Below are 72,089 nucleotides of genomic sequence, written 5' to 3'. Positions count from 1 at the left end.
GTCATCTGACAGGAGCCCAAGAGAAACTTCCTTGCGCGCAGGCACACTAGCTTTGTAACAAATATCGACAACCACATCACAAGATAAATAAAATAAAAAAGTGTTTGATCATAAGATAAAATTTGTACGCATCCATGATTTATTTTTTAGGCATGTATGCATCTATAGTATGAGTTTATAAATAGTATATTTTATGAGATAAATAAAGAGAATAAGATATATTTTTAATTTTTAGGAAGTCTTCCAAAATCTTACATATTTTCCATGACTTGTATCAAGGCAAATTCATACACAAAAGTCACGCAAAGTCTTGAAAATAGGCTAGTATACAAAGTCTTTGAATTTTCAAGTTTACAACGAGTAATAGAAACTTTAGAAAACCTTTTAACAATCTATAACCAGTAACATAAACTTTGAAAGAGATTTTAGAAGTAGACAACCAATAACACAATACTTTAGTATTCCGTTAAGGTCTATAAAAATCACTAAAAGTATTTATTGAGTAAACCCCTGTTATTGTAACCACTAATATGATTGCCAAGGTATTCAACAAAAATAAAGTATTTAGAGAATTCTGCAATGTAATTCAGATACCATGATATCTTTGCATACAACAACAATTCAATAAACCCCTCACCCGCACCCCTCAGTCTTCAAAGAAATTTATTGACTTGTACAAAGAAGATTAAAGTATAAAGAAAAATGAAAAGTAACCATAGAAATTCTTCCTTATACTACTGGTTTGTTTTTATGCGTAGCGAATTGATCCATCAGCATAAGAGTTATGTTAAGATTATCATTACAACAGAAATTTCAAATTGTTCTTATAGTCTCTGTCTCTATTATCTCACAAAAATCGCTAAGAACCGAATCACAATGTTGCTTTCACATAGAGTAGTTAAAGAATGGGGGAAAATCAATCGAGCAAAAAAAAGGGTGTATGTGTGTGTGGGGGTGGGGGGGGGGGGGGGAGGGGGTGAATATTGCAGTAAAAGCGTTCAAGAAATGGAGAAAGAAACGAGAATCGAGATGAGCTTATTTTGCTACAACTTGGGCTAACATTATCAGCAAGCCCGTTTCATAGCATTTTGTGTGTCTTTTAAATGTTGTTAATTTATGTTGTTAAGAAGTAAAATATTAAGAATTAAATCCTCATTTCATTGTAAAGTAAACTGGTAAATATTATTCATTTTTGTGTCAAATAAATATGAGGCAAAAGTATAGGGAAAGACGAAGAGAGAATTTTACTCATGTGTGTGTAAGTACATAGTTTTAAGCCCCTATTTATAAGGATAGTGGACTTAGTACCCGAGTATATGGAAACTTTAATCTTAGACACAAGGACATCTTAATTAATAAACTTAAGTTTATAACACTTCAAATGATGACCACTGCGTCTAAGTCATTGGGGAAAACTCAAAAGAGAAAAACCCGAAATTACGTAAGCATGTAAAGACTAAATTGGTGTTGGGAACGCGAATGTTGCATCAAAAACGCACTGGGAAAAACCTTTATGAAGGAAATGGTTACAATATGATGAGTGCTTCAATCAAATCTTGGCTTGCAAATTTTGACTTGAGACTTTCCAATTTTGATGAACAAATTTCTTGAATGCTGGAGATAGCAATTCTTTGTATCGTAACCCGAAACCGTAAATGACTAACCTGTTCTAGTAACCACCTCACTATATACCCGCCAATGGTCAGAGATAAACTTGAGCATAAAGGATCTTCGTTTATTTAACATAAAATCATTTGATCAAAGATCATAATACCAAGACAAGGATAAAGAAACGTCAGTCAACAAGCTCTATTCAAGCAATTCTATAAGGAAAAGCAACTAACCAGTTTGCTTGATCTTTCCATAAATCTGACGTTTATAAAATAAACTGCTTGTTAGATCCCAGAAAATCATTGTGCACGAAGTATCACAAAAATTGGAGTACCAAAAAGAAAAAGTCATCTAGTCTTCAACCTTCAATCTTCAAAATGTCACTTGCACAAACAACTTGATTTTTACTAATGATCAACATACACAGAATGATGATTGTTAACATGTGCTGGTACTCCATTTTTTTCTCAACATTGTCTCGCTGATCATCAGTAACATCCACATCTTCAAAGAGAAAATCCTCATATTGAAAAATCGGGTTACTACGGGTATAAATTGTGTCTTGATTCCCAGAGTTTTCCAGATTTGAAGTGTTTTCTTCTCTCACTCTTTTAATCTTTCTCATATCACTATCAATTGAAATACCTAATTCAGAGTTATTCCTTTCTTTGGTTATCGACATCCTTCAATAAGTTAGAATTATTATTCGCGCTCGTGTTTACAATATATGCAGACAGGAAAGTTTTTCATTCTTCAGTTTGTCTCCATTCAATATAAGTCTTTTTATCCATCCTTCCTACTTTGATCTCTAATACAATTCTTTTACAATTTGTGTCTACAAGATCTACCACCCAATATTCTTTACAGATATCCTAGCCGCATCTCAAAGTGATAAGTAACCCATAGTCTTTCACCTGCCGTAGTGTCTGTCCATACGAACTTTTACAAAATATCTCACAAAATATTTGTTTTTCCTCAAAACGAGTTAAAAATGGAGAAAAATTTCTCATAAATAATACTCCTCCATCCCACCAATGGCGATTTTTTATTTTAAAATTGTGTTCCTCCAAAATTGACCCTTATAGTGGTGGTTATATTTTCCTAATAGGCATACTAAAATGCCTTTTAACAATATGAAATTTACTAATATCCAACTCATAGTTTGAGATATATGTCATTTCTAAATTGTATTATTTGTTATTCATAACAATATATTAAAAAAAAACACCTGAAAACATCCCTTGCCCTCTTTGTCTTGAGAATTGAAAATTTTTGAAATATGTCATCTTTGGTGGGATGAAAGTAGTACTATTCTAGAATTTCATATCTTATACTAATATAAAGAAAATAAGTATTTTGGTTGTCATAAAATGACAAAATAGCTTGGTGTAACCCTGATATTATTAATATGACCTTCAATATCAACTACTACTTCATGTATATTCAACGGAAAAGACATACATTAAATTAATATTTACGTATTCATCCTTACATATTTACATATTCATAGAAATGCCAATGTTCTAAAGATATATCAAACATTTTAAAAACTTAATATCTTTTAAAATACACACCAAATTTTTATAAAATTAACATATTTGGAAAACTCTTTGAATTACTTAGGTAATGAGTACAAATAAGAATATTAAATTTTATTTTATGAAATAAAAATATCAATGTTATCAAATTTGGTGGTGTTAAAAGAATAAAATTCAAGCATGTACATTGAAAATGCGGGGGTACAACAACCTCAGCCAATATTTCGGTTAGCAATCTGTATGGACTAACTCTAATATACTTTTAAGAGAATCAACTAGACAGTCAGACTCAATCTTAATAAAAAGTATATCAAGGAGTTAATATCTCAATCTCTCGATTTGATCAAGAAAATGGAAATCTGCGAGTCTTTATCAAATACTAGAGATATAAACTTGGATGGTACCAAAGACCAATATCCAAGGATCAATCAATTTTCAATCAACAACCAAAGGTTGGATTTCATAATTGATCGATACAACGCACAACCTGTGATATTTCAATTATATAACAAAATATAATTGAAAAAGAGGGGTTAGAACAACCACACCCAATTTCGATTAGCAATATGTATGTACAAACTCCAATATACTTTCTAGAGAATCAACTAGACAGCCAGACTCAATCTAGATAAACAGTATATCAAAGAGTTTATATCTTAATCTCTCGATTTGATCTATACTCAAGCAAATAAAAATATGCGAGTCTTTATCAAAGAGAGGTAACTTGGATGGTACCAAAGACCAATTTCTAAGGATCAATCAATGTAAATCAACAACCAAAGGTTGGATATTCTAATTGATGATCTTTAACGCACAACCTGTATTATTTCAATTATAAAGATAAACAACATAATGCGGAAATAGAAATAACATAGACACCAGAATTTTGTTAACGAGGAAACCGCAAATGCAGAAAAACTCGGGGACCTAGTCCAGATTGAACACACATTGTATTAAGCCGCTACAGACACTAGCCTACTCCAAACTAACTTTGTTCTGGACTATAGTTGAACCCCAACCAATCTCACACTGATCCAAGGTACGGTTATGCTCCTACGTCTCTGATCCCAGCAGGATGCTATGTACTTGATTCCCTTAGCTGATCTCACCCGCAACTAAGAGTTGCTACGAACCAAAGTCGAAGATTTTAATAAACAAATCTGTATCACACATAAAAGTCTGCGGTAATAGATAAATCCGTCTCCCACGAATATACCTACGAGTTTTGTTCCGTCTTTTGATAAATCAATGTGAACAGGAACCAATTGATAATCCAGACTTATATTCCCGAAGAACAGCCTAGTATTATCAATCACCTCATAATAGTCTTAATCGACGCAGCGAAAAAAGATATTGTGGAATCACAAACGATGAGACGAAGATGTTTGTGATTACTTTTTATCTTGCCCATCAAAGATAGAAATATCAAGCCAATTATTACAATTGTACTCGTACGATAGAAACAACAAGATCAGATCACACAACTACAAGAAAAGTAGTATCGGTATGGATTCACAATCCCAATGAAGTCTTTAAGTCGTTAACCCGGTTTGAGAAAAGAAAACCAGAGGTTAAAGGAGAATCGACTCTAGATTAGCACAACTAGTATCACACAGAATGTGTGGGGATTAGTTTTTCCAGTTGCTAGAGTTCTCCCTTATATAGTCTTTCAAATCAGGGTTGGCAATCAATGTTAGCTTAGTAACAAAGCATTCAATATTCACCGTTAGATGAAAACCTGATTAGATTCAAGCTAATATTTATCAACCGCTAGATCGAAAACATAGCTTGTCATACACAAATAAAATGAACGTTCTTGGGCTTGTGTAACCGTACCAAAACTTGTACATTAGTTGGTTCAACAATAGTTAACCAAATGGTTAGCCATATGATCACTTTTATATCAACCATATTCTTCTTCACCATAACTAGTTCAAATGAATCAAATGAACTAGTTAGAGAGTTGTTCAATTGCTTAGATCTTATGTAACTTCATAAGACACAATCGAAGCAAAAACGATTTGATTCACTCGAATTGGTTCATGAACTTTATATCCACGGTTTTCAAAAGCATTCCTTAATCAATAAATATGAGTTCAAGAACAATCGTTTTTAGATATAACCTACTCAAGTTCGCGGATTGGGTTCGCGGACTTAAGTTCCCGGATGGAGTTCACAAACTCCATCAGAAATTCTCGGGTTTGAGAACTTCGCTAGTTCGCGGACTGAGCTTGCTGAGTGAGTTTCCAAACTCCAGCATATATTCTCGGATGAGAACTTCCGCCAGTTCGCGGACTGAGTTCGCAAACTGTGCAAACAGTTCCAGTTCTCTTGATCAACAAAGTTCGCAAACTTTGGTTCAAGAAATAGGACTTATACATATATGTGTTTCCACAACAATGCTTATATCCATCAATGGTTATACAATCTAAACTCTCATTTCAATCATTGAAACATTCTCAGAGGACGTTATATAGTTGTTATTCACAAACCATTTTTCGTCAGAGCAATTTTCAAAGTGATTGAAACATAACATGACTTTCGTCACTAGGTAAAGATGAACTTGGCTAAAGCGAAAGCTTTACCAACACATATTTCGAGAAATAGATAGGCGAGGTAAACTCGGCTCGAAATACCAAATGTGTATAATCTAAGTCTATATAGCAAAACGACTTTTGTCTCAAGATAGGAGATAGAGTAGATAGACTTTTGAGTGATAGATAAGTTCAAGTCTCCACATACCTTTTAGTCGATGAAGATCCACCGGTTCCTTGAGTAGTCCTTCGTCTTGTATGATGATTGCCATGGAGTTCTTGAGCTCAACTACATTTTCTATCCTAGTCTGATACCTTAGCTATAGTAGACTAGAAATCAAGACTTATAGTTTTGATCACTAACATTGACAAACATGCTTGAGATAGAAACGCATGCGAGTTCGACCGAGCAATGCTCTAACAATCTCCCCCTTTGTCAATTTTAGTGGTAAAACTATTAATACATATGGAATACAAAAAAGATAAATACATTTTTGAAGCTCCTATTCCACATGCCTAATCTTCAACATTACTTGAAATCTTCGTCACTCTTAAGTACTCCAATGATCCCAAAGGTTGTAAGTTTAGTATCATCGTTGTTGAAAATCCGTAGCTATAACAACGAGAAAACAAGAGTTCTCAATCATTGTTATATAGTGTCATAGTATTATTACACAGCGTCAAAGTTCAATTGTATCACAACTTTAACAACAATACTATGGTGATATGTCACTCCCCCTTAGTCAATACTCCATCTCACATGGAAACCACTCCCCCTTACATAATGATCTGAAAACCATAGGTATTTGTAGTGTGAACTACATATTAATTCTCCCCCTTTTTGTCAATAAAATTGGCAAAGATACAAGAACGGGATCCTAATGAAATTTCCAAAAGAGAAATTTCATGACCCAAAGAAAGTATATACCAACTTGTTCTTTAGATGCAATCATAAAACCGGAGCTAAATGCATTCATCAAGAAATTTAAAAATACAAGATAACCCTTAAAATATTCCACAGCCGCATTCCCCACAAAGATTTGGCAATTAAGCACAAATTCAAAAGAACTCTCCCCCATTAAATGTCATTCCCGAAATAACAACAAGAGCGACCTTAATTTCAAGAGAAAAGAAGGATTTTTATTGGACACCAAAAACCATAAGAATGATTTTCTATATCCAAAAACTCAATCAAATTAATCACAAGAAAACCCATGACTAATTTAATCGAAATACACAATCAAACTAATCAAAAAGTAATCAATTTAATTGGTCATGCTCGACACGAAGTATCTCATGGAACGACAACCATGCCAAAACAATGACTTAGTCGCTATAGCTAAACATAAGACACTTTATGGAACAACAAAGTATGTACACAAAATGTGGATCGGAGATCGACCTAATACCATGGAATAATCAAGGACTCATTCTATTTTCATTTGCACATGACATCCAATAGACATAATCCTTGAATCACAAAAGATTTTAACCTATCTTTTATCAAAAATTGACATAATAGGCTTAACTTTTGTATTTGTCAAAAGGTCAATTCATTCTTTCATCAATACATACATATCAGCTCACAAACGAATTTAATTTTGACAAAGTATAGGACAATCAAGTTCACGGACATAAACACACATATCCCATAACAATATTGCAATATATAAAACCATAAAGATTAATACTGCAAAAATCATCTTTCAAACATATTTAGAATTTAAACAAATAAATCTAAAAATATGAAGATGAAAACATTGGACATAGCTATGTGTAAACACAATCATGGCTATTCCAAACTCTAGTAATCCTTCTCAAAAATAAGAATAAATTCCCATAAGAAGTTTCCTAGGCATCAAGACAAACTCGTAATGCACATATAAGATGATTTGTCCTTAGAGGGTAGAAACAATCTTCTTCGCCCAGATTTACACCAAGAATAGATACCATAGGCGTATAAAAATATTTACTTAACAAAGAAGAACATACAAAGTCATTAATGACCATGCACCATAGTTCACATAAAATGATTGTGAACATTCAAGAATCCCATAGTAATGCGTGTTACTTCCCATTATTGAGCTTCCTTCTTTGTGATTCACCAATAACATTCTTGTAAAATCTACAAATGATCTTAGAAGAATAGTACTCCAAGAATCCAAATGCCCAAGTCCAAGAGAAGTGGAACAAGTGCGACGACACGGAGCAAAACACTCAAAAACAAGAGGAAGAACAAATACCATTCTTAAATCATCCAAATTCAGGAATTCTCATCTCCAATTTGAAGAGAATTCAAAGAGTAAGAGAATGCAAAACGAATGAGGTCATTCCGAGTTCGGACGAAGAAGTTACGGCCAAAACAAGTTTACCGAATATCGACGTTAAGTATGCATACAGGTTTGCGGATTTAAACCCCTGGATTTTGATTTTCAATGATGTTATGCATACCTGGTAGGCCTACCAAGAAGTCCAAACATCCCAAACTACTATTTTCAAACTTAACGTTTAAGATCCTTAAACATAGATCAAGTTAGGTAGAAATGAACAATAAGCAAGGTACATGGATCATTATAAAAACACAAATATTGCTCAGGTTTATAGACATACCTTTTATGAGAATCCAGACGAATTCTACAGCCTTACGGAACATAATCTTTGTGCTCCAATTCTCGTGCTTCCCTCACCGTATACATAGCAGGACATTCCTTGGTGAGGATGCACTTACAACACAATCAAGTTGCGTTGGGGTGAACAATGGCTTGCTCACCACAAGTTACTGTTGGATTATCATGAAATAGATCGCTTTTAGAACCTTTCACATCCAATTCCATTTTTCCAAAAAACTTGTTAAGTTCAAACATCATGGGTACTGCTTTCTCCATAGTCATAGAATTTTCTGGAAGATCATTCCTTTTCACACTCAAAGCATCATAGGCTTTTTTTGGTACCCACTTTTGAGTGCATTTAGGAACAACCGGAACCTTCTTCCCATTACTCTCTTCAAGATTTCTCGGAAGGGAATTGGATTGACTATTCTTCTGTAAGTTAGTCTTTCTCCAATTGAGAGCATCGGATCTTGTTTCAGTCTTTACGAAGTTATCCTTTTGATAACCATTACGATTGTGAAAAGGATTCGTATGACGTTTATAGACAAAAATAGGTTTATCACAATACTGATTCCTTTGCCTAAAGGTTGGACAGTTACAACCTGTAGCATTAAGGGGATTAGCCTTAACATATGATCTTGGTTTCACAACTTCTTGTGATGACCAAACAAGAACATCATGAAGTTTCTCATTCCTTATATGGAAACAACATCTCCTTTCCAGGTGACCTTTATTTCCGCAATAGTGGCAAACATAAGGAATGTTCTTACCTCGATCTGTATGTGATGACTTTGGAGGTTGATATACTTTGCTCTTTCGAACCTTAATTGTCGGTGAAGGTATTTCACTTTTGCCATCAGTGGAAACCTTTTGTTGAGAAGAATCACTAGCCTTGACAAATTTTACCTCTTTGCTAATACTTGGAGCATCTATTCCCTTATAGCCCAATCCTCGTGTATCACGATGATTTTTACTTGATCCTAGCATAGTGGTTAATTTTCTTGAACTAGTATTGAATTTTTTCAAGTCATCTACCAACATATTGATTTTATTAAGAGCAGCAGCTAAATCAGCTTCAAGGCATTTTTCTCGAGCGAGACAAACACTTTCTCTGTCATCAAAACTAATTTGTTGAGAGTTAAACCTTGCTTCAGATTCTTTAAGTTTCTATTCCAACAAAAAGTATTTTTGATAAAGATTACAACATTCAAGTGACTTCATACGTAGGTTTTCCTCAGAATCCTTGAGGATCGATTCATTAGAACAATTCGAAAAATAAACACCTGCGTAACATCTTCTCAATTTCTTGTTTTCTCGACAGAGAGGAGTCAGAAGAGGTGAGACATGAGAAGTTGTAATTCTTTAAATATTCCACGAATCCAAAAACTTAACATACTCTGAGACTTCCTCATCAACATCTCTATCAATATCTGAATCACCTTCATCAGAAAGTTCATCCAACTGTTCTTCTAGGAGAGTTTCCCAATCAACAGTTTTTACATCAAGAGAATTTTTAGATATTGACTTAGATGTGACAGTTCTCTAAGGTGAATACAAGCTTTTAGAATCATCTGGTAATTTCTGAACTGGTACGTTATTAGAGATAAACTCGTCCATAATCATATCGCTACAAACACAGACTTATAAGGTCTTTAACATGTTTTCCTGCTCTGGTACCAATTGAAAAAGAGGGGGTATAACAACCACACCCAATATTTCTATTAGCAATCTGTATGAACAAACTCCAATATACTTTCTAGAGAATCAACTAGACAGTCAGACTCAATCTAGATAAACATTATATCAAAGAGTTTATATCTCAATCTCTCGATTTGATCTATACTCAAGCAAATAGAAATCTGCTAGTCTTTATCAAAGAGAGATAACTTGGATAGTACCAAAGACCAATTTCCAAGGATCAATAAATGTAAATCAACAACCAAAGGTTGGATATTCTAATTGATGATCTTTAACGCACAACCTGTATTATTTCAATTATATTGATAAACAATATAATGCGGAAATAGAAATAACACAGACACTAGAATTTTGTTAATGAGGAAACCGCAAATGCAGAAAAACCCCGGGACCTAGTCCAGATTGAACACACACTGTATTAAGCCGCTACAGACACTAGCCTACTCCAAACTAACTTCGATCTAGACTGTAGTTGAACCCCAACCAATCTCACACTGATCCAAGGTACGTCTCTTATCCCAGCAGGATGCTACGTACTTGATTCTCTTAGCTGATCTCACCCACAACTAAGAGTTGCTACGACCCAAGGTCGAAGACTTTAATAAACAAATCTGTATCACACAAAAAAATTCTACGGTAATAGATAGATCCGTCTCCCACGAATATACCTACGAGTTTTGTTCCGTCTTTGATAAATCAAGGTGAACAGGAACCAATTGATAATCCGGACTTATATTCCCGAAGAACAACCTAGTATTATCAATCACCTCACAATAGTCTTAATCGACGCAGCGAAAAAAGATATTGTGGAATCACAAACGATGAGACGAAGATGTTTGTGATTACTTTTTATCTTGCCTATCAGAGATAGAAATCTCAAGCCAATTATTATAATTATACTCGTACGATAGAAACAGCAAGATCAGATCACACAACTACAAGAAAAGTAGTATCGGTCTGGATTCACAATCCCAATGAAGTCTTTAAGTCGTTAACCTACAGGGTCTCGAGAAGATACCAAAGGTTAAAGGAGAATCGACTCTAGCAAAACCAACTAGTATCACACAGTGAAAATGCGGGGGTACAACAACCTCACCCAATATTTCGATTAGAAATCTGTATGGACTAACTCCAATATACTTTCCAGAGAATCAACTAGACAGTCAGACTCAATCTACAGAAAAGTATATCCAGGAGTTAATATCTCAATCTCTTGATTTGATCTTTAATCAAGCAAATAGTAATCTGCGAGTCTTTATAAAATACAAGAATAAAAACTTGGATGGTACCAAAGACCAATATCCAAGGATCAATTAATTTCCAATCAACAACCAAAGGTTGGATTTCACAATTGATCGATACAATGCACAACCTGTGATATTTCAATTATATAATAAAATATAATGCGGAATAGAAATAACACAGACACCAGAAGTTTTGTTAACGAGGAAACCGCAAATGCAGAAAACCCCGAGACCTAGTCCAGATTGAACACCACACTGTATTAAGCCGCGACAGACACTAGCCTACTACAAACTAACTTCGGTCTGGACTGTAGTTGAAACCTAATCAATCTCACACTGATTCAAGGTACATTTGCGCTCCTTACGTCTCTGATCCCAGCAAGATACTACGCACTTAATTCCCTTAGCTGATCTCACCCACGACTAAGAGTTGCTACGACCCAAAGTCGAAGACTTGATAAACAAATATGTCTCGCACAGAAATGTTTATAGAATTGAATAAATCTGTCTCCCAAAGAAATACCCAAGAGTTTTTGTTCCGTCTTTTGATAAATCAAGGTGAACATGAACTAATTGATAAACCAGACTTATATATCCGAAGAACAGCCTAGTATTATCAATCATCTCACAATAATCTAAATTATATGGTATCGAAACTAGATATTGTGGAATCACAAACGATGAGACGAAGATGCTTGTGATTTCTTTTTATCTTGCCCTATCAGAGATATAATCTCAAGCCAATTATTCAATTGAACTAGTACGATAGAAAATGGCAAGGTCAGATCGCTCAAATACAAGAAAAGTAGTTTCTTTGGCTTCACAATCCCAATGAAGTCTTTTAGTCATTAACCTATAGGGTCTCGAGAAGAAACCTATGGTTAAAGGAAAATCGACTCTATCAAAACAACTAGTATCACACAGGAGGTGTGGGGATTAGTTTTTCCAGATGCTAGATGTCTCCTTTATATAATTTTTAAATCAGGGTTTACAATCTAAGTTACCTTGGTAAAAAAGCATTCATTATTCACCGTTAGATGAAAAACCTGATTCAACCAAGCTAATATATTTCAACCGTTAGATCGAAACTTAGCTTGTCACAAACACAAATGAAATGTATTCATTTAGGTTTGAGTAACCATACCTAAACGTGTACACTTAGTTGGTTCACAAATAGTTAACCAATGGTTAGCCATATGAGCACTTTCATATTAACCGTATTCATCTTTCTCATAACTAGTTCAAATGACTCATAAGAACTAGTTGAAGAGTTGTTCAATTGCTTAGGTCTTTATTCATAGACACGATTGAAACAAAATCGGTTTGATCCACTAGAATCAATTCATGAACAATATAGCCACGGTTTGCAAAGATTGCATTTCTTATAATTTATTGTTTTAAGTTCATGAACTACCGATGTGAGATATCACCAGCTTGAGTACTCGTACGGGTATGCGTACCTTAGCTACCGGATTTGAGTTTACAAACTCAGCAGAAATTTTCGGTTCGAAAACTTTCGTGAGTACGCGTACCTAAGGTGACTGGTTTACTAGTTTGCAAACTTACAAACTCCTGCAGAAATTTTCGGTATGAAAACTTCCGTGGGTACGCGTACTCAAGCTGTCTCCTTCACCAATACCTCATGCACACATATACACGCACTTGGCTTCCGGCACATGGATTTATACACTAATGTGCGAACACACTATATATGCTTATATTCATAGATGGTAATCTCAACTCTACATTTCAATCATTGAAACATTCTTCTATTATAACAATCGTTATTCACGACTATCGTCATCAAATCTATTTTCAAGATTGAAACGTCATCATGACTTTCGTCACGGGTAAAGATGAAAATGGTTAAAGCAAAAGCTTACCAACACATATTTCGAGAAAAAGATAGGCGAGTAAACTCGGCTAGAAATAGCAAATGTGTATGTATGAAAACTATCATACTTATGCGACTTTGTCTCAAGAGTAGGAGATAGAATAGACTTTTGAGTGATAGATAAGTTCAATTTCCACATATCTTTTAGTCAGATGAAGTTCCACCAGTTCCTCGAGTAGTTCTTCGTCTTCGTAAGATGATCGCCATGGAGTCTGGAGATTCAACTACACTTGACTATCCTAGACCGAGACTTAGTCATAAGTAAACTAGAAATCAAGACATATATTTTTGATCACTAATATTGACAAACATACTTGAGATAACAACGCATGCGAGTTCGACCGAGCAATGCTCTAAAACACAGGAGGTGTGGGGATTAGTTTTTCCAGTTGCTAGATGTCTCCTTTATCTAGTTTTCAAATCAGGGTTTGTAATCCAAGTTACCTTAGTAACTAAGCATTCAATATTCACCGTTAGATGTAAAACCTGATTTATTCAAGCTAATATCTTTCAAACGTTAGATCGAAATTTAGCTTGTCACACACAAATGAAATGTATTTCATTTAGGTTTGAGTAACCGTACCTAAACGTGTACACTTAGTTGGTTCACAAATAGTTAACCAATGGTTATCCATATGAGCACTTTCATATTAACCGTATTCATCTTCTTCACATAACTAGTTCAAATGACTCATAAGAACTAGTTGAAGAGTTGTTCAATTGCTTAGGTCTTTATTCATAGACATAATTGAAACAAAATCGGTTTGATCCATTTGAATCAAATCATGAACAATATACCCACGGTTTGCAAAGATTGTATTCCTTATAATTTATTGTTTTAAGTTCATGATCTACCGATTTGATAAATAACCAGCTTGAGTACGCGTACGGGTATGCGTACCTTAGCTACCGGATTTGAGTTTACAAACTCAGCAAAAAAATTCGGTTCAAAAACTTCTGTGGGTACGCGTACGGGTATGCGTACCTAAGGTGACTGGTTTACTAGTTTGCAAACTACAAACTCAACAAAACTTTTCGGTTGAAAACTTCTGCTGGTACGCGTACCCAACCTGTCTCCTTCACCAATACCGTATGCACACATATGCACGCACTTGGTTTCCGGCACATGGATTTATACACTAATGTGTGAACACACTATATATGCTTGTATCCATAGTTGGTAATCTCAACTCTACATTTCAATCTTTGAAACATTCTTCTATAATGTTATAACAATCGTTATTCACGACTATCGTCATCAAAGCTATTTTCAAGATTGAGACGTCATCATGACTTTTGTCACGGGTAAATACGAATTTGGTTAAAGCAAAAACTTACCAACACATATTTCGAGAAAAAGATAGGCGAGTAAACTCGGCTAGAAATAACAAATGTGTATGTATGAAAACTATCATACTTATACGACTATTGTCTCAAGAGTAGGAGATAGAGTAGACTTTGAGTGATAGATAAATTCAAGTATCCACATACCTTTTTAGTCGGATGAAGTTCCACTGGTTCCTCGAGTAGTTCTTCGTCTTCGTAAGATGATTGCCATGGAGTCTGGAGCTCAACTACACTTAACTATCCTAGACCGAGACTTAGTCATAAGTAAACTAGAAATCAAGACATATAGTTTTGATCACTAATATTGAAAAACATGCTTGAGATAGCAACGCATGCGAGTTCGACCAAGCAATGCTCTAACATACATCGCACATGTGGTTTCACTAGTGGTTGTATACTAAATCCAAATTTTGACTTCCCATCTATAGATATAACCTTTATCCAAATTGGAGGAAAATTTTGGCTCCACTTCAATAAAATAGTATCAATATGAATCAACACACATAAACCATATCCAACACTTATACTCATATACGGGCTATTAGCCAAAGCTAAAAACAAAAAAACAAATCCAAACTTTTTGATTTAATTGAAAAGGGAACAACTTCGGAAAAACACTAGTATTGAAACCGATATTAAGAAAACAACAACTCGAAGATGGTATTTATGCAATTAGTTATTTTATTTTATTTTGGCTCTACTTAATTCTATCAGTTGGTCTACAAAGAAACAACCTAAGGGTTTTAGGCCTTCTGAATTGAATATCGTACTTTTGCTCATTATGTTGCAGGGTATTTGACAACATCAACTATTTATCCTTCGTATATATCCCAGTTTCCCGAACCAAAATGAAGCATATGAAAATTGATTTCGTCTCAATGAAAGAAGCTCAGTTTGCTTTGGCCAATACTTACAAAATGAATTCTAGTAATTATGGTGGCTGATTCAAGTCTATAGATAAAATTATTTACTGCACGTAAAACATGTGACCTTACTTTCCGATGTTCCGTTGAGGATGTTCTTTTAGAAACCTGGCCACTAATGTTTTGCTTCATTCCGAGAAAATTATCAATTTGCAAAAGTTTTGCAGTGTATTTTTTGTTTGGAGAAAAATCATTCCGCTAAACTCCCCTTCACAAATATTTTTGGATTAAATAAAAATAAATTGATTTGTACTTTGTCGAAGAGCTGGTTTACCCTAAAACATTAAAAATTGATTATGCTTCAAAAAAAAAAAAAAGTCTTCTTTCATCACACATGTCAACAATACGTGAGAATGCCAGTGGATTTCTATTCTAACTGCCATAGCTAGCTGTAAATGCAGAAGGCAACATTGCTTTAGTAGTGTGATGTAGTACCTCACTTGTTTCGTTACTCGTAGTGATGAAGAAGCAGCAGCAGAGTCGGTTTCATTATTTCCGTGATTTCTTCTTGTCTATATAAATCCCTCTCTCACTTCACTTGTTTTCTCATTGCTCATCCTCTCAAACACAAAAAAGAGAGAGTAGAAATTTTCTTGAGATTTTCTCGTTTCTTTCTTTCTTTACAAAGCGTGTTTCTTTAGGGTTTTTACATACTTCTTCGTCAATTTCATGTTCACTAAAAGCCTTCTTCATCATCATCATCTTTCTCAATTGAACAAGAACGAGAAGAATGAAGATTAATCAATCATGAACATCATCCGTTTCTGCTTTGGGATCTGTGGTAGGTTTTATAAAAATTCAATCTTTAGCTTCTTTCTTTCTTTTGTCATTTGTGTATGTGATTTTCTTTGTTGATTTCGTTAATGGAGAATGATCTCTCTCTGAAACAGGGAATGTAACTGCTCTGTTTCTCTTCTGGATGGTATAAATCTCTCTGCCTCTCTATCTTTCTATAACATGATCTTGCTGTATGCGATTCTAATTCTGGAATGAATGGGTTTGCAGGTATGGGCTTCCATTTGTTTCCCCACATAATATCTTGGTGACTACCATTAATGGTATTGGTGCAGTTATAGAAGGAATATATGTGGTGATTTTCATGATATACGCACCAAAGAAGGACAAATTGAAGTTGATGGTGTTACTCGCTGTGGCTCTCATCACATTCGCATCCGTCTCCATGGTTTCTTTACTCGTAATCCATGAACATGACACCAGGTTGTTTTTCTGTGGTCTTGCTGCTACCATCTTCTCTATCAACATGTATGCCTCACCGTTGTCTGTCATGGTAACTAATCCGCACAATCCCTTTCGTTTTATTTTCATCGTTACTCAAATCGTGTTCATTAACTTTATGCAATCAATAATTCAATTGCAGAAACTGGTAATTCCAACCAAGAGTGTAGAGTACATGCCCTTCTTATTATCACTGTTCGTGTTTCTTTGCGGCACATTCTGGTTCGTTTATGGTCTTCTCGGTGGAGATCCTTTCATTACTGTAAGTATTTTCTTAGTATAAGCTTTTTACTTCCAGGGGTTTGCATAAACTCGATATAGGCGTGTTCTGGGTAACTGGCTCTGACATATCATAGACTGAATCTTGTTATGGTCTGGTTAGAGTCCAAATATGACATACATCATCTAATGTTTGTTGTTGTGAATGTGCATGACAGGTTCCAAATGGTTTTGGATGTGGTTTAGGGGCATTGCAGTTGATATTATACGCCATGTACAGAAATCCAAGAGGCAAAGCTGTTGTTGCTGATGATGGAGCCAGTGTGATGCCTCCTCCTCCTGCTCCTTGTAGTAGTAATGAAGAAGATGATGATTTTATTGAGATGGGTTTCGAGAAACCTCTTCAAAAGACTGCTGCTATTACGACTGCTGCTATATGCGGCATCGACGATACTCGAATCGATATTGTGTAGGTTCTGTGTCTTGATTATTCATTTTGATTGTGAAGAATGAAGAGTGGTGGGACACCGAGGGTCTTCACTGATTTAGTGGCTTCAGTACGGTACATAAGCAGAAGTAGCTAGCAAGCATATACTCGTTGTGGTTTAGTTAGTGTTGTTGTTCATGCAATGTCCTTGTGCAGGAAAATTATATTATACAGTCATGTAAGGAATTACAAAGCAGCACATTTTGGCAACAGTTATACAAATTCAAAGATGTCATTTTGCCAGTTTTGTACTTTTGTTTGATGATTTCATCGTATTCGCTATTGATGCACTAGGCTTGCATTCTCCTGGTCTAATAAGGAGGAAGCTGCTGAATAAATACGACGAGAGCAAGTCTTATGCTGGAATCCAAACTATTCCAAGTGTGGAAAAATCATGGAATATCTAGTAGCTTCCAAGTTAGGTCCTCCACAAAAAATCCAAGCAAGGTTCCACGGTTTCGTGGAAGGGTTCATGGAATCCATCTGAACGCCAATAAAAATAGCGTTAAACGCAGTTAAGAATGGAGCTAAAAGATATCCGTAAATTTAAAATGAGTTGTTGAAATCTAACCGCTGAAAAAAAGCTTCATTCTTAATTATTTTTTAGCGTTTCTACTATTCCGCCATTACACTTGCGCTTCCATCCACGGTTCCAAGTGCGGAACCGGCGTTGAAGATGGATGGATTCCACCATAAGACTTGCTCCAACAACTTTATTGCTCCAACAACTTTAAGTTTTGCTGGAATCAGCAACCCAATGATCACCAAACAAAAACAAGAAACTGAAAACAGGTTCTTTTGATAATGATGGTTAAGAAAAACTCCATCCGGCATCCTCTATATTTCCAGGACTCGACAAGACAACGAAGTTTAAGTAACAAAAAGTAAACTATACAACCAAAAACCTCCATCCGGCATATCTCCATTTTCCTACCTCAAAACTGAGACAAACATGATTAACCTCTAGCTAAAGGGGACCAGAAAACCACTTTGGTTAAAAAATATTAGAATGGTGCCGTGGCTACATCCCTTATTAATATCTTTTCATCTGCATCAAAATCATTTTCGTCGTCTGAATCCAACATTATGTGACCGCCTTTCTGCATACCTCCGCTACCTACCGACTCCAAACCCTGTTGCAAAGTTCACCGATCAACTTAACCCTTGCAGGTATAGAATTAGCGAAGAAAACGATCCAAGGGGACGTACCTCTGTAAATATGTTTATTGCTTCTTCTGAGCTCCTATTGTTTAGAACAAACAAAGCTGCCTCCTACAAGAAAACAAAAACAACTTCAATACAAATCCAAGGATCATCTTTTATAGAAAAATCAGTGTAAAACATGAAATGAATTGCTCACTCTAGCAAAATGAATTTGATGAATGTTTAGGGTTCTTGGTTCAGTTTCAATTGATGATTTTCTTTGGATCTGAATTCTGCTTCCTCCTCGCTCCATTTTTGCTCTCCAGATATTTTCGTCTTTTTAGTACTTGTGAAAGATAAATAATGCGACAACTTGTGAGAGACTGTTGCATAACGGCCTCCCTTTAAATAAAGAAAGCAAGCAGTAGGCAGGTCGATCACGTATCACACACGTGGATAAAGATATTATACGTACGTGGCCGCAACCGGACACGTGACCGTATCTAAGCATTTGCTTGATGAGTTTCAGATGGCCGAAAATGGAAAATTTGGATTTCTTCACCTTTTCCGTGCAGGCGAAGATATTTGTTTATTTTACTGAAACAGCACCACCACCATTTTATCCATTCCCGTAGGGACAGCATGATCCACAAGGACACTCGTACCTCGTTCATTCTAGATATTTTCTACTTTGCCCAACTCCATTTTTCCATACATGGGAATAGTAAGAGCAATTCATATGGGAATGAACAAACTCAAACATTTTTGGAGCCATGTGGATGAACAATTTGAATTCTCAGAAAACAAGGTAAAGTGAATAAAATGGATCCCACTAATAATTTTATTAATATAAACTAATAAAAATTAGGTTCCACTAGTGATTTTATTTATATAAATTATTAAAAATTGGGTCCCACAAAATATTTAACTAATAAAAATAAATATTAAAAAATAAACCTTAAATATCGTAAATGGGTTTTGAAGAGAGAAAAGCATTGGGCGTTTCTTCTTTGAACACCAACATTTTTTCTTTCAACTCCAGCGTCATGTGCACTGTCGCCAGAGTTAGCGCGTCCTTGCATCAAACGCACGTATGATGGTGCGACTCGATGTTTAAATGGACAGATCTATTCATTCGAACATCCATTTTCTTGGTTTGGTCATTCCATAATGGGATCAAAATGAAAATTGCTTTAAGGTTTTTACTTTTTAGTAGACACTGTTGAAAAACCAGCTAAATGGCTGCACCAAACCTTTCAAACAAAGGCGTGGATTATCTCCAACATAAAGAGGCTAATTAAAAGGAAACAGACCTCACCCAACCACACTGTCAAAAAGAAAAAAAAAAAATCAGTCACTGAATTCTTAGTTAGTACTGCCTAGAGTCCTAATTAGCCAAGAAAGTACTGCCTAGACCATAGCAATGAGCGCTGAAAGATATTATAGCCAAGAAAGGTACAACTTGAAGAGTAAGCACCACTCTAAGAAGTAGATGAATCAGTGCCATAATACACCGGGTTTACCAGCGAACGCCTTGTTTGTACACCATAAACACAAACCCACTTGTTGCGCTTTAAAACAGTACGCAACCTGTCACCCCTTATGCAATTAAAAAAAAAAAAAAAAAAACACCAACAAACAACATCATCAAACGGACACACAAGAAGGATAGAAAGAAAGATAAACCTCGTGTTTTTAGGGGCCACTCAAAAGGATTTAGGGGTCATCAATTTATACCCATCCAAAGACTCTAGTTAAGGGGTACCCTATATGATATTGAAGTTACATAAATGCCCTTCTGGTAAAACCGTATAAAAACCAAATCAAAAAAAATTCTACTCATTTCAACTCTTCTTCTTCCAGTTTCATATCTTCCGATTGTGGAAGAAAAAAAACTTTCCTCGTTCAACCGAAACATCGCCTCGAATCGTAAAATCAAAACATCGTCGATTCGTTTATAAAACAATGGATAAGGGAAATGAAACCCACAGACCTAGAACCAAAAATGTTGCTCGGGGTATCGATCCAAAGATTGGGATTTTAGCAAGAAATAAAAAAATTCTTGCTGCAAATGAAGAAGAACGCGAAGAACGCGAAGAACAAGTACCCGGCAATGTAGTCGGTGGTGGCGATTCCGATAGTCAAACACTTCGTCAACTTCAAATGGCCCCAATTAGGTAAGAATCTATCATTTTTGGTGTTTATTTCGCTTTAATTCGTCGAATCGTGAAAAAAAAATTCTAGGGTTTTCGGTTATTTATCCAGATTCGGACGATATTCATGCTCATTTACTTCCGAATGTAGTCGTGTTCTTCATTTCTCAAGAACATCGACAGTATTCGGGAGAAAGATTTGATGATTATCTGCCGAATATTGGTGGCCATATCTTCCTGGATACAAACTGCTAATAATCGGTAGTTTAATGAATTTTCGGGCTACCGATTATATTTAAGTAGACACAGAGTATTCGGAAGAACACTCACTACCGAATGTATATATTGAAAAAATCTCAAAATTTCTGATATAGGAAAAATCCCATTTTGGGGCCAGTATTTATTCGGAAGACAATATAATGTTTTATACCTCCGATTGTGTAGGATAAAATTTTAGAGTTTCTGAACTCCAGTTGATGAATATTCGGTTGTAAACATGTTTAGTTATATTCCGATTGTTTTTCATTCGGAAAAAATATGTGTCTTCTTACTTCCGAATTTGTACATTCGGGTTGTAGATGTGCACTTTGTCTTCCGATTGTGTAGGATGAAAAATTTACAGCTTCTGAACTCCAATTGATGCATATTCGGTTGTAAACATGTTTAGTTATATTTCGATTGTTTTGTATTCGGGAACAGTATGTGTCTTTTTACTTCCGAATGTGTTCATTCGGGTTATATTTCCATACTTTGTCTTCCGATTGTTTAGTTTGTAAATATTGTTCCTTTCTTTGTTGTTTAGACAAAGTCGAGAAAGGAGGAAGAAAGTGACAGCTAGTTCTAGGAGGGAAAGGAGCGCCAAAGATAATTCAAGTGCTCAACAAAGCTTACAAGAACAAAGCAGTCAACAAGGAGTGCAACCAAGTGCTGAACAACAAGGCAGTGAACAAGGGGTGCAACCAAGTGTTGAACAAGCCGCTCAACAAAGTGCAGAACCAACTGCTCCACAAGTTACACCCCACCATGAAATTGACAATGACAATGATTTTTGTTGTACATTCGGAAATTTGTTTGGGTAACTAAGTTAGACAAGTTCAAATGACAATGATTTGTGTGGTATATTCAGAAGTTTTGGTAACTAATTTAACTTCCGATTATTTCAAAGACAAAATTTGAAAAGTATAAGTTTTTACAAATTCTGATTTTTGGGCCATCGTACATTCGGAACTTTACAAAAAACCTATCCTCCGAATATTACAAGTTCAAAACAAACCACGCCATGGCTCCAGGTGGTTCCAAGGGCCAATATTGAAGGTTAGACAGCCCATATTCGGAAGTTTTGGTAACTAATTTAACTTCCGATTATTTCAAAGACAAAATTTGAAAAGTATAAGTTTTTCCAAATTCTGATTTTTGGGCCATCGTACATTCGGAACTTTACAAAAACATTATCCTCCGAATATTACAAGTTCAAAAAAAACTGTTTCCTGGAACCAAACAACACCATAATCGGAAAGAAAGTTGACTCATAACATAACCGAATATTACAATCGGTAGGTTGTTTAAAAAAATAATCTACCGATTTCGTATAATCGGCTAGTTTTTATATTAATAATACTCACATTACATAAAGTTCAAACGGCCTTAACCTTACAATTTCGTCAAAAGCACATAAATACATACTCCTAATTGACCATAAAAGTATTAAAACAGATCATAACTTCCAGTGACCATAGAAATTGTTCCTCTTGATTTTGTAGCATCCTTCATGTTCAAATCGTTTCCCGTAGAGGTCCACATACCGGCGATCCGCAAGATTTCTTTGAAATTACGAATGAGTAACAAGTTAGTACTAACTTTTGTTAATGTGAGTTGGAGTTACAGAGATACTTACTCGTTTTTCATACGTCCACCAAGGAAAAGCGTTCCTAACAAACCGTTCCTCATCTTCAAGTTTGTCAATCTCCTTATCGAGCGCATTCTTTCTCATCTTAATATCATTGGATGATCTTCGAATTCGATTACCATCTAAGGACTCAAATACCATTAAGATACGGTTCCATATATGCTCTTCGGATTCCGATTTTTGGAGCTTGTGAACACGATCATGAGCAGTTACCACAACCCACGCTCTATAAATAGCACAATCTTCTTCTTCGGCAAAAGTAATATCCATGTTTTTTGTTATGAAAATTAAAACTGAAGAGAGGAAAGAGTTTGGTGCAATTGGGGTGATAGATATGAGTTTCTTCATATAGGTTTAGGGTCCAACGACTCTTTTTGTTTTTCCCAAAAACTCCAACGGCTAATTTGACGAAAGTTGAATGTGGAGAAACCAACAATCCTCCGAATATATAAGGGTAATTTCGCCATTACGAATTACGCGAGATAAGGACTGGCTACATTTTCCCTTTGGATGACCTTTTTTGTTTTATTGTTGGCCCCTAAATCCTTTCGAGTGGCCCGTAAAAACGCGAGGAAGATAAAGACCAAATCAAGCAAGAAAAATGTAATGTTGCATGTGAATTTTTTCCTAAGTATTTTGATTGTTTTTTCTTTTTTGCAGTTAGATTATTATTATTATTTATTTATTTGACTTATTTTATTTTAAAGTCGATATAATTCGAATATCTCACAAAATTGATGTGTGTGCTCCCTTTTAACGGTTCCAACGATTGTCCAATGGCTTCATTAGTTCTTATGACCTTTTAACCGTTCTGTTTCATATTAGGCTGGCTTTATTCACCGTTGCTTCAGATGCCTTCAAGCAGATTACGATATTACTGTGCTAAATATGGGGTTTTGTCTTGAAATTTAGCTACAAATATTTCTACGTGATTTTCGGTTGCACACATTGTACATGGAGTCAAATTTTTTAAGAGATATGTAATATATCAGCGTATGAGATTGTACATGAGTTGACATATATTTAAAGTTAGGGCGGGGAATACAATTGATATTCCAAATGTAACTACAGAGCATAAGATAGATGATCTTATGAATGAAACGAATATGGTTTTTGTGGGTGTTACTTGGCAGCCGGAAGCATAATTGCGGTTGGTGCGCTCAAAGATAAACCTACCGACCAGTTCTTTATGCCTTTGCATTTGTATTTTCCTTTAGGAACTTTTCGGGCATTGATCGTTGCAAGTTATAATCCTTTGTATGGTATTAGTTTGATATTTTAATTAACATCTTGTGCTCCTTTTTGTTTTAATGAGATTGAAAAATTTCCATGAAACATTTGAATAAAATGTCAGCACAATGGACTATTGCACTTGTTTTTGTTTCAGAACTTTAAAACCAGTAACTACTGCTATGTTTTTCGCGGATCTTAAGTAAATTCCAATAGTATGCGTTACTAAATGTGTTATACATGTCCAAAATGGACGGCGCATGTACTATATAGTTAGCACAAACATTCTTACAGAAAGAATGATGAATATTATGCTATAACTTAGGGTATCTAAGGTCAACAAAGAAACTGAACCAAAAAAACATTACTCCGTTTGGACACTCTTCAACTTAACTAAGCAGAAAAGTCAAAAATAATGTCTAAAGACTTTTAATAGTAAAAAGGTTAACTTTCTAGAAGGAGTTGGTTGTATATATTTTAAGAAATAACCTTTCAGACTTAATTAAGTCGAAAAGTGAAAGTAAGTTGAAACCAAATTTCAGGTATTCAGTATGACGTTTGACTTATAAATATTAGTTTGGCGATACAGTTTCAAGATAACTTATGGAAACAAAAAGGTTGATAATTTTTGCTTAAAATCTGTTTGGACATACATTTAGAAGTAGTTTTTTGATTTTTAAAAGCCAGTAAATAAGAAGTTAATTTGGGTATAAAATTTCAGAATGACTTCTAGAAATAAAACATAACTTTTTGTGAAGCAAAGTATGTTTGCTTCTGACTGCTACTTCTGGAGAAGCAGACAAACTTCTACTTCTTGTATCCAAACGAGTTATTAATAGCTTGTTTAGATCCTAATTACCTTTTGACTTCTAAAAGAAAAGAAAAAAAAATCAGAAATTAGTTTGAGTATACAATTTCGGAATGACTTCTGGAAACAAAAATGTTAATTTTGTGTGAAGCAAAATTGTTTTACTTATGATATCTGGGATCGACTTCTGGTATCCAAACATGCTCTTAGTGAAGCAATATGTTTTTCTTCCAACTTCCAGAAACTACTCCTGCTTCCAATTTCCAAATATGCTGATGTGATTGACAAACACGCTTCAAACAAAAATAAATAAATTACTTTAGACTTCTGATATTTTACTTACGCTTCTGATATCCAAACACCACTTGAGGAATTGAAGGTCCGACTAAAGTTGAGATTCTAGGGGTTTTCTAAAAGTGAGTTATGGGAGGTTGAGCACGAATAGTTTTTGCCTAAACCACGCATAGTGGCCGTTCAAAGGCTGCTTCATTCACAGAGAATGAGGCTCAGGGCCGGTATTAGGGAGGGAAGAAAATAAAGAGAGAGATAAGAGAATAGGTTATTGCTCTGATAGGTTATGAGAAAGTTTTGTGTCCGCTTGGAGAAATAAAGGACCTATTGTAGCTGAAATATCTAATCTCAGGTTAGTGAAGATAGGGATTGCTTGTTGTGCGGAACACTTTTCCTTGTTCTCTTCAGGAATATAGGTTGAGTTTGTCTCTTTACTCCACCTCCTTTACTCTCTTCTACAGTGAGAAATAGGCCGAGTATTTCTCGCACGTGTTGTATACCGCCATACCAAAACCCTAATTGATATCCCCCCATTTGTGTGAAGCTGAGTCAGCTTTTGTGATGATGTGTTGAGAGAGAAAAATATTCTCTTTAGACGAGTTATCCAAGATAGAGAGATATTCTCTGATTTGTGATAATTACTAGGATGAGTCACGTGAAAAAGACATGGAATGCCTCAAAAATTGTGTGTAAAATGTGAGAGAAATTGAGGTTAAGCTCCATCTCTCCATGGTCGGTTACCTATGTCATGTGGAGATCGTATTATTGCTTGTGGGTCTCTTTGTTGAGCATGTGGAGCTCAGGTTATCCATATTTTGGGATAAACATGTACATTCCAGGCCCAATTTACTTGCGGTGAGTGTGTTTGAGACGCTGAGAAATAGGCTTGAGCCCTAGGTGAGGCTTTTTCCTGAGTCTTATACATGTATAAGACACTTCAGACGAGCTGGCTCAGCTCAGATAAGGCTATATGAGGCTTGGATGACGCGACTGAGGTTGTATGAGATTTAGCCGAAGCGACTGAGGATTTCTGAGACTTGGCCAACGCGACTGAGGACGTCTAAGATTTGGCTGACGCGATTGAGTCTCTCTGAAGTCACATGGGACATGTTCAGAAGATAAAGGAAGGCTTGCACGTCTAATACTGTCTCTACGAGACTTGGTCTCACTTGTCTTTGACCATCATACCTTGGGGAGGTGTACTAGGAGTCGATAGTGTCCGTATTGTGGGGCCTATATGACCAGTGTATCTCGAAAGAATGTTCTAGGAGATTTTCTAAAGGTCCCAGAGGCAGAATAACCAACATATCTCGCGGGGATGTCTTAGGAATTATTTGGAAGCCTAAGTAAGTCGAGTCAGAGCATAAAATAGACATGACCAGTGTATCTCGTGATGATGTATTAGGAACCAGTGATTGATCTCAAATAGGGTGAGTTGTATTGACATGAGACATGTATGTCTTCTCTCTGAGTCATAAGTCCATAGGGGATGTTTTTACGCATTTACAGAGCCAACATGACCAGCAGTATCTCGTCGAGGATGTACATTAGGAATCATTGCATCACAACCAGCTGCATCTCGCGAAGACCCTGAAATTATGGTTGTTTTGGTTCATAAGTTATCCGGGGACGTTTTACGCTCTACAAAACTTATATGACCAGCAATTCCTCGTCGAGGATATGCGCTAGGTCACGACATCACGACCAATAGTGTCTCGGGGGACATATACTAGCAATTGTGGCTATGGGTTCCTTGAGGACCAAGGGTTTAATCTCTCCAGCAAGAGTTGAGTTTTGTCCTATGGTATTGAAATGGCACGTTTTCCCCTTATCCAAATTTCACCATCTACAGAAGAATACGAAGAGTTTGATTTTATGAAGAAACTCTTATGGTTGTGTATGCATGCTAATAATTCAACTTCATCTTTTAATTTACTTTCAGAAATTGTAAATGTAACCAACCATTAAAATATGATATTATACCAATTATTTTGCTGATATTCCCCTCTCTCTTCTCTTATCTCTTATAAAAAAAAAAGAGCCTAAAGCCTCTTCAAGTAGCCTCCATTTTTTTGCTCAGATTTAGTCTGTTTTGGACAAGATCTGAGCAAAGAATTTGTTTTATTTTCATTAGTATTAGTTTTTGTTGTAGGATTTTAAATTTGGTTTTCTTTTGATGTCGTTTGACATTTTTCTTCGCCTTTTGAGCGACTTATATCTTTTCTTTTGTGCGATTTTATCTTCTGATGATTCTATCTCCGTTTCCAAGGCGACTATTTCTAGGAATTTTGGTTGGTATGTGGTTTGTTATTTTGGATTATTCAAGAACATCAAAGACTCAACTCGGCAGCACTGCGATTTCACCTTCAATCCAAGAGATATATGGCATCCAGGTTCGTCTCAAACAATGGTTAAAGCAAATTACTTCTCTATTTCAGTAGCATCTCTTTTTGAGGAAGAAAACTATCTTAAAGGGTCGAATTTTATTTCGGTTTATACCATCCTTCATTATCCCTAAAAAAATTGGATACTATTGCAGTTCATCGCTCTTTGTCTTCGCGATTTATTCATAATTTGTGTCTTTATTTGTGTTAAATCATAATTTGTATCTTTATTTGTGTTAGAGCACTGCTCGGTCGAACTCGCAAGTGTTGTTATCTCAAGCTTTTTTTTTCAAGTTTAGTTGCCAAAACTATAAGTCTTGATTTCTAGTCTACTTATAGCTAAGTCTCGGATTAGGATAGTAAGTGTAGTTGAGCTTTAGACTCCACGGCGTTCATCGAATGAAGAGGAAGAAGTACTCAAGGGAACTTGTGGAACTTTATCAAAAAAAGGTATGTGGAGACTTGAACTTATCTAACACTCAAAAGTCTATCTATTCTATCTCTTGTTTGAGACAAAAGTCGTATTGCTATTGTTTGTGGGTGAAAAACAGTTTCTGCTGATTTTGGTAAATTCGCGCGTGTGAATGAGAAACAAGTCTAGACACTAAACAATATACTGCAGGAGAGTATTTTTTATTCGAGAGATCAATCTGTACAATCCTGGCCTAAACCAAGAAATGTCCGTTCCAGGTTTGCTTCGCTCACAAAGTGAAGGATACGGGCTGGTCTTAGGGAGGGAAGCGAAGAAAGTGTTGAGACAAGAATAGTTGATTCTGAAGGTGTGGTTATTTATGACTTGTATCTGAAAGTAGAACTGGCTAGCAGAATGGAAAGCTACCAGGTGATTTCTAGATACTGTGTTGTTGCCGACCAAAAAACTTGTTCTTTGGTGAAAATAGGTGAAGCCTATTTATACAAGTCATATTGAAACGTACCCTGATCTCGTAGGAAGTGGAAGCGATTGAGTGGTGGAAGAATAGAGTAATGTGTAACCGTCAGACATTATGCTTCCATGATGAAGGAAGTGAATTCGTGTAACCGTCAGACATTATGCTTCAATGATGAAGGAAGTGAATTCATTTACGCCGTTACTTTTCACCACCATTAATTTTCCCGCTTCATAACACTTTCTTGTAACAGTCGCTTTGCACGCCGCACGTTGTAAACACCAGACCAATACCCTGATGAGCATCCCTCAGTTTGTAACATGGTTGATGTCTCGAGTGTTTTCGTGGAAAACATGTAGCACTTTTCTACGTGTGGCAAGTCAAAGTTAAGGGACTTGCTGCAGGAAAATAACATGTAAGGCTATTAGGCTCGTTTTGGCTGGTCGCCTAAAACTTGTCACAGGTTTGTCAGTTCGGTGGCGAACTTCGGTGGCTGATCGCATCTCATGAAGGAGAGTAGACGTTGATTATGGCTACTTTGTGTTAGCGCCTGATAATGGCGAAGTGGCGTTTTGGTGTACGTCAGTGGAAATGTGGCATGGCTGGCATGACTCGTGCATGCCAGTGGCACGGTGATGCAAGTAGCACCTGGCGTAGCCATGCCACTAGATTTAGGCCGTTGGTCGCCTGAAACTTGCTACAAGTCTGTCAGTTCGGTGGCGAACTTGGATGGCTGAGATTGCATCCCATGAGGAAGGATGGTCATTGATTATGGCCATATCTCGTTGTATAGTTGTTGATGGTGGTCTTTAGCTTAGGGTTAAAATCGTAAAACCTTACATCTGACATGACGTCACTACGAACACTAGCGCAGTTATTGAATCATTCAACATGCCTACATAAGAATTACCAGGGTATCTTTTTTTATACATGTGTCATGTTCCACGACAGAACCCTTAGTATTGACCGTACTAAACCCTAATTCTCACGCCACCGTGCCAATGGCAAACCATGCCAGCCACGTCTCCGCGCCAAGGCATGCCAACCACGCCAGACGCACCACTTGCGCCAATGGCATGCCGTGCCAGCCACTTCTCCGCGCCAAGGCATGCCAACCATGTCAGCCGCACCACCGTGCCAATGAAAAACCGTGCCAGCCACATCTCCACGCCAAGGCATGCCAACCACGCTAGCCGCACCACATGTGCCAATGGCATGTCGTGTCAGCCACTTTTCTGCGCCAAGGCATGCCAACCATGCCAGCCGCACCACATGTGCTAATGGCATGCCGTGCCAGACGCATCTCCGCGCCAATGCATGCCAACCATGCTAGCCGCACCACATGTGTTAATGGCATGCCGTGCTAGCCACATCTCCGCGCCAAGGCATGCCAACCATGCCACTCGCGCCACCGTGCCAATGGAAAACCATGCCAGCCACATCTTCATTCCGTGCCAATGGAAAACCATGTCGCTGGATGCCAAAACGAAGGGTTGCAACAATCAACGACCACCCTTCCACCTGAGATGCAGATCTTAACCGTCCAATGCCATCATCTAACGCGTGGTAACCTTTGGCCCAACGCCAAGCCCTAATTTTGGTCGCGCCCAAACTATGCCAAAACTCTAGTTTTTGGCTGCGCCTAAACTACGCCAAAATCCTAGCTTGGCCACGCCTAAACCGTGCCAAATCCATGCCGGCCATGCCTTCATGCCGCTGGCTGCCAAAACGAAGGGTTGCAACAATCAACGGTCACCCTTACACCTGAGATTCATATCTTAGCCGTCCAAAGTCGCCAGCTAACGCATGGTAACCTTTAGCCCAACACCAAGCCCTAATTTTGACCACGCCTATACTACGCCAAAATCCTAGCTTGGACGCGCCTGACACATGTCAACCATGCCATCCGCACCACTTGTGCCAATGGCATGTCGTGCAGCCTTTCCGCGCCAAGGCATGCCAATCATGCCACATGTGCCAATGACATGCCGTGCCAGCCACATCTCCGCGCCAAGGCATGCCAACCATGTCGCATGTTCCAATAGCATGTCGTGCCACATATCCGCGCCAAAGCATGCCAACCATGCCACATGTGCCAATGGCATGTCGTGCCAGCCACATCTCCACGCCAAGGCATGCCAACCGTGTCGCATGTGCCAATAGCATGACGTGCACATCTCCGCGCCAAAGCATGCCACATGTGCCAATGGCATGCCGTGCCAGCCACATCTCCGCGCCAAGGCATGCCAACCATGCACATGTCGTGCCAGCCGCACCACTGTGCCAAAACCATGCCAGCCTTTCCTCCACTCCGTTGGATGCCAAAACGAAGGGTTGCGACAATCAACGGCCACCCTTCCATCTAAGATGCAGATCTTAGCCACCAAGGTCACCAGTTAACGCGTGGCAACCTTTGGCCCATAAGCCAAGCCCTAATTTTGTCCGCGCCCAAATGATGCAAAAACCTTAGTTCTTGGCCGCGCCTAAACTATGCCAAAATCCAAGCTTGGCCACGCCTAACCATGTCAAAGCCATGTCGGCCATGCTTTCATGTCGATGGCTACCAAACGAAGGGTTGCAATAATCAACGGCTACCTTTCCTCTCAAGATGAAAAATCTCGACCGTCGAGGGTCATCACCGAGACGGCAAGTCTCCCAAGGTCAACTTGCCAAACAGCAGCAACATGCTACATGTTTTCCACGAAAACACTCGAGACATCAACACATGTCACAAACTGGGGGATGCTCATTAGGGTATTGGTTTGGCGGTTTACAGCGTGCGGCGTACACTATGCCCTTTACAAGACAGTGTCATAAGAATGAGGCGGTTAGTAAATACAGGGAGTAATGGTGAAACGCTTTCCTTCATTATAGAACATCAATTCCAGGCGTTACCGGTTACCACCTCCTCCCATTTACTCATCCGTTTCTATTTCTTACGAGACCAGAGTACGTTTCACTTCGACTTGTATAAATAGGTCTTACCTATTACCACCGAACAACAAGTTTTGGGTCAGGAGCATACAACAATCGGAATTCACCTGTTAGCTTTCCCATCTGTTAGCTTATGCTTTCTAATACAAGTCAAAACAACTACTCTTCTAGAATCAACTATTTTGGTATCAACACTCTCTTCGATTCCCTCCCCAAAACCAACCCTTCTCCTCCACTTTGTGACCGAACCAAGTCTGGAACGACCATTTCTTGGTTTAGGACGGACTTGTACAGATTGATCTCTTAAATCTAAAGTACTCCCTTGCAGTACATTGTTTAGGGTTTAGACTTGTTTCTCACCCACATCACACGAAATTACCGAAACCATCAGAAACTGTTTTCACCCTCAAACAATTGGCGACCATAGTGGGAGATTGATCTTTCAGTTACGATGGCAATTTTCAATCCTCGATCTCATACTTCGACCCAGACATCAGGGCGGTAGAAGTAAATGATCCACTCAGGGATCGACGACTTAGTTACCAAACGGCCCGGTTACCAGTCATGACACGACAAGGGATGACTGGGGACTTCCCAGAGGTTAGAAGCAAACGATCCGCCCATGGATCGACGACACGTTTATCAGGTGACCCAGGGACGGTTGAGAACTTTCCACGATCACGGCGGCGCTTCCCACAAAACTCGTACTTGCACCCGGAAGATCCATTTTTCGTTAGGAGATCCGAAAAACCGAGTAAGTCTTGCTAGACAAAATACATGGTCCACTACTTCAAATCTTCACAGGGGAGATAAAAATCGATAGCCATATTGTTCCCATGTTTCATTTCATGCTTTCTACTGTCGCACAACATTTACAATTCCATGACTTTCCTGGGGTACTCATGCTACTTATAGTCATAACCAAAAAACATCATTATTCTAAAACAGTTCATTCCAAATAATAATCCAAAACCTTCATAGATAACAGTTATATATCAATTCAAATCAAACCCTAAACCAGGCGCTTTGTTTGACTTAAAAAAAAAAAAAAAAAAAAAAAGGAAAACCCTAACTCCCGGTTCTTCGTGGAATCAGTCACCTACCTGTACGTACCTACTTTGCATAATAATGATTACTTGTCAATATTCATGAGGTATCCGACGTTACCACGGTGATATTCGAAGAGGAATTGTTTATGATGAATTATTTCTACAAGTTTATGAAAGGCATACCTACATCTAGGGTTTACACCAGTTCAGAAGAACAATGTTTCTATAGATTTATGGAAGGCATACCTATGGCTAGGGTTTGCACCAACACAAGAAAAACAAGAAACAAATTGAAAGAGAAACGCTGGAGTACATACATGGAATATGCTTGCCCACTTTATTGCTACCACGCCACGCCAAGCCAGCGCCGTGCCAAGCCAACAGTCCGCATCATGCCCAGCCAACAGTCTGCACTATACCAAATCCAAGCCAGCGCCCACGCTAAACCAGCGCCCATTCCAAGCCGATCCAGCGCTAGCAGCTTACATCCTTCCAGCGCCAGCAGCTTGCATCCTTCCAGCGCTAACAGCTTGCATCCTTCCAGCACTAACAACTTGCATATAACGTCCTCTAAGAATGTTTCAATGATTGAAATGAGTGTTTAGATTACATAACCAATGGTGGACATAAACATTGTTGTGGAAACATATTTATGTATAAGTCATATTCCTTGAACCAAAGTTTGCGAACTTTGTTGATCAAGAGAAACCGGAGAATGGCGTGAGCCAAGTCCGCGAACTGCGGAACTTCTCATCCCGAGAAATTCTGTTGGAGTTGACGAACTAGCTGCGTCCGCGAACTGATGGAAAGTATTTTCCGAGATTTTCTGCTGGAGTTTGTAAACTCTACTGGTTGCTTAAGCCCGCGAACCTAGTCTGTGAACTTGAGAAAGGTTATATATCTGAAGATGATTTCTGAACTTAAACTTATAAAGACTAAGGAATGTCGTTTGCAAACCGTGGATATAAAAGTTCATGAACCGATTCGAGTGAATCAAATCATCTTTGCTTCAATTGTGTCTTGTGTAGTACATGATATTTCCTTGCAATTGAACAACTCTCTTAACTAGTTCATCTGAGTCATTTGAACTAGTTATGGTGAAGAAGAACATGGTTGATATGAAATGCTCATATGGCTAACCTTTTGGTTGACTATTATTGAACCAACAATACACATGTTTGGGTACGATTAACAAACCTAGAGGCGTGTAGTTTAAGTGTGTATAACAAGCTAAGTTTTCGATCTAACGGTTGAGAAATATTAGCTTGAATCTAAATCAGGTTTTCATCTAACGGTGGATATTGTTTTCTTTGTAACCAAGGCAAAACCCTGATTTGAAAGACTATATATAGGAGACATCTAGTATTGTGCAAAACTAATCCCCACACCTTATGTGTGATACTATTTTGCATACTAGAGTCGATCTCCTTTAACCCTCTGGTTTTCTTTTCTCAAACCGGGTTAAACGACTTAAAGACTTCATTGGGATTGTGAAGCCAGACTACTACTTTTATCGTAGTTGTGTGATCTGATCTTGCATCTTCTATCGAACGAGTACAATCATATTGATTGGCTTGAGATTTGATATATCTGATAGGCAAGATATAAAAAGTAATCACAAACACCTTTGTCTCATCGTTTATGATTCCACAACATCTTGTTTCGCTACCATACGATTAAGATTGTTGTGAGGAGATTGATTAATCTAGGTTGTTCTTCGGGAATATAAGACCGGATTATCAATTGGTTCCTGTTCACCTTGATTATTATCAAAAGACGGAACAAAACCTTTATGGTTTATCTATGGGAGACAGATTGATCCTTTGATAGACTTGTATGTGGGAGACAGACTTGTTTATTATTAAAGCCTGCGATTTTTTGGATCGTAGCAACTCTTAGTTGTGGGTGAGATCAGCTAAGGGAATCAAGTGCGCAGTATCCTGCTGGGATCAGAGGCGTAGGAGCATAACTGTACCTTGGATCAGTGGGAGATTGATTGGGGTTCAACTACAGTCCAGTCCGAAGTTAGCTTGGAGTAGGCTAGTGTCTTTAGTGGCTTAATATATTGTGTGTTCAATCTGGACTAGGTCCCGGGGTTTTTCTGCATTTGCAGTTTCCTCGTTAACAAAATTTCTGGTGTCTGTGTTATTTCAATTTCCGCATTATATTGTTTTATCTTTATAATTTCAATAATACATGTGCGTTTGAATCATTCAATTGGAAATTCGACCTTTGGTCGTTGATTGATATTAATTGATCCTTGGATATTGGTCTTTGGTACCATCCAAGTTAGTCCTTGTATTTGATTATAACTCGCAGTCTTGCTTGAGTAAATCAAATCAAGAGAGAGATATAAACTCGTTGATGTACTTTTAATTGATTGAGTCTTGTTGATTCTCTTAAAAGTATATTCGAGTTTCTCCATACAGATTGCTAAGTGAAATATTGTGTGGTGTTATTAGACCCCCGCTTTTTCAATTGGTATCAGAGCAGGCAAACACGTTAAAGACCTTATAAGTTTGTGTTTGTAGCGATCTGATTATGGACGAGTCTATCTCTAATAACTATCAGTTCAGAAATTACCAAGTGATTCTAAAAGCTTGGATTCACCTGAGAGAACTGTCACATTTAAGTCAATATCTAAACATTCTCTTGATATAAAAACTGTTGATTGGGAAACTCTCCTAGAAGAACAGTTGGACGAACTTTATGATGAAGGTGATTCATATATTGATAGAGATGTTGATGAGGAAGTCTCAGAGTATGTTAAGTTTTTGGATTCGTGGAATATGAAGAAGATTACGACTTCTCATGTCATACCTCTTCTGACTCCTCTCTGTCGAGAAAACAAGAAATTGAGAAGAAGTTACGCAGGTGTTTATTTTTCGAATAGTTCTAACGAATCGATCCTCAAGGACTCTAAGGAAAACCTACATATGAAGTCACTTGAATGTGATAATCTTTATCAAAAGTACTTTTTGTTGGAAGAGAAACTTGCAGAATCTGAAGCAAGGTTTAACTATCAACAAATTAGTTTTGATGATAGAGAAAGTGCTTGTCTCGCTCGAGAAAAACACCTTGAGGCTGATTTAGCTGCTGCTCTTGATAAAATCAAGATGTTGGAAGATGACTTGAAAAATTTCAATACTAGTTAAAGAAAATTAACCACTATGCTAGGAGAAAGTAAAAATCATCGTGATACACGAGGATTGGGATATAAGGGAATAGATGCTCCAAGTACTAGAAAAGAGGTAAAATTTATCAAGGCTAGTGATTCTTCTCGATAAAAGGTTTCCACTGATGGAAAAAGTAAAATACCTTCACCGGCAGTTAAGGTTCAAAAGAGCAAAGTATATCAACCTCCAAAACCAGCACACATGAATCCGGGTAAGAACATTCCTTATATTTGTCATTATTGTGGAAACAAAGGTCACCTAGAAAGGATATGTCGTTTTCGTATAAGGAATTAAAAACTTCATGATATTCTTGTTTGGGTTTCAAAAGAATTTATTAAACCGGGATCATATGTTAAGGATAACACTCTTGACATTACGGGTTGTAAATGTCCAACCTTTAGGCAAAGGAATCAGTGCTGTAATAATCCTAGACTTGCCTATAAACGTCATACAAAGTCTTTTCACAATTGTAATGATTATCAAAAGAATAAATTTGTAAAGACGAAGACAAGATCCGATGCACCCAATTGGAGAAAGACTAACTTACAAAAGAATAGTCAATCCAATTCTCCTTCTAAAAATCTAGAAGAGAGTAATGGGAAGAAGGTTCCGATTGTTCCTAAACAAACTCAGAAGTGGGTACCAAAGAAAGTCAAGGATGCTTTGAGTGTGAAAGAAAATGATCTCCCAGAAAATTCCATGACTATGGAGAAGGCAGTATCCATGATGTTGGAACTTAAAGAGTTCTTTGGAAAGATGGATTTGGATGTGAAAGGTTCTAAAAGCGATCTCTTTTATGATAATACTAAAGTCACTTGTGGTGAGCAAGACATTGTTCACCTCAACACAACTTAAGTGTGTTGTAGGTGCATCCTCACCAAGGAATGTCTTGTTATGTATACGGTGAGGGAAGCACGAAAATTGGGGGGCATAGATTATGTTTGGTAAGGATGTAGAATTCAATTGGATTCATCTAAAAAGGTATGTCTATAAACTTGAGCAAGATTTGTGGTTTTATTTGCTTAGAGAACTTATAATGATTCACGTACCTTTCTTATCGTTCTTTTCTACCTAACATGATCTGTGTTTAAGGTTCTTAAATGTTTAGGTGTGAAAACATTAGTTCGGGATGTTTGGACTTCATGGTACACATACCAAGTATGAATAGCATCGTTTAAAACCAAAATCCAGGGGTTTAAGTTCGCAAACCTCGTCTGCATACTGCTCCAGGATACGAAAATTCGTTTGCAAACCCGTATGCATACTTGACGTTGATATTCGGTAAACTTGTTTTGGCCGTATTTTCTTCGTCCGAACTCGGAATGACCTCATTATTTTTGCACTCTCTTCCTCTTTGAGTTCTCTTCAAAATGGAGATGAGAAACCTTGAATTTGGATGAGTTAAGATTGGTATTTGTCCTGTTTCTTGTTTTTGAGTATTTTGCTCCGTTTCGTTTCGTTGCACTTGTTCTACTTCTCTTGAACTTGGGCACTTGGATTCTTGGAGTACTACTATTATAAGTTAATTTGTAGCTTTTAAAAGAATGTTGTTGGTGAATCACAAAGAAGGAAGTTCAAGAATGGAAAGTAGTACGCAGTGCTATGGAATTCTTGAATGTTCACAATCATCCTATGTGAACTATGATGCATGGTCGTTATTGACTTTGTATGTTCTTCTTTGTTAAGAAAATCTTTTTATACACATTTGGTAGCTATTATTGGTGTAAATCCATGCGAAAAATATCGATTCTACCCTGAAAGGACAAATCATCTTGTATGTGCATTACGAGTTTGTCTTGATGCCTAGGAAACTTCTTATGAGAATTTATTCTTATTTTTGAGAAGGATTACTAGAGTTTGGAATAGCAATTATTGTGATTACACATAGCTATGTCCAACGTTTTTCATCTTCATGTTTTTAGATTTATTGGTTTAAATTCTAAGAATATTTGGATGATGATGTTTTTGCAGTATTAATCTTTGTGATTTGTTATATTGCAATTTGTTACGGGATATGTATGGTTGCGTCCGTAAACTTGAAGGTCCCATATATTGTCAAAAGTAAAGTCCTTCATGAATTGGTATTCACTATTGATTAAAGGATGAATAGACTTTTGACAAATACAAAAGTTAAGCCTATATTGTCAATTTTTTGATGGAAGATAGGTTAAAATCTTTTGTTTTCAAGGATTATGTCTATTAATATTGTTATGAATATAATGATGGAAGATAGAATTAATCCTTGTGTATTCCACAGTAAAGATCTTTATTGATCCATATCCTATATATTACTGTGAGGCTCCGCAATGTGTCTTATGTTGAGCACGATACAACGAAGTTGATTATTTTATGATTGGCTTTGTTGGTTGTTCCATGAGGTATGTTATGTCCAGCATTTTGAAATAAATTAATCATCTCATTTGGTTATTTAGTTATTGCTCCGTAAGTTCTCTTATGTCGAGCAAAACAATTGACAATTAAATTGATTACTTTTGTGATTAGTTTGATTGTGTATTACAATTAGATTAATTATGCGTTCTCTTGTAATTAGTCTAGTTGAGTATTCATATATTCCATAAGCCTTTGTGTTGAGTATATGAACGACTATCCTAATCATTATCTAATGGTTATGTTAGTCATATATTCCGTAAGTTTTCTTATGTTGAGCATAATCAATTAATTTGATCACCTTGTGTGTTTAATTTGATTGCGTATTCCGATTAAATTAATCATGGGTTTACTTGTGATTAATTTGATTGAGTTTTTGGATTTAGGAAATCATTCTCATGGTTTTTGGCGTCCAATAGAATCCTTCTTTTGAAATTAAGGTCGCTCTTGTTGTTATTTCGGGAATGACATCAAATGGGGGAGAGTTCTTTTGAACTTGTGCTTAATTGCCATATCTTTGTGGGGAGTGCGGCTGTGGAATATTAGAGGAATTATCTTGTATCTTTAAACTCCTTGATGAATGCTATTAGCTTCGGCTATATGATTGCATCTAAATTAAGTTGGTATGTATTCTTCTTTTGGTCACGAAATGTCTCTTACAAAAATTTCATTATGATCTCGTTCTTGTACCTTTGTCAATTTTCTTGACAAAAAGGGGGACAATTAATATGTAGTTCACACTAAAAATACATATGGTTTTCGGATAATTGTGTAAGGGGGAGTGGTTTTCATGTGAGATGGAGTATTGACTAAGGGGGAGTGATACATATCACCATAGTATTATTGTTGAAGTGGTGATACAATTGGAATTTGACATTGTATAATAATACTATGACACTGTATAACAATGATCGAGACTGATGCTTTCTCATTGTTATAGCTACGGATCTTCAACAACGGTGATACTAAACTTACAACCTTTGGGATCATTGGAGTACTTGGAAGTGATGAAGATTTCGAGGAATGTTGAAGATTAGACTATGGAATAGGAGCCATTAAAGTTTCTTTATCTTTTCTGTATTCCATATGTACTGATAGTTTTGTCACTAAAATTGACAAAGGGGGATATTGTTAAAGCATTGCTCTATCGACCTCGCATGCGTTGCTATCTCAAGCATGTTTGTCAATGTTAGTAATCAAAACTATAAGTCTTGATTTCTAGTCTATTATAGCTAAGTCTCGGACTAGGATAGAAAAGTGTAGTTGAGCTCAAGGACTTCATGGAGATTCATCATACAAGAAGAAGAACTACTCAAGAAACCAGCGGAACTTCTCGACAAAAAGGTATGTCAAGACTTGAACTTATCTGTCACTCAAAAGTCTATCTACTCTATCTCCTACTCTTTGAGACAAGAAGTCGTATGCTATATATAGACTTGGATTATACATATTTTGTATTTTGAGCCGAGTATACCTCGCCTATCTATATCTCGAAATATGTGTTGGTAAGATTTTCGCTTCGATCAAGTTTATCTTTACCTAGTGACGAAAGTCATGATATGTTTCAATCACTTTGAAAATTGCTTTGACGAGAAATGGTGTAACAAATATATAACGTCCTCTAAGAATGTTTCAGTGATTGAAACGAGAGTTTAGATTACATAACCAATGGTGGACATAAACATTGTTGTGGAAATACATTTATGTATAAGTCATATTCCTTGAACCAAAGTTTGCGAACTTTGTTGATCAAGAGAAACCGGAGAATGGCGTTAGCCAAGTCTGCGAATTCAGTCCGCGAAATGCGGAACTTCTCATCCCGAGGAATTCTGCTGGAGTTGATGAACTAGCTGTGTCCACGAACCGGCGAAAAGTCTTTGCCGAGATTTTCTGCTGGAGTTTGTAAACTCTATCGGTTGCTTAAGTCCGCGAACCTAGTTTGCGAACTTGAGAAAAGTTACATATCTGAAGATGATTTCTGAACTTAAACTTATAAATACTAAGGAATGCAGTTTGCAAACCGTGGCTATAAAATTTCATGAACCGATTCGAGTGAATCAAATCATTTTTGCTTCAATTGTATCTTGTGTAGTACATCAGATTTCCTTGCAATTGAACAACTCTCTTAACTAGTTCATCTGAGTCATTTGAACTAGTTATGGTGAAGAAGAACATGGTTGATATGAAATGCTCATATGGCCAACCTTTTGGTTGCCTATTATTGAACCAACAATACACACGTTTGGGTACGGTTAACAAACCTAGAGGCGTAGAGTTCAAGTGTGTATAACAAGCTAAGTTTTTGATCTAACGGTTGAGAAATATTAGCTTGAATCTAAATCAGGTTTTCATCTAACGGTGGATATTGTTTGCCTTGTAACCAAGGAAGAACCTTGATTTGAAAGACTATATATAGGAGACATCTAGTATTGTGCAAAAATAATCCCCACACCTTACGTGTGATACTAGTTTGCATACTAGAGTCGATTCTCCTTTAACCCTATGGTTTTATTTTCTCAAACCGGGTTAAACGACTTAAAGACTTCATAGGGATTGTGAAGCCAGACCGATACTACTTTTATCGTAGTTGTGTGATCTGATCTTGCATCTTCTATCGTACGAGTACAATCATATTGATTGGCTTGAGACTTGATATCTCCGATAGGCAAGATATAGAAAGTAATCACAAACACCTTCTTCACATCGTTTGTGATTCCACAACATCTTGTTTCGCTACCATACGATTAAGATTGTTGTGAGGCGATTGATTAATCTAGGCTGTTCTTCAGGAATTTAAGACCGGATTATCAATTGGTTCCTGTTCACCTTGATTATTATCAAAAGACGGAACAAAACCTTTAGGGTTTATCTGTGGGAGACAGATTGATCCTTTGATAGACTTGTCTGTGGGAGACAGATTTATTTATTGTTAAATCCTGCGATTTTGGATCGTAGCAACTCTTAGTTGTGGGTGAGATCAGCTAAGAGAATCAAGTGCGCAGTATCCTGCTGGGATCAGAGGCCTAGGAGCATAACTGTACCTTGGATCAGTGGGAGATTGATTGGGGTTCAACTACAGTCCAGTCCGAAGTTAGCTTGGAGTAGGCTAGTGTCTATAGCGGCTTAATACAGTGTGTGTTCAATCTGGACTAGGTCCCGGGGGGTTTCTGCATTTGCGGTTTCCTCGTTAACAAAACTTTGGTGTCTGTGTTATTTCAATTTCCGCATTATATTGTTTTATCTTTATAATTGGAATAATACAGGTTGTGTATTTGAATCATTCAATTGGAAATCCTACCTTTGGTTGTTGATTGATATTAATTGATCCTTGGATATTGGTCTTTGGTACAATCCAAGTTATTCCTTGTAATTGATTAGAACTCGCAGTCTTGTTGAGTCAAATCAAGAGAGAGATGTAAGCTCGTTGATGTACTTTTAATTGATTGAGTCTTGTTGATTCTCTTAAAAGTATATTTGAGTTTGTCCATACAGATTGCTAAGCGAAATATTGGGTGGTGTTGTTAGACCCCCACTTTTTCACTTCCAGCGCCAGCAGCTTACATCCTTCCAGCGCTAATAGCTTGCATCTTTCCAGCGCCAGCAGCTTGCATCCTTTCCAGCGCTAACAGCTTGCACCCTTCCAGCGCCATCTTCTCCGCTCCACAACCAGCCAAAACAGCGCCATCCTCACCCTTCGAAACAGCGCCATGGCTCCAGCACTCCCTGATCAAAACCGCGCCATCTCTGCATGATACACCTACGATCACCAGAACCAGAGCCGCTTGCGCCACCCCAACGTTTCTTCAAGTATGACAGCTCCAACCGTCACCCGAGACGCTGCTACTCCACCATCAGGGCAAGATACTTGAATAGCCGGAAGAAGATGACCTCCTTTTACCACTGTTGATTTGATGGAAAGACACAAGATTTTCGTAAGGCTCAGATGACATGTTTATAACTCGGAAAGAGATACCTATTTCCTCAAGACACTGACGGAGCGACCACCATAAGAGTCATGTCAACCCAAGAGGGAGCTGACAAGGAATACTTTTAACATCCAGCGCAGGCACTCCAACATAACGTGCGTTTATAGATGAAGGGGCTCGCGTTGCTCTTGAACGCCCAGTAGAAGGTAATCAGCAATCCAATTTCATCACACGTAAAGATCAGGAACGACTTCTCCAAAATCGAGGCAAAGGAAATCAGCAACCATCCTGAATTCACAGAGACCCTCTTCCCGTTAGGAGATGCATGAAGTCTGGAGACTTCGCCCACAAAATCATACAGTCTATGATGAAACAGTTATGTGAGATTCTATATTTCTCCAAGGCGCATCATCAAGACATATTTGCATCCCTCAACCGCACTGCATCAGGAAAGCAGTTGTTTCCAGCCAGGGAAGCCGTTCCCAAACTCCAACCTCTCCTGGAAAGCACCATTGATAGATGGAACTGGGGACTCCTAACCACTGTTCACTTGAAGGATGTCGAGTTTGATAGCACGCTGATTGAAGCAGCCGCTTCGCTTCAACGTCCTCCAGCAACGTCTCCGCTTCAACGTTTGCTCCAACAGCCGTTCCACCCTAATGTCCTCCAGCAGCGGCTCCGCTTCAACGTTCTCTCTAGCAACCGCTCCGCTTCAGCGTTCTCTCCATAAGCTGCTCTAGGATCCGAAGACGAAGCTTCAGCGTTTGGCTCCTTAAGTTTCAACGTCCTCTCCAAGAGCCGAAGCCGCTTCAACGTTGTTCTTTCCTACAAAGGGTCGTGCCACCACGCTCCCCATGTCAAGGATTATGATTGCATCCAGCCAATCTTCGTAGTCATGGCCACCTTTTGATCCATCCCGCCAAAACTCATGATCATGGACAGTTTGCTCAGTTACGCATCCAGCCAATCCTTTTACTTCCATAGATGCCCATACAATTCTAGCCCACCTACTTTGTTCCCACGACAATGTAGTCTCTTCTGATTACATCTGCTACCAAGAAATGTTTCCTCTCATTTGTTGATACCAGTCGTAGCTTCATCGCAGCAGCAATCACTACCAAGGTAACCCGTACTCCTCCATATTTTAGTTTCATATGGAAGAAGTAACAAAATCACCAGTACGACCGCACGATGGTGATGTCTTTATCATGGTCAACCCATTGACCATACAAGATGGAAACATGTAAACCATACTTGGGGATTAAGGATCTACACGGAATCCCTTCACTGTCAAAGCTCAGAAGATACAGTCAACCGAAGGCCATAGCCACAACAAGGTCATCTACTCTTCAAGGGTGTAGCGCAAGAATATCATCACCTCTCTGTCTAGAAGACTCCTTCAACACTTTATGAGACCGCGGAGGATCCCAAGCCTACTTAGAGGAAAACAACTTCAGAAACTAAAGAAAAATGCGACTGGGGACTGCTCATCGCAGTCCATACCGACGACCATCAAAGACTCATGAGATAACTCCAGAGACGCGGCTGAAACATTTTCTTGAAGAAACAGAGGGATCCATGATAAACAACATAACTCTCTTATTCCTACCTCTTCGTTATCCAGAATATTTCGTCCATGTGATATCCTGAGCATCCCAGTGTCACATCCAAAAGAGTACAATAATCTTGTATCAAGTCTCGTGGGCATGGATTCAAGGCGATGCAATGAAAGTAGGCTACACATGGGGACTACCAGCATGAGACGCTTTCACCCCCCTCACCCTGATTATTTCTGATTTCAACATCATCACTGCCAAAGTTTTACGAGCCGTAGGAATTTCTCAACATAAAGTCGTACATATGCATCGAATATTCCAAAATCACGCCACGAAGATACATTCACATGTTTGGCCATGCCATCGTATCTAACGGAAATATAAATGTGGACTGCTCACCGCATCCCATTCCATACGGTAGCCCAAGATTCAGAAGATGGTTCGAAGGATGTCTCTTGGAACAAAGTCCTTGAAGACTCGATAGCAGCACATCGGCAACAGAATGTCTCCCAACTCATCTATTTCATCATGTGGCTTCGGAAGATTTCTACCATACAATCATCCACAGCATATCATCATCGCGATCAGAAGGTCCAGATACTGAACAACCTAAAGTCAAGGATGGACCGACAACGCAACCATAATCTCCAATATTAGCCCTGACATGATCATTGCCGAGCATATATTTCATCCATCCATTCCGAGAATGCAATGGAGTTTGGTAAATTTTGGAATCCACTAGAGAGTCACGACAGACGAAAGCACGGACCCAGACGAGCAGCAGAAAACGAAAGAGGGTTGATACCTCTTTTCATGCAGACGGAGTTGCTAGAGTTTGAACAGAATAAAGATTCCTTCTTGCTCCATGAACGGTAATAAATGACTGGGCGCGACTATGCCACCTCGGGCCCGCAACATCCCTCATAAATTCTCCCTGAATTTTACTGTCGGGCTGTTTTCACCTACCTAACGAGCTTAAAACCTAAATATTCCAATGTAAGGAGATAGGAAATTCTTTTCCGGTCAGATGGAGGGGCGGACCGTAAAAATCCTAGTTCGTACGAGAATTCTACAACAATTTTAGTAAGGAGCGCTAATTAGGGTTTCGGCATCCCAAACCCTGATTTCGACAAAGTTGCCAGGCGTCATCACTACCGTTTGGTGGCCGAATATCCAGCGCCATCACCACCATTTGATAGCCGAATTTTCAGCGTCATCACCATTTCCTCTATACCAAGACGACCAATGCTGACGGCTCCATTCCAAGGCGACCAATGCTGACGGCTCCATTCCAAGCCGACCTATGCTGACGGCTCCATTCCAAGCCGACCAATGCTTATGGATCCATTCTAAGTCGACCAACTCCAACGCTCCATTTCACGCCAAGTCTATGCTAGCGGCTCCCTTCCAAGCTGATGCCAACAGTCTTCATCTCAACCAGCAACCGCCTCTACCATTTCACGGTATATCCAGCAACACCACGAGTAGAATTTACACAAGGCCGCCAACACAAGAATCACGAATTCTCCTTACCTCTCGAAAAAGGTTAGCCGGGTCTTCCTGACCATCTTTTCATGACTTGCCATTTCGATTTTGTCCTTGCCTGTCACCATCTTATGCTTACCTCGCAACAATGCTCATGTTCCGAGCTAAGCAAGGGACTTAATGTTAATGGTGGTTTTTAGCTTAGGGTTAAAATCCTAAAACCTTACATCTGACATGACGTCACTACGACCACTAGCGCATTTATTGAATCATTCAACCTGCCTACGTAAGAATTACCAGGGTACCTTTTTTTTATACATGTGTCATGTTCCATGATAAAAACTTTAGTATTGACCGTACTAAACCTTAATTCTCATGCCACCATGCCAATGGCAAACATGCCAGCCACGTCTCCGCGCCAAGGCATGCCAACCATGCCAGCCGCACCACATGTGCCAATGGCAAGCCATGTCAGCCACGTCTCCACGCCAAGGCATGCCAGCCATGCCAGCCGCACCACCATGCCTGCCACATCTCCGCGCCAATGGCATGCCATGCCAGCCACTTCTCCGCGCCAATGGCATGCCATGCCAGCCACTTCTCCGCGCCAAGGCATGCCAACCATGCCAGCCGCACCACATGTGCCAATGGCATGCCGTTCTACCCACATCTTCACGCCAAGGCATGCCAACCATGCCAGCCGCACTATATGTGCCAATGGCATGTCGTGCCAGCCACATCTCCGCGCCAAGGCATGCCAGCCACGTATCCATGTCGGCCATGCCTTCATGCCGCTGGCTGCCAAAACGAAGGGTTGAAACAATCAACGGCCACCCTTCCACCTGAGATGCAGATCTTAACCGTCCAAGGCCACCAGCTAACGCGTGGTAACCTTTGGCCCAACGCCAAGCCCTAACTTTGGCCGCGCCCAAACTTTGCCAAAACCCTAGTTTTTGGTTGTGCCTAAACTACGCCAAAATCCTATCTTGGCCACGCCTAAACCGTGCCAAAGCCATGTCGTCCATGCCTTCATGCCGCTGGCTGCCAAAACAAAGGGTTGCAACAATCAACGACCACCCTTCCACCTGAGATGCAGATCTTAGTCGTCCAAGGTCGCCAGCTAATGCATGGTAACCTTTGGCCCAACACCAATCCCTAATTTTGGCCGCGCCTAAACTACGCCAAAATCCTAGCTTGGCCGCGCCTAACACATGCCAACCATGCCGGCCGCACCACATGTGCCAATGGCATGTCGTGCAACCTTTCCGCGCCAAGGGATGCCAACCATGCCACGTGTGCCAATGGCATGCCGTGACAGCCACATCTCCGCGCCAAGGCATGCCAACCATGTCGCATGTGCCAATAGCATGTCGTGCCACTTCTTCGCGCCAAAGCATGCCAACCATGCCACATGTGCCAATGGCATGTCGTGCCAGCCACATCTCCGTGCCAAGGCATGCCAACCATGCCGCATGTGCCAATAGCATGCCGTGCCACATCTTCGTGCCAAACCATGCCAACCATGCCACATGTACCAATGGCATACCGTACCAACCACATCTACGTGCCAAGGCATGCCAACCATGCTACATGTGCCAATGACATGTTGTGCCAGCCGCACCACTGTGCCAAAACCATGCCAGCCTTTCCTCCACGCCGCTGGCTGCCAAAACGAAGGGTTGCGATAATCAACAGCCACCCTTCCATCTAAGATGCATATCTTATCCGTCCAAGGTAACCATCTAACGCGTGGCAACCTTTGACCCAACGCCAAGCCCTAATTTTGGTCGCGTCCAAACTATGCCAAAACCCTAGTTCTTGGTCGCGTCTAAACTATGCCAAAATCCAAGCTTTTCCAAGCCTAACCATGTCAAAGTCATGTCGGCCATGCTTTCATGCCGCTGGCTACCAAACGAAGGATTGCTATAATCAACGGCTACCCTTTCTCTCAAGATGCAAAATCTCGACCGTCGATGGTTATCACCGAGCCGACAAGTCTCCCAAGCTCAACTTGCCAAACAGCAGCAACATGCTACATGTTTTCCACGAAAACACTCGAGACATCAACACATGTCACAAACTGGGGGATGCTCATTAGGGTATTGGTTTGGCGGTTTACAGCGTGCGGCGTACACTGCGCCCGTTACAAGACAGTGTCATAAGAATGAGGCGGTTAGTAAATACAAGGAATAATGATGAAACGTTTTCTTTCATTATGGAACATCAATTCCAGGCGTTACCGGTTACCACCTCCTCCCATTTACTCATCCGTTTCTATTTCTTACGAGACCAGAGTACGTTTCACTTCGACTTGTATAAATAAGTCTTACCTATTACCACCGAACAACAAGTTTTGGGTCAGGAGCATACAAAACTCAGAAATCACCTGTTAGCTTTCCCATCTGTTATCTTACGCTTTCTGATATAAGTCAAAACAACTACTCTTCTAGAATCAACTATTCTGGTCTCAACACTCTCTTCGCTTCCCTCCCCAAAACCAACCCTTCTCCTCCACTTTGTGACCGAAGAAAGTCTGGAACGGCAATTTCTTGGTTTAGGCGGACTTGTAAAGAATGATCTATCGAATCTAAAATACTCCCTTACAGTACATTGTTTAGGGTTTAGACTTGTTTCTCACCCACATCACACGAAATTACCGAAACCAGCAGAAACTGTTTTCACCCTCAAACAATAGCAAAGTGGCGTCATTAGCATAGCAGTGCCTGGCGTAGCCATGGCATAGCAGTATTCCAGTGGCGTATCCACGCCTGTGGCATTGTAGCATGGGTGAAAAACTGTTTCTGCTGATTTTGGTAAATTCGCGTGTGTGGATGAGAAACGAGTCTAAACCCTAAACAATGTACTGCACGGGAGTAATTTTGATTCGAGAGATCAGTCTGTACAATCCTGGCATAAACCAAGAAATGGTCGTTTCAGGTTTGCTTCGATCACAAAGTGAAGGAGAAGGGTTGGTCTTAGGGAGGGAAGCGAAGAAAGTGTTGAGACCAGAATAGTTGATTCTGAAGGTGTGGTTGTTTATGACTTGTATCTGAAAGTAGAACTGGCTAGCATAATGGAAATCTACCAGGTGATTTCTAGGTACTGTGTTGTTGCCGACCAAAAAACTTGTTCTTTGGTGAAAATAGGTGAAGCCTATTTATACAAGTCATATTGAAACGTACCCTGGTCTCGTAGGAAGTGGAAGCGATTGAGTGGTGGAAGAATAGAGTAATGTGTAACCGTCAGACATTATGCTTCCATGATGAAGGAAGTGAATTCGTGTAACCATCAGACATTATGCTTCCATGATGAAGGAAGTGAATTAGTTTACACCATTACTTTTCACCACCACTAATTGTCCCGCTTCATGACACTTTATTATAACGGGCGAATTGCACGCCACACGCTGTAAACCGCTAGACCAATACCCTAATGAGCATCCCCCTAGTTTATGACATGTTTGATGTCTCGAGTGTTTTCGTGGAAAACATGTAGCACTTTGCTACGTGTGGCAAGTCAAAGTCAAGGGACTTGCCGCGGGAAAATAGCATGTAAGGCTATTAGGCTCGTTTTGGCTGGTTGCCTAAAACTTGCCACAGGTTTATCAGTTCGGTGGCGAACTTCGGTGGCTAAGATCGCATCTCATGAAGGAGGGTAGCCGTTGATTATGGCTACTTTGTGTACGCTAGTGGAAATGTGGCATGGCTGGTATGGCTCGTGCATGCCAGTGGCGCCTGGCGTATCCATAGCCACTAGATTTAGGCAGCTGGTCGCCTGAAACTTGCCACAAGTCTGTCAGTTTGGTGTCGAACTTGGATAGATGAGATTGCATCTCATGAGGAAGGATGGCCATTGATTATGGCCATATCTCGTTGTTTAGAAAAGTGGCGCCATTGGCATAGCAGCAGGCCAGCGGCGTAGCCGTGGCGTTGTAGCATAGCTAAAACTAGGATTTGGCTCCGTAACCAAAGTTAGGGCTTGGCGGCGTGGCCAAGGCTAGGATTTGGCGTCGTGGAAAAAGTTAGGGCTTGGCGGCGTGGCCAAGGCTAGGATTTGGCATCGTGGCCAAAGTTAGGTCTTGGTGGCGTGGCCAAGGCTAGGATTTGGTGGCGTGGCCAAAGTTAGGGCTTGGCGGCGTGGCCAAGGCTAGGAATTGGCGTCGTAGCCAAAGTTAGGGCTTGGCGGCGTGGCAAAGGCTAGGATTTGGCATCGTGGCCAAAGTTAGGGCTTGCGGCGTGGCCAAGGCTAAAGTGGCTCATGGCATATGACTGCAGCAGAGTGGCATGTTGGCATGCCGATTTATATGTTGTTGTGGCAGGGCGCGTTTGGTTTGCCAGTTAGTATGGTGGTGCAGCAACTTTTCCTAAATTAGGGTTTGGCATGTCGAAACCCTAATTAGCATATATGGCATGTAGTATGCGGTAGGTGGCACATTTGGCATGTGCACTTAGCATGCCTGTTTGGCGTGTGCGATTGGCATGCTTTTGGCATGTTTGGCATGTGCGCCTGGCATGCGCGTTTGGCATGCCATTAGCATGTTGGCATGGTTTTGGGAAGCCAACTTAGTATGGTAACCTTTTGACACAATTTCCACTTTTTTTAAAGTTGTGGCAGGTTTAGAGCAACCTGATTGGTCAATGAAAGCAGGAAGCCGGCCAAGCATGGGCGTGGCCACATTTTGGTGCGCGTGGCGGGTTTAATGCGACCTGATTGGTCGATGGAAAGGGGGCCGGAAAGCAAGGGCGTGGCCACACTTCCAGCGTGTCGTGGCGGATTTAAAACGACCTGATTGGTCAATGGAAAAGAGGGCCAGCAAGCAAGGGCGTGGCCACACCTCCAGTGCGCCATGGCGGATTTAAAGCGACCTGATTGGTCGATGGAAAGGGGGACAGCAAGCAATGGCGTGGCCACACCTCCAGTGCGCCGTGGCGTATTCAAAGCGACCTAATTGGTCGATGGAAAGGGGGCCAGCAAGCAAGGGCGGTGCCACACTTCCAGTGCGCCGTAGCGGATTTAAAGCGACCTGATTGGTCGATGGAAAGGGGGCCAGCAAGCAAGGGCATGGCCACACTTCCAGTGCGCCGTGGAAGATTTAAAACGACCTGATTGGTCGAGGAAAATAGGGCCGGTTAGGTGACATGGGGCGTGACTATTGGCAAATGGTGTCGGCTGGCCTACTGCATGTCCACACCTCCCTTTGCTGCTGCTCCTATCCTGCGGCTCCTTTATTTCTGATTCTGGGCAAGATTTTGCACCTTCTAATCCTTGGAGGATCAATTACCTAGTTTGCCTAGGTTTAATTTGGACAAGCAAGGTCTGATATACTGCGCAAGGCGCAAAACCCTAACTTTTGCAAGTTAGTCAGGGTAATTGATTAAATTCTATGTGTTGACACAGAGTTCTTTTAAGTTCATTGCCAGAGAGCAGCATGCTTTCTGATTGAATACCTTATGCAAAGACCTTATCCTTGATATTTGGAAATTCGTGCTACTCTGTTGCGAGTGAACACAAATTGTCATGCCATATCAATATTAAGGGTTCAGCCAGGGAATATAGCATAGAAAGCATTCAAAGAAACTTATATTAATTGAATAAGGCAAGGTGTCGAAATTTATAGAATATCTGGGATTGTTACTATATGCACCATTCTGGGTAAATTTCATAAGAAAATATTAAGTTGCTAAATAAATGTGCCAGTGAAGAGGTTGAACACTCATCACTTTTACATGGCTATGTCTCTTTGCAGAGTGACGGCATATAAAATGCAGGATTTTACAATTTTAGCCCTGAGCTAAAAACCACTATCAACATTATGTCCCCTGCTTAGCACGTAACAGTGGCATTGTTGTGGAGTAAGCATGAGATGGTGACAGACAAAAGTAAAATCGAAAGGGAAAGACATGAAGAGATTGTCAGGCAAATTTGACTAACCTTTGGCAGGAAGCGTGAGTAGTCTATGATATTTGTGCTACCGGCTTGGCGTATTTCCGGCTTGGCCACAGGGTGTTGGCGTTGATTTTTCCGTAGAGCTTTGTTTCTAGGAACGTTGGCGCCAATTTGGGCCATGGGGCTGATGTTGACATTGCAATTTCGGCCACAGTCCATTGATGCTGGCGCTGCGACTTTGGCCGCGGAGCGGTGATGATGGTGATGCAACTTCAACAATGGAGAGGTAATGATGGGACTGCAACTTCAACCATGGAGCGGTAATGATGGCGCTGCCGGCTTGGGTCACAGAGCGTTAACGGCAGGTTCGGCTGCGGAATGCTAATGTTATCGTTGCAACCTTAGCAACAAAATGATGATGATGACAGGCTTGACCACGGGCGGAGATGGCAGATGGAATTGTGGCTATTGATCAGCAGAGATGGCGTTTGGCTCCAGTCCGTAGAATGGTGGAAATGGCACTTGGCTTCAGTCCGTGGAACGGTGGATGGCGCTGCTACTTCAGTCGCAAATTGGTGATAATGGCGCTGCAACTTCAACCACGGAGCGCTGATGGTGTTACAACTTCGACCACGAACTGTTGATATTGGCGCTCGGAGCGTTGGCGCTGGATTGACCACGGAGTGCTGGTGGTATGGAGCATTGGCGCTGTCCTGACCACGGAGCGTTGCAGGTTGAGCGACTGGTGTTCCTCGTGCTGGCGCGCTGCTGGTTTGGTCATGGAGCGGAGATATTGGCACACGACTTGTTCGGATATGGATCATAAGTGTGATACGCCTAGTCATTTATTCCCATTCATGGAGCAAGGAGGAATCTTGCTTCTGTTCAAACTCTAGAACTCCGTTCATATGAAAAGGGGTATCGACCCTCTTCTTTTTTTTGTTGCTCATCTGGCTCCGTGCTTTTGTCTGCAGCGTCCGGCTCCCATTCGTCATTTTTTAGCGGTGGTAGAGCGAGCATTAACAACAACAAAGCAATCTCCGGTAGTTGTAATCAGCAGCAAGGCGAACCAGGAGAACTCAAGGTAAGTGCTCTTTTCCATGTTGCGCATGTATCCACTCAACAGTACCATCGATCTTCTCCAGAATGTATAATAAGGTTCTGACTCCAGAAGAATGAATATCTGACCTCTCTCATAAATTTGGAAATTCACCAAACTCCATTGCACTCCTGGAATGGATGGATGTAATATATGCTCGGCAATGATCATGTCAGGGATGATCTTGGAGAGTGTAGATGCGTTGTTGATCCTTCCTTTAGTTTAAGTTATTCGGTGTCTGGACTGCTGAGCCGGTTTCTGGATGGTTTATTTTTTGCCTTTCTGATTGCGGTGATGATATGTTGTGGTAGCTTGTATGGTTGAAACCTTCTAGAGCCGTTGGGTGAAGTATACGAGCTGAGAGGCATTCCGCTGCCGACGTGCTGCTATCAAGTCTTCGAGAACTTCATTCCAAGCGACATCCTTTGAGTCCCCAGTTACACTTCTGTCTGGTCATAAATCCGATTGCGTGGCCGGATATGTGAATATCTCTGCGGCGTGCTTTTGGAGTCTTTGATGCACGTGTATGGCTTCATGTTGAAAAATTCTTGCGGCTCGTAAAGCTTAGACGGTGACGATGTTCTCATCAGAAATAACCTAGTTGAGGGAAGTGAATGCATCCCATGCTGGTAGTTCTCATGTGTAATTATCCTGAGCCCACTTTCTCGTGGAAGATGTGCTTTTACTGCATTCGCTGGTAAGGTGGTGACTGTGTTTAAACTTCTAAACCCGAATGAGGCTTCAGTCCCCAAGTATAGCCTACTTTGATTGTATCACCTTGAATCCACGCCAGTTGTTGATCGTGGCTCCCCTGTTTCTTCAAGAAAATGTTTCAGCCGCGTTTCTGGAGTTATCTCATGAATCTTTGATTGTTGTCATGGATGGACTGCGATGAGCTTTTGTTTAGTTAATGAAATTGTTTTCTCTGAGTAGGCTTGGGATCCGTCGCGGCCTGGTAAAGTGTTACAGGAATCTTCCAGGAAGAGAAGTGATGATATCCTTACATTACACCTTTTAAGAGTAGATGACCTTGTCGTGGCTATGACTTTTTTGGTTGACCGTGTCTTCTGAGCTTTGATAGTGAAGGGATTCTGTGTAAATACTTAGTCCCCAAGTGTAGTTTACATGTTTCTTTGTAGCGGTTGTTGCTATGGTGAAGCTCTGGCTGGTATCAACAAACGAGCAGCAACGGTTCTTGGCAGCAGTTGTGATCAGAAGAGACTACGTTGCCGTGGGAACAAAGTAGGTCGGATGGAATTGCATGGGCATCCATGGAAGCAAAGGAATTGGTCGGATGTGTAAGCAAGCAAAACTGCCCATGACCACGAGCTTTGGCGGGATGAGACAAAAGTTGGCCAAAACTATGAACCTTGGCTGGCTGTGATTACGACCGTTGGCAGGGAGGAGTGTGATTGAAGTGGCTTCGGCTCCTGGAGAGGACACTGAAACGGCTCTTGAAGCGAACGTTGAAGCGGCTTCTGGAGTGAAAGTTGAAGCGGCTTCTGGGGCGAACATTGAAGCGGCTTCTGGAGAGAACGTTGAAGCGGGGCGGCTTTACTTCCAGGAGTTCGATTACTTTCTCGATCATGAACGGGAAGTTTGGAGCAGCATCTCCAGTTTCTTGTTGTTCCACAGGAGTCTTAGCTGCGACCTTCCGGGGTGAAGCCGTCTAATGCGCTGGTGCCACACGTTTGGGTTGTTGTTCCTCTGCTGGAGTTTTTCTCTTTCTTCTTTCATTAGTGATTGGCTGGAGGTTGTATATTTTATTAGAAAGACGCCCGCTTTCCTGAACGTCTTGACGGGTTTCTTCATTCTGGAACGGTTCGGATCGACTGAGTAAAGCAGCAGCGGATCTCTTAGCAGCTTCTAATGCAATATGGGAATTGATATTTTCCAGAAAGGATTCACATAATGAAATCACCTTTTCGTTGCGAGGACTCTGATGAGAACGTGATAAATCCCACGAGTCTTCTTTCTAATCTTGAGGAAACATCTTTTGATCTTCATGAGCACACAAGTTATCTTGGTGGATACCTTTCCATTCAGCGTGACCATAGGCTTCATCCTCCTCACTAGGGTTAGGAATAGGAATCTTGGAAAAAGAACTACCACCATCAGCATTGATCCAAAATGAATGGTTGATGGCGTTTCCTCCAGAATGAATACGTGTTGCTTCCTTTGACAGTTGATCCGTGAGTGCTTTCAGAAGCGTGAATACTCCGCCCTGCGTCTTGACAATAGTATCTTGATTCCCGACAATATCATTCAGGATTTTCGTCAAATCATGAATAGTTGTTAAATATCGAGACTCCATAGCCTCGACAATGGTTTTGAATGAAAGAACGGATTCAGGGATAACATGTGGAGTATTTTCGATGCTAGGAGAAGTAAAATTGGGATTGAGGGTTTCTGAACCATTCCTAAGATTAACCATCTTGCGAAATTTAGGAAATTGAAAATGGGTTTGAATTTGGCCTAAGACCAATTGGGATGGAAATAAAATCGGGAATTGAACTTGCAACCGAAAGATTTAATCTCCCACTGTGGTCGCCAATTATTTGTGGGAGAAAAATTGTTTCTGCTGATTTTGGTAAATTCGCGTGTGTGGATGAGAAACGAGGCTAGACCCTAAACAATGTTCTGCACGGAAGTACTTTTGATTCGAGAGATCAATCTGTACAATCCTGGCCTAAACCAAGAAATGGTCGTTCCAGGTTTGCTTCGGTCAAAAAGTGAAGGAGAAGGGTTGGTCTTAGGGAGGGAAGCGAAGAAAGTGTTGAGACCAGAATAGTTGATTCTGAAGGTGTGGTTGTTTATGACTTGTATCTGAAAGTAGAACTGGATAGCAGAATGGAAAGCTACCAGGTGATTTCTAGATACTGTGTTGTTGCCGACCAAAAATTTTGTTCTTTGGTGAAAATAGGTGAAGCCTATTTATACAAGTCATATTGAAACGTACCCTGGTCTCGTAGGAAGTGGAAGAATAAAATAATGTGTAACCGTCAGACATTATGCCTCCATGATGAAAGAAGTGAATTCGTGTAACCGTCAGACATTATGCTTCCATGATGAAGGAAGTGAATTTGTTTACACCGTTACTTTTCACCACCACTAATTGTCCCGCTTCATGACACTTTCTTGTAACGGGAACATTGCACGCCGCACGCTGTAAACTGCCAGACCAATACCCTGATAAGCATCCCCCAGTTTTTGACATGTTTGATGTCTCGAGTGTTTTCGTGGAAACCATGTAGCACTTTGCTACGTGTGGCAAGTCAAATTCAAGGGACTTGCCGCAGGAAAATAGCATGTAAGGCTATTAGGCTCGTTTTGGATGGTCGCCTAAAACTTTCCACAGGTTTGTCAGTTCGGTGGCAAAGATCGCATCTCATGAAGGAGGGTAGCCGTTGATTATGGATACTTTGTGTTGGAGCCTGATAATGGCGCAGTGACGTTTTGGTGTACGCCAGTGGAAATGTGGCATGGCTCATGCATGCCAGTGGCACGGTGATGCAAGTGGCGCCTGGCGTAGCCATGGCCACTAGATTTAGGCAGCTGGTCGCCTGAAACTTGCTACAAGTCTGTCAGTTCGGTGGTGAGCTTGGATGGTTGAGATTGCATCTCATGGGGAAGGATGGCCATTTATTATGGAAATATCTCGTTTTAAAGCAAAGTGGCGACATTGGCATAGCAGTGCCTGGCATAGCCATGGCATAGCGGCATGCCAGTGGCGTGGCCACGCCTGTGGCGTTGTAGCATGGGTGAAAAATTGTTTCTGCTGATTTTGGTAAATTCGCGTGTGTGGATGAGAAACGAGTCTAGACACTAAACAATGTACTGCATGGGAGTACTTTTGATTTGAGAGGTCAATCTGTACAATCCTGGCCTAAACCAAGAAATGGTCGTTCCAGGTTTGCTTCGGTCACAAAGTGAAGGAGAAGGGTTGGTCTTAGGGAGGGAAAAGAAGAAAGTGTTGAGACCAGAATAGTTGATTCTAAAGGTGTGGTTGTTTATGACTTGTATCTGAAAGTAGAACTGGCTAGCATAATGGAAAGCTACCAGGTGATTTCTAGATATTGTGTTGTTTTCGACCAAAAAACTTGTTCATTGGTGAAAATTGGTGAAGCCTATTTATACAAGTCATATTGAAACGTAACCTGGTCTCGTAGGAAGTGGAAGCGATTGAGTGGTGGAAGAATAGAGTAATATGTAACCGTCAGACATTATGCTTCCATGATGAAGGAAGTGAATTCGTGTAACCATCAGACATTATGCTTCCATGATGAAGGAACTGAATTCGTTTACACCGTTACTTTTCACCACCACTAACTGTCCCGCTTCATGACACTTTCTTGTAACAGGCGCATTGCACGCCGCACGCTGTAAACCGCCAGACCAATACCCTGATGAGCATCCCCCAGTTTGTGACATGTTTCATGTCTCGAGTGTTTTCGTGGAAAACATGTAGCACTTTGCTACGTGTGGCAAGTCAAAGTCAAGGGACTTGCCGCAGGAAAATAGCATGTAAGGCTATGAGGCTCGTTTGGGCTGGTCGCCTAAAACTTTCCACAGGTTTATCAGTTCGGTGGCGAACTTCGGTGGCTGAGATCGCATCTCATGAAGGAGGGTAGTTGTTGATTATGGCTACTTTGTGTTGGCGCCTAATAATAACGCAGTGGCGTTTTGGTGTACGCTAGTGGAAATGTGGCATGACTGGCATGGCTCGTGCATGCCAGTGGCACGGTGATGCAAGTGGCGCCTGGCGTAGCCATGGCCACTAGATTTAGGCAGCTGGTCGCCTGAAACTTGCCACAAGTCTGTCAGTTCGGTGGCGAACTTGGATGGCTGAGATTGCATCTCAAGAGGAATGATGGCCATTGATTACGGCCATATCTCGTTGTATAGCAAAGTGGTGCCATTGGCATAGCGGAAAGCCAGTGGCGTAGCCGTGGCGTGGCCACGCCTGTGGCGTTGTAGCATGGCCAAAACTAGGACTTGGGTCCGTGACCAAAGTTAGGGCTTGGCGGCGTGGCCAAGGATAGGATTTGGCACCGTGGCCAAAGGACTTGGTAGCGTGGACAAGGCTAGGATTTGGCGTCTGATGAGTGCCAAATATTGTATATATTTATCCCTTTTTGTTGGCATTTAACTCATCTTTTGTGCATTAATTCTACATTTTATCCCATATTCTGTATTTTCATTGTTTTCAAGAATAAATATTGTTCTTACTTAATTTTGCATTTTTAGGTAATAGATAAAGTCTGGATGACTTGCGGAGCAAAAAGAGCAGAAAAGTAGTGAAAAGTCGGGAGAAATTACGCAAGGAAGCCGTGAAGAATGATGTGCGGAAGACCAAAGAGGGTAGAAATGGGCTTGAAGAAGAGAGTTGTTCTTAAAGAAGAAGTGGGCTCAAGGTTTTCCAAGCCCAAACTCATTTCCCAAACCCATATTCTATACCCAAAAGCCTAAAACCCAAATCCATACCCGCTTGCGTCTTCAGCCGTCAGATCAGTTCTCAGAAGCATCCGACGGTCGCTCCCTTGTTGTGCATCGAAGTTTGATATCTCCGCCTTACACTACAGTACCTAACTCCATCAAGTACCGTTCGTTTCGTTGTATCTCTTCATCCGACGGTCGCTCATCGCCTGCCTCCGCATCGCCGTCAGATCCACCTACCATCTTCCCATCCATCGGTCCAGCTTCGCGAAACATCAAAATCCTCTACACCTGCTCAACACCCTAGTACCCGAACCCTACACCCATTAGCCAAACACACCCTTCTCCCAAATCCATCGAATCCATCTTCTTCCCCTCTCCTGCAACAGTGACCCTTCCCCCAAATCACTCCACCATCTTCTCCCCCAAATCACTCCACCATCCTTTCCCCAAATCATTCAACCATCACCATTCGAGCCATCATTCCCCTACTCCTCTAGCTTCCTATAACATCAATTCCTCGATCTTTTCCTCTCACATGAACCCTAGAAGAGAAATTGATGAAATAGATGAGATAGAAAAGCAATTAGGGCATGGGAAGAACAAGAGAAGCATCAGGAGAAGGATTGGAGGCATGGGTCGACATCCACCAGTGTCAACAGTGATTAGGTAAAAATTTTAGTAATTTTTATAAGAACCCTAATTTTTCTGATTTGGGAATTTTTTGGGGAAATCAATTGTACGTTTAATTGAAGCATGGGTTAGTCCAATTAGGGTTGTTATCATAGTTAGGTAGGATTTTATTTGATTTTTTTGTATTTTCACCAAACCCTAATTGGACTGATGTAGTCCTGATTTTTGGGGATATTTGTTGTTGGGTATAAATAGGTGTAAGGGTTGTGAATTAGAGGGAGATGCTCTCTGGACTAGCCAGTAGAGAATTTGCCACAAAATTTTATGCAATTCCAATTTCAGTCTTCTTATGCAATTAACAGTTGATTGTTATGTTATGTTTGAATTATTTCTGTATGATGAATTCTTGTGTTTGTAACATGTTGAGCATGAGCTAAGTAGCACTAAGCTAAGGCTCATTTGAAGCCTTGTGTACTGTCAATTGACAGGTTGCTAGGATAGTTCTCCTGATGTATGTTTTGATTGAGCAAATGAGAGATACCAATGCTCATAGTTCCTGTGATTGGTTGTGCTGTCAAAAGACAGCCAATGCTAGGGGCAGACTATTGAGCAATTTAGTATTCTTCCATTTCTAGATGTATGCATAGGATTTTTAACTCAACCTAGAAACATGTTGTTTGATTAGGACACAAGGTGGATCCTAAGCCTTGGCTTAACCACCAATCCCTTTGCAGTCACCTCTATTCAGTTCTATTTTGCTTCATGATCAGTTATTCTCCTTGCCTGTTTTTCTTGTTTAAATTCCTGTAATTTGTAGCTGTTGTGCACTGAAATCAGTGCACAATCCTCACCTTGCCCTTGGCTTATAGCCTTGGTTCCCTGCTATTGTTATTCTGCTGTGCTGCTTTGTTGTGTAACTGTTTTAGTTCTTTGAATCTGCCACATTACCTTGCTTTGCTCACTGCCATAGTGCCCTGTCTCCATTGTTAGCTTAGGTTTCTCTCTAGTTTGCTCCCACTCCCTGTGGACTTTCCCCTGCTTACCTTCTATATCATAACTTGGCCTTGTATACTTGCAAGCTTCTGTGTGTCTTTCCCTGTCACACCAAGTTTTTGGCGCCGCTGCCGGGGAGTGGTGCTGCCATCTGCTGTTGCCTGAGCTGCTGCTGCTGCTACTGGTGCTGCTGCCAAGCCAAAGCCAAAGCCTGCTGTTGCTGTTGCTGCTGCTGGTGCTTTCTCTGTTGCTGCTGCTGTTGGTGCTTTCTCTGCCAAGTTGTTGTTGCTGCCAAGCCTGCTGCCAAGCCAACTGGGCTGCCAACTGAAGCTGTCAACTGGGCTTGTGCACCCTTTGTTGCTGGGCTTGTGCAACCTTTGTTGCTGGGCTTGTGCAACCTTTGTTGCTGGGCTTGAACCAACTGAGCTGGGCTTAGTAACCTCATTCTCTGCTGGGCTTCGCTGCAGATTCTGCTGGGCTTGGACGTGAGCTGCTTAGGACGATCCTAAAGCCCAACTGGGCTGTGCAACTAAAAGGGGACTAAAAGCCTATTTTTGGGCTTCCCTCCAAAAACCAAGTAAGCCTAACCCATGAGTTAACCCACTTGGGCCTCATTTAAATTCAATTTCGGGCTTGTAATAATTAATTTAATTATTTATTTGGGATTGTAATAATTTTTATTTATTTATTTTTTCTTTTTTTTTTATATTTGGGACTGTAATTATTTTTTTTATTTTTTTTTTTTTTTTTCTTTATTTTTCTTTTTTTTCTTTTATGGGCTTGTCTTAATTATTATTATTGTTTTTATTTTCTTTTATGAGTTGTGCTAATTTATGCTAGGTTTAGTTCAAAATTTTTCCAAAGCCCAATTTTAAACCAAAAACAAAATCCCTTTTAAACCAAAACCCATTCAAAACCAAATCTTCATAACCCTTGTGGGCCAAATTGTTTCCGATTGCTCTGTCTGACCAACATGTTAGTTAAGGTACCTACTAGGACATGATTGTGACCTACAGAGACCAGACAAACAGACTTGTTAGAATTAACCCAGACGAACCTATCGAAATTCTAAGTTCTGAGGGAGACAGTCCAGATCAACCAGAAACAATGGGAGAACCCCGTACCCTCAAGGATTATATGTACCCAACTAGAGCCAGTCAACCTTCTTGTATTGCTGCCCGAGGCTAATGGCCATTATGAGCTGAAATCAAGCACAATACAGATGCTTCCTATTTTTAGAGGTGTTGAGAATGAAAACCCGTACCACCACGTGAGAGAATTCGAGGAAATTTGTGGAACTCTGCGTTTCACTCAAATGACCGACGAAACCCTGAAGTTAAGGCTTTTTCCTTTCTCCCTGAAAGATAAGGCAAAGGCCTGGCTCTATGCTTTACAGCCTCAATCCATCATGACATGGGATGACCTCATAAAGGAGTTTTTCAAAAAGTTTTTCCCGAACCACAAGACTGCGACAATTCGTCAAAGTCTGAATAGCTTTGTGCAATTAGAAGGTGAGACCTTAGCTAGATACCTGGAGAGATTCAATGAATTATTGCTCCAATGTCCCCATCATGGTTTTGAAAAATGGAGACTTGTGCAAATTTTGTATGAAGGTCTAGATGTGTCCACCCGAACAACGGTTGAGTCGATGTGTAATGGTCTATTCGTAGATAAAACTGCTGACGCGTCTTGGGACTTCTTGATTGAAGTAGCTGAAAAGACGCAACAGTGGGAATCCATCCGTGAAACCAGAAAGACTACATCCGAAGCAAAGGCTTTTAGGATTGAAGCGGATTTTGAGGGAGAGCAAACATGGCATCAATAGTTAGGAGATTAGAAGAGTTAGAACTACATAAAAATTCAAAACCTTCCACCACTACTCTCCGAGAACATGTCGCTTCGTCTGTTTGTGCTTGTAACGACCCCAACCATCAATTCCAAAATTGTCCCGATTTGCTTGCAGTCCAGGAGTCTAGGCTTGAACAGGCACATGCCATGTTTCAAAAACCAGAGCATAACCCTTATTCACAGACCTACAATCCAGGATGGAGAAACCACCCTAACTTTTCATGGTCAAAAGGACCCACTCAAGGAGGACCATCTCAACCCAATCAGAGCTATCAAAACAATCAGGGATATCAGAACAATCAAGGTTATCAACACCCGAGAAACCCTCAACAACAATCAAACTCTCAACAACAATCATATCCTCAACACAATACACAAGAGATTATCCACCCTAGAGGAAATGTTCCAGAGTTTGATGCAAAGTCAGAAAAATCTAGATCAAAAGATGGATCAATATGTGAGAGAGAAAAGGGTAAACTTCCGAGCCAACCCCAACAAAATCCAAAGAGGATATTTCAAACAGGCACAACATCCTGCACTGAAACCTCACCTGATCAAATCCATGCCATTACCACCCTCCGAAGTGGTAAAGTCATCGAGAACAACGTGGGCGAACCTAATGAATCTGATACAAATTCCACGCTGTCTCCACAACCCCAGAAAACCAAAGAACTGAGCAAGTTGGAAAATCTGACAATTCTACTGCTGTGAATGTCCCTTTGCCAACTCATTCTCCTGTTGCCCCATTTCCTCAAAGATTGATCTATCAACAGAAAAGTACCCATTACAATGAGATGTTAGATCTGTTCAAGAGAGTCAACATCAACATTCCTTTTCTTGAAGCAATCAAGCAAATCCCTGCTTATGCCAAATTCCTCAAAGACTTGTGTACTCAAAAGCGCAAGCTCAATGTGCAAAAACGTGCTTTCTTAGCTGAGCAGGTGAGTTCCATCATTCTGAACAAAACTCCACCCAAGTTTAGGGATCCAGGATGTCCAACAATTTCTTGCACTATAGGAGAACACACGGTCAATAAAGCGTTATTAGACCTAGGTGCAAGTGTTAACCTACTGCCATATTCTGTTTATGAGCAGTTAGGTCTTGGGGAGTTGAAACCAACATCTATCACTCTACAACTGGCAGACCGATCTGTCAAGATTCCTCGTGGAGTGGTCGAAGATGTTTTGATCAAGGTTGACAAATTCTATTTTCCCGTAGACTTCATTGTCTTAGACACTCAACCTGTACAAAACCCAGACTGTCACATTCCTGTCATCTTAGGACGTCCTTTCTTGGCTACGTCCAACGCGATCATCAACTGTCGGAATGGAGTGTTAAAACTGTCTTTTGGTAACATGACGGTAGAATTGAATGTGTTCGATATTAGTCAACAACCTGTGAATCTTGATGATGATGATGTGCATGAAGTTAATATGATTGAAGGATTAATGCAAGATTCGTTGACTAACATTCTATCCGTCGACCCCTTTCAAGCAGTATGGAGAACTTTAACCCTGATTCCTATGATGATGCATACTGTAGTGACGTCCTATCTCTGCTCGAATCTGTACCTCAAATGGACGTCACTGAAAGGAAATATGAAGTGGAACCACCCCTACTCTCTGATTCCAAGCTTATTCCATCCATTGTTGAGCCACCCAAGCTTGAATTGAAAACATTGCCTAGTACGTTGAAGTACGCATTCCTAGGTTCTTCTGATACTTTACCTGTCATTATTTCATCATGTTTAGACACGGAACAGGAAAGTAAGCTTTTAGAAGTACTTAAGGAACACAAAGAGGCCTTAGGATGGACCATCTCAGATCTCAAAGGAATTAGTCCCACCATTTGCATGCACCACATTAACCTTGAAGAGAATGCCAAACCATCGAGGGAAATGCAAAGGAGACTTAATCCTAACATGAGAGATGTAGTCAAAGGAGAGATCCTGAAACTACTTGATGCGGGTATCATATACCCAATTCCCGATAGCAAATGGGTTAGTCCCATTCAAGTTGTGCCTAAGAAGTCAGGCATTACTGTAGTTCAGAACGACAAGAATGAATTAGTCCCTACTCGTACAACCACAGGATGGCGAGTATGCATCGACTACAGGAAGTTGAACACAGTAACAAGGAAGGATCACTTCCCGCTCCCTTTCATTGACCAAATGCTAGAACGTGTGTCTGGACACAGTCACTACTGTTTTCTAGATGGCTTTTCCGGTTATAACCAAATTCACATTGCTCCGAAGATCAGGAAAAAACTACATTCACGTGTCCATTTGGGACGTTTGCTTATAGACGTATGCCCTTCGGGTTGTGTAATGCACCTGCTACTTTTCAGCGTTGCATGATGAGCATTTTTTCTGACATGATAGATAGTTTTCTCGAGATCTTTATGGATGATTTCTCTGTTTTTGGTTCCTCGTTTGACGAATGTTTGAAGCATCTTGCCCTCGTGATATCCAGATGTAAAGAAAAGAACCTTGTTCTAAATTGGGAAAAATGCCATTTTATGGTGAATTCAGGAATAGTTCTAGGACACATCATCTCAGAAAAGGAATTGAAGTGGATAAAGCTAAAGTTGACCTCATTCAACATCTACCACAACCTTGCTCTGTGAAGGAGATCAGATCATTTCTAGGTCATGCTGGTTTTTACCGGCGATTCATCAAAGATTTCAGCAAAATCTCCAGACCTCTGTGCAGTCTTCTCTCCAAAGATGTTGCCTTCAATTTCGATGCTGCTTGTGTGAAGGCATGGGAGGAATTAAAAACCCTTCTCACCACCGCTCCTATAGTCCGACCACCCGATTGGAAGCTTCCGTTCGAACTTATGTGTGATGCCTCTGATTATGCTGTTGGTGCTGTTTTAGGACAGCGAGTTGATAGACTACCATATGTGATATACTATGCTAGCAAAACCCTTAATGATGCCCAACTCAATTATTCAACTACCGAGAAGGAATTGCTTGCCGTCGTTTTCGCATTAGACAAGTTTAGATCTTATCTGATAGGGTCTAAGATCATCATATACACAGACCATGCGGCTTTGAAGTATCTTCTTTCCAAGAAGGATGCTAAAGCTCGCCTTATTCGATGGATACTCTTATTACAGGAATTCGATCTCGAAATCCGTGATAAGAAAGGTTGTGAGAATGTGGTTGCTGATCATTTGTCTAGATTAACTTTAGAGTCTATTGATGAATGTGAGCTGATTAGAGAATCATTCCCAGATGAACAGCTGATGTCTATCTCAGACCTTCCTTGGTTTGCTGATATTGTTAACTACCTCGCTACAGGTAGGATGCCCTCACGTTGGTCGAGACAAGACCGCTCTAAATTCCTGGCTGAAGTCAAACATTTCCTTTGGGATGACCCATATTTGTTTAAGTACTGCCCAGACCAAATCATTAGGAGATGTGTCCCCAACACTGAACAGAAAGATGTGATATCTTTCTGTCATGACCAAGCATGTGGAGGCCATTTCAGTGCCAAGAAAACCGCTGCAAAGATCTTGCAGTGTGGATTCTATTGGCCATCATTGTTCAAGGATTGCCATGATTATTGTGTTGCTTGTGAACGCTGTCAAAAGCTAGGAAGCATTTCGAGGAGAAACATGATGCCATTGAACCCCATTTTGATTGTGGAGATTTTTGATGTTTGGGGGATAGACTTCATGGGTCCATTTCCCATGTCTGACAGCAAGTTGTACATCCTAGTCGCAGTTGATTACGTTTCTAAGTGGGTAGAAGCCATAGCAACCAGAACAAATGACCACAAGGTGGTACTTTCATTTCTAAAGGAAACATATTTGCACGTTTTGGTACCCCTAGAGCTATCATCAGTGACGGCGGTTCACATTTTCGTAACAAGTACTTTGAGTCTTTAGTACGCAAGTATGGCATAACTCACAAGGTTGCTACTCCGTACCACCCTCAGACTAGTGGACAAGTGGAAGTGTCTAATAGGGAAATTAAGCACATTCTGGAGAAGACGGTCAACCCGTCCAGGAAAGATTGGTCATTGAGATTGAATGATGCTTTGTGGGCCTATAGAACAGCTTATAAGACACCAATTGGCATGTCCCCCTATCGTCTAGTGTATGGAAAGCCGTGCCATCTACCTGTGGAATTAGAACATCGTGCCTACTGGGCAATCAAAGAGCTGAACTTCTCTCTGGACGAAGCTGGAATTCAAGGAAACTTCAACTCAACGAGTTGGAAGAATTGAGAAATGAGGCTTATGACAGTGCCAAGCTGTACAAGCAAGATGAAGATGTTTCATGATAAGCGTATTCTGCGCAAATCCTTCACTCCTGGTCAGAAAGTCTTGCTGTATGACTCCCGATTACATCTTTTTCCAGGAAAACTGCGTTCCAGATGGAAGGGACCGTACCTAGTACGCACAGTTTTTCCTCATGGAGCTGTAGAGCTGGAGGATGTCTCCAACAAGAACGTTTTCAAAGTCAACGGGCAGAGATTAAAGCCATTCCTTGAGCCATTTCCACCCGACATTGAAACAACCGACCTGGAGGACCCAGTCTATGTGGACTAAACTGGTCCACTCTTTCCCTAAATAACCAAAAAAGTTTTCCAAATCTTTCCCTAAAAACCAAAAATTTTCGTTTTCCCATCAAAACCAAATTTTTTTCCAAAAAGTCCAATCCCATTAAAAACCAAATTTTCTTGTAGATAATGTGTTAGTTAAATTTCCTTTTGTGTATATTTTGTGCTCATCCATTGTGACTCCTAATATGATGGATTTTTGCCTTGAATAACGGAGTTTTAATCGAGCTGCCGCCGTACAATCGGGTATTCTCTCTCCTTTTACTCTACTCAGCATGTTTCTCTTCATATATTGTTTTATAATTCTTTCCATATTTTGAAACATTGAGGACAATGTTTAGTTTAGGTTTGGGGGTATAGAGTAGATACCATGATAATTTGCCATAATTGAAAACGAACTCCTTCTTCTTTTGAAAAAAATTGAAAAATTCCAAAAAAAAAAAAAATGAAAAATAATAAAAATTGAAAAAAAAAATTAAAAATGAAAAATCATAAAAATGGAGCTCATTTACCTTGAAATGTTGACTCTTGTGCAAATATGTATTATTAGGAGTCTTAGTCTAGATATTTAGGCACCCTGATTCTAGCACAATTCACATAGTGATAAGAAATTTGCACGCGCACGATCTACCAATACATGTATGGCCTCGATCTTCAAGGTGTTTGATAGGAAGTTACGATTGCCAATCACTTTAGAATACTGAACGAAACTTGACTAGCTTGTTCTTTGGTTGGTTGGGATAGAAGGTGGAGGTTACATTAAGAAAAACAACCATCGAATTTAACTGGGTGCATCAAAAAGGGCTACCTCTTGCAAAGTGTCATGTAATCTTTTGTTTCCTTTTGTATATGTATCAAAAGTGTTTCTATGTAAAAAAAAAAAAAAAAATCAAGTATTTTTCAATTCCATCCTCTCTTGTTCCAAAAATAAAAGAGAGTGGTCAATGTAAATAAGAGTCATGTAAAGAGTCATCTTTTGTGTTTTATTGTAATAAGCAAGGAAGGGTGTATGCCATTGATGTACAACGCGAGTAATTGTGAAATACCTCCAACTCATTCACAATTCTCGTAAAGTCCGGACAGCTAGCTAGATTTCGACCTTGGTTCTTAGCCTGAGAAACTATCTCTTGGTGATTAGTAGTCATAACTTCAGATCTTTCTTTACACATGTGTAGATACACTTTACACTCTTATCACATGTCTTTTTTTGTTATCAGTGCTAGGATTGTGCCTTTGATAGCTAGATTGACATCTCCATTTTGCTGTGAGCTTAAACTGTTTTGCACATGTCACATTTGATGGAATCAGAGCTTATATTTTGACCTAGAACTTTGTAGGTACGTTCTAAGCAAACCTTCACGAGACTTCAACTCGTCCACTAGGGACACTTAGTGGTTTAAAAGGCTTAGTGCATACGCTAAATGCATTCGAGAGACCAGCGACAGTGGTATAGTTAGGATTTCCTTAGTTTTGTTTTACTTGAGGACAAGTAAAATTCAGGTTTGGGGGTATTTGATGAGTGCCAAATATTGTATATATTTATCCCTTTTTGTTGGCATTTAACTCATCTTTTGTGCATTAATTCTACATTTTATCCCATATTCTGTATTTTCATTGTTTTCAAGAATAAATATTTTTCTTACTTAATTTTGCATTTTTAGGTAATAAATAAAGTCTGGATGACTTGCGGAGCAAAAAGAGCAGAAAAGTAGTGAAAAGTCGGGAGAAATTACGCAAGGAAGCCGTGAAGAATGATGTGCGGAAGACCAAAGAGGGTAGAAATGGGCTTGAAGAAGAGAGTTGTTCTTAAAGAAGAAGTGGGCTCAAGGTTTTCCAAGCCCAAACTCATTTCCCAAACCCATATTCTATACCCAAAAGCCTAAAACCCAAATCCATACCCGCTTGCGTCTTCAGCCGTCAGATCAGTTCTCAGAAGCATCTGACGGTCGCTCCCTTGCTGTGCATCGAAGTTTGATATCTCCGCCTTACACTACAGTACCTAACTCCATCAAGTACCGTTCGTTTCGTTGTATCTCTTCATCCGACGGTCGCTCATCGCCTGCCTCCGCATCGCCGTCAGATCCACCTACCATCTTCCCATCCATCGGTCCAGCTTCGCGAAACATCAAAATCCTCTACACCTGCTCAACACCCTAGTACCCGAACCCTACACCCATTAGCCAAACACACCCTTCTCCCAAATCCATCGAATCCATCTTCTTCCCCTCTCCTGCAACAGTGACCCTTCCCCCAAATCACTCCATCATCTTCTCCCCCAAATCACTCCACCATCCTTTCCCCAAATCATTCAACCATCACCATTCGAGCCATCATTCCCCTACTCCTCTAGCTTCCTATAACATCAATTCCTCGATCTTTTCCTCTCACAGGAACCCTAGAAGAGAAATTGATGAAATAGATGAGATAGAAAAGCAATTAGGGCATGGGAAGAACAAGAGAAGCATCAGGAGAAGGATTGGAGGCATGGGTCGACATCCACCAGTGTCAACAGTGATTAGGTAAAAAATTTAGTAATTTTTATAAGAACCCTAATTTTTCTGATTTGGGAATTTTTTGGGGAAATCAATTGTACGTTTAATTGAAGCATGGGTTAGTCCAATTAGGGTTGTTATCATAGTTAGGTAGGATTTTATTTGATTTTTTTGTATTTTCACCAAACCCTAATTGGACTGATGTAGTCCTGATTTTTGGGGATATTTGTTGTTGGGTATAAATAGGTGTAAGGGTTGTGAATTAGAGGGGGATGCTCTCTGGACTAGCCAGTAGAGAATTTGCCACAAAATTTTATGCAATTCCAATTTCAGTCTTCTTATGCAATTAACAGTTGATTGTTATGTTATGTTTGAATTATTTCTGTATGATGAATGCTTGTGTTTGTAACATGTTGAGCATGAGCTAAGTAGCACTAAGCTAAGGCTCAGTTGAAGCCTTGTGTACTGTCAATTGACAGGTTGCTAGGATAGTTCTCCTGATGTATGTTTTGATTGAGCAAATGAGAGATACCAATGCTCATAGTGCCTGTGATTGGCTGTGCTGTCAAAAGACAGCCAATGCTAGGGGCAGACTATTGAGCAATTTAGTATTCTTCCATTTCTAGATGTATGCATAGGATTTTTAACTCAACCTAGAAACATGTTGTTTGATTAGGACACAAGGTGGATCCTAAGCCTTGGCTTAACCACCAATCCCTTTGCAGTCACCTCTATTCAGTTCTATTTTGCTTCCTGATCAGTTATTCTCCTTGCCTGTTTTTCTTGTTTAAATTCCTGCAATTTGTAGTTGTTGTGCACTGAAATCAGTGCACAATCCTCACCTTGCCCTTGGCTTATAGCCTTGGTTCCCTGCTATTGTTATTCTGCTGTGCTGCTTTGTTGTGTAACTGTTTTAGTTCTTTGAATCTGCCACATTACCTTGCTTTGCTCACTGCCATAGTGCCCTGTCTCCATTGTTAGCTTAGGTTTCTCTCTAGTTTTCTCCCACTCCCTGTGGACTTTCCCCTGCTTACCTTCTATATCATAACTTGGCCTTGTATACTTGCAAGCTTCTGTGTGTCTTTCCCTGTCACACCAGCGTCATGTCCAAAGTTAGGGCTTGGCGGCGTGGCCAAGGCTAGGACTTGGCGGCGTGGCCAAAGTTAGGGCTTGGCGGCGTGGCCAAGGATAGGATTTGGCAGCATGGCCAAAGTTAGGGCTTGGCAGCGTGGCCAAGGCTAGTATTTGGCGTCGTGGCCAAAGTTAGGGCTTGGCAGCATGGCCAAGGCTAGGATTTGGCTCCGTGGCCAAAGTTAGGGCTTGGTGGCGTGGCCAAGGCTAGGATTTGGCGTCGTGGACAAAGTTAGGGGTTGGCGGCGTGTCCAAGGCTAGGATTTGACGTCATGGCCAAAGTTAGGGCTTGGAGACGTGGCCAAGGCTAGGATTTGTCGTGGCCGAAGTTAGGGCTTGCGGCCTGGCCAAGGCTAAAGTGGCTCATGGCATATGACTGCAACAGAGTGGCATGTTGGCATGCCGATTTATATGTTGTTGTGGAAGGGCTTGTTTGGTTTGCCAGTTAGTATGGTGGTGCGGCAAATTTTCCTAAATTAGGGTTTGGCATGTCGAAACCCTAATTAGCACATATGGCATGTAGTATGCGGTTGGTGGCACGTTTGGCATGCCTGTTTAGCATGTGCGATTGGCATGTTTGGCATGCCGTTTGGCATGTGCGCCTGGCATGCGCGTTTGGCATGCCGTTAGCATGTTGGCATGGTTTTGGGAAGCCAACTTAGTATGGTAACCTTTTGACACAATTTCCACCCTTTTTAAAGTTGTGGCAGGTTTAAAGCAACATGATTGGTCAATGAAAGCAGGACGCCGGCCAAGCATGGGCGTGGCCACCTTTTGGTGCGCATGGCGGGTTTGATGCGACCTGATTAGTCAACGGAAAGGAGGCCGACAAGAAAGAGCGTGGCCACACTTCCAATGTGCCGTGACGGATTTAAAGCGACATGATTGGTCGATGAAAAAGGGGGCCAGCAAGCAAGGGCGTGGCCACACCTCCAGTGCACCGTGGTGAATTTAAAGCGACCTGATTAGTCAATGGAAAGGGGGTAGCAAGCAAGGGCGTGGCCACACCTCCAGTGCGCCGTGACAGATTTAAAGCGACCTGATTGGTCGATGGAAAGGGGGCCAGCAAGCAAGGGCGTGGCCACACTTCCAGTGCACCGTGGAGGATTTAAAGCAACCTGATTGGTCGAGGGAAATAGGTCCAGTTAGGTAACATGGGGAGTGACCAATGGAAAATGGTGCCGGCTGGCCTACTGCATGTCCACGCCTCCCTTTGCTGCTGCTCCTATCGTGCGGCTCCTTTATTTCTGATTCTGGGCAAGATTTTGCACCTGCTAATCCTTGGCGGATTAATTACCTAGTTTTCCTAGGCCTAATTTCGACAAGCAAGGTCTGATATACTGCGCAAGGCGAAAAACCCTAACTTTTGCAAGTTAGCCAGGGTAATTGATTGAATTCTATGTGTTGACACAAAGTTCTTTTAAGTTCATTTCCAGAGAGCAGCATGCTTTCTGATTGAATACCTCATGCAAAGACCTTATCCTTGATATTTGGAAATTCGTGCTACTCTGCTGCGAGTGAACACAAATTGTCATGCCATATCAACATTAAGGGTTCAGCCGGGGAACATAGCACAGAAAGCATTCAAATAAACTTATATTAATTGAATATAAGCAAGGTGCCAAAATTTAAAGAATATCTTGGATTGTTGCTACGTGCATCATTCTAGGTAAATTTCATAAGAAAATATTGAGTTTCTCAATAAACGTGCCAGTGAAGAGGTTGAACACTCATCACTTTTACGTGGCTATGTCTCTTTGCAGAGTGACGGCATATAAAATTCAGGATTTTACAATTTTATCCCTGAGCTAAAAATCACCATCAACAGCTATATAGACTTCAATTATACACATTTGCTATTTTGAGATGAGTTTAACTCACTTATCTATTTCTCGAAATATGTGTTGGTAAGCTTTCGCTTTAACCAAGTTCATCTTTACTCTTGACGAAAGTCATATTGATTATTTCAATAACTTGAAAATCGCTTTGATGCTAATAGTTTGTGGATAACAACTATTGTCATCCTCTAAGAAAGTTTCAATGATTGAAATGAGAGTTTACAACAAGCAACCATGTTTGGATATAAACATAGTGTGTATTCACATTTGTGTAAAATCCAAAACCGAGAACCAAAGTATGCGTACCCGTACGCGTACTGGTTGGTTGTTGGAAGTCCGGAACCTAGGTACGCATACTGGCGGAAGTTTGGGTTCCTTGAATTTCTGCTGGAGTTTGGAAGTATGAAATGGTATGCGTACCCGTAAGCATACTGGCGTAACCAAACTCGGTCTGGCTACTTAGGTATGCGTACCCGTTTGCATACTTAAGTAGGTTACTTTCTAAAATCGATTTGTTCATTAACTAAAATATTTATATATATATATATAATAAGGAATGAAATCTTTTGCAAACCGTGGCTATGATGTTCATGAATTGATTCGAGTGAATCAAAATCGATTTTGCTTCAATTGTATCTTGTATACTTCTCTGAGATCTAAGCAATTGAAAAATTCTCTAACTAGTTTCACTTGAGTCATTTGAACTAGTTATGGTAAAGATAAATAAGGTTGATATGAAAGTGCTCACATGGCTAACTGTTGTTGAACCGACTAAGTGTACACGTTTAGGTACGGTTACTCAAACCTAAATGAATGTACATTTCATTTGTGTATAACAAGCTAAATTCGATCTAATGGCTGAAAGATATTATCTTGAATCTAATCGGGTTTTCATCTAACGGTGAATGTTGAATGCATTGTTACCAAGGTAACTTAGATTGCAAACCCTGATTTGAAATGTATATAAATGAGAACTCTAGCAACTGGGAAACCTAATCCCCACACCTTCTGTGTGATATTAGTTGCATAAGCTAGAGTCGATTCTCCTTTAACCTTAGGTTTTTCACGAAACCCTGTAGGTTAACGACTTTAAGACTTCATTGGGATTGTGAAGCCAGAACCAATTATTTTCTCTGTAGTTGCGTGTTCTGATCTTGCTGTTTTCTTTTGTGATTGAGTATTATCTTCTTTAAGATTTGCTCGAGATTTTGTCTCCGATAGGCAAGATTGAAAAGTAGTCACAAACACCTTCGTCTCATCGTTTGTGATTCCAAAATATCTTGTTTCGTTAATCGATTAAGATTACGGTGAGGTGATTGATAATACTAGGCTATTCTTCAAAAATATAAGTCCGGATTATCAATTGGTTCATGTTCACCTTGACTTATCAATAGACTTTTCTATGTGATACAGATTTGTTTATCAAGTCTTCGACTTTGGGTCGTAGCAACTATTAGTTGTGGGTGACATCAGTTAAGGGAATCAAGTGCGTAGAATCTGGCGTGGTT

The 72,089-nt window shown here is 40.1% G+C and overlaps 2 protein-coding genes across 2 annotated transcripts; both read left to right on the top strand.

Annotated features, from left to right (window-relative positions):
* The first annotated feature begins 16,261 nt into the window (after window positions 1-16,261).
* On the top strand, window positions 16,262-17,469 carry LOC113279913 (bidirectional sugar transporter SWEET1a-like). The gene is made up of 4 exons (XM_026528556.1): window positions 16,262-16,293; window positions 16,404-16,686; window positions 16,777-16,896; window positions 17,072-17,469. Exons 1-4 carry the CDS (start codon window positions 16,262-16,264, stop codon window positions 17,324-17,326), a joined length of 690 nt encoding a protein of 229 aa, XP_026384341.1. The 3' UTR covers window positions 17,327-17,469.
* Window positions 17,470-19,198: 1,729 nt separating this feature from the next.
* Window positions 19,199-64,710, top strand: LOC113279912 (the record flags this gene model as incomplete). Its single annotated transcript, XM_026528555.1, has 5 exons — window positions 19,199-19,291; window positions 61,325-62,010; window positions 62,049-62,317; window positions 63,855-63,990; window positions 64,602-64,710. Coding segments are annotated over exons 1-5 (1,293 nt in total), but the record flags the coding sequence as incomplete, so codon positions are not given.
* Between the last annotated feature and the right edge of the window lie 7,379 nt (window positions 64,711-72,089).

The sequence above is a fragment of the Papaver somniferum genome, chromosome 5 (genome assembly GCF_003573695.1).
Source record: "Papaver somniferum cultivar HN1 chromosome 5, ASM357369v1, whole genome shotgun sequence".
Taxonomy (NCBI): Eukaryota; Viridiplantae; Streptophyta; class Magnoliopsida; order Ranunculales; family Papaveraceae; genus Papaver; species Papaver somniferum.
The sequence above is the reverse complement of the archived record's forward strand: the minus strand, read 5'-3'. Positions and strand labels throughout refer to the sequence as shown.

Coding starts and splice junctions, on each gene's coding strand:
- LOC113279913 (XM_026528556.1), top strand. CDS start 16,262: ATGGAGAATGATCTCTCTCTGAAACAGGGAAT. Junction 16,294..16,403: donor CTCTCTCTGAAACAGGGAAT/GTAACTGCTCTG, acceptor ATGGGTTTGCAG/GTATGGGCTTCCATTTGTTT. Junction 16,897..17,071: donor GTGGAGATCCTTTCATTACT/GTAAGTATTTTC, acceptor TGTGCATGACAG/GTTCCAAATGGTTTTGGATG.